General features: G+C 48.2%; 5 protein-coding genes across 6 annotated transcripts; 4 read left to right on the plus strand and 1 right to left on the minus strand.

Annotated features, from left to right (window-relative positions):
* The first annotated feature begins 11,675 nt into the window (after positions 1–11,675).
* hspb9 (heat shock protein, alpha-crystallin-related, 9) lies at positions 11,676–12,671 on the plus strand. The gene has a single exon (XM_062481621.1). The coding sequence runs from the start codon at positions 11,803–11,805 to the stop codon at positions 12,541–12,543; it is 741 nt and encodes a 246-aa protein (XP_062337605.1). The 5' UTR covers positions 11,676–11,802; the 3' UTR covers positions 12,544–12,671.
* A 4,504-nt stretch (positions 12,672–17,175) lies between these two features.
* grap2a (GRB2 related adaptor protein 2a) lies at positions 17,176–28,793 on the plus strand. Its single transcript, XM_062481463.1, has 9 exons — positions 17,176–17,491; positions 20,970–21,035; positions 21,674–21,810; positions 22,274–22,365; positions 22,922–23,041; positions 23,609–23,798; positions 25,965–26,060; positions 26,720–26,833; positions 27,451–28,793. Exons 3-9 carry the CDS (start codon positions 21,733–21,735, stop codon positions 27,610–27,612), a joined length of 852 nt encoding a protein of 283 aa, XP_062337447.1. The 5' UTR covers positions 17,176–17,491; positions 20,970–21,035; positions 21,674–21,732; the 3' UTR covers positions 27,613–28,793.
* Positions 28,794–28,921: 128 nt separating this feature from the next.
* fam83fa (family with sequence similarity 83 member Fa) lies at positions 28,922–38,421 on the plus strand. 2 transcript variants are annotated; one of them, XR_009932403.1, is made up of 5 exons: positions 28,922–29,479; positions 32,653–32,820; positions 36,279–36,400; positions 37,434–38,236; positions 38,329–38,421. XR_009932403.1 is itself a non-coding variant. In XM_062481225.1 (4 exons), exons 1-4 carry the CDS (start codon positions 29,012–29,014, stop codon positions 37,819–37,821), a joined length of 1,146 nt encoding a protein of 381 aa, XP_062337209.1. In that variant the 5' UTR covers positions 28,922–29,011; the 3' UTR covers positions 37,822–38,317. The 2 variants fall into 2 exon arrangements, 1 of the variants encoding a protein (XP_062337209.1); XM_062481225.1 differs by lacking the exon at positions 38,329–38,421 and having other exon boundaries at positions 37,434–38,317.
* A 2,736-nt stretch (positions 38,422–41,157) lies between these two features.
* On the minus strand, positions 41,158–49,295 carry cyth4a (cytohesin 4a). The gene is made up of 14 exons (XM_062481145.1): positions 49,279–49,295; positions 48,918–49,010; positions 48,123–48,187; positions 47,775–47,839; positions 47,114–47,180; positions 46,055–46,173; positions 45,803–45,883; positions 45,555–45,667; positions 45,069–45,217; positions 44,300–44,411; positions 43,972–44,048; positions 43,696–43,767; positions 43,071–43,219; positions 41,158–42,332 (listed from the first exon to the last, which is right to left on the minus strand). The coding sequence occupies exons 2-14, from the start codon at positions 48,955–48,957 to the stop codon at positions 42,248–42,250; spliced, it is 1,194 nt and encodes a 397-aa protein (XP_062337129.1). The 5' UTR covers positions 48,958–49,010; positions 49,279–49,295; the 3' UTR covers positions 41,158–42,247.
* Positions 49,296–49,562: 267 nt separating this feature from the next.
* On the plus strand, positions 49,563–57,771 carry rac2 (Rac family small GTPase 2). Its single transcript, XM_062481768.1, has 6 exons — positions 49,563–49,708; positions 53,448–53,519; positions 53,788–53,905; positions 54,164–54,226; positions 56,237–56,396; positions 57,008–57,771. The coding sequence occupies exons 1-6, from the start codon at positions 49,674–49,676 to the stop codon at positions 57,136–57,138; spliced, it is 579 nt and encodes a 192-aa protein (XP_062337752.1). The 5' UTR covers positions 49,563–49,673; the 3' UTR covers positions 57,139–57,771.
* Positions 57,772–69,685: the final 11,914 nt, after the last annotated feature.

Genomic DNA, 69,685 nt, shown 5'->3' on the forward strand with positions numbered 1-69,685 from the left:
AGAGAAGGAGGTGTGGAGGTAGAGAGGGAGGGGTGGAGGTAGAGAAGGAGGGGTGGAGGTAGAGAGGGAGGTAGTGGTGGAGGTAGAGAGGGAGGGGTGGAGGGAGGGAGGGGTGGAGGTAAAGAGGGAGGTAGTGGTGGAGGTAGAGAAGTAGTGGTGGAGGTAGAGAACGAGGTGTGGAGGTAGAGAGGGAGGGGTGAGGTAGAGAGGGAGGGGTGGAGGTAGAGAAGGAGGGGTGGAGGTAGAGAAGGAGGGGTGGAGGTAGAGAGGGAGGTAGTGGTGGAGGTAGAGAGGTAGTGGTGGAGGTAGAGAGGTAGTGGTGGAGGTAGAGAGGGAGGGGTGGAGGTAGAGAGGGAGGTAGTGGTGGAGGTAGAGAGGGAGGGGTGGAGGTAGAGAGGGAGGTAGTGGTGGAGGTAGAGAGGTAGTGGTGGAGGTAGAGAACGAGGTGTGGAGGTAGAGAGGTAGTGGTGGAGGTAGAGAACGAGGTGTGGAGGTAGAGAGGGAGGGGTGGAGGTAGAGAGGGAGGTAGTGGTGGAGGTAGAGAGGGAGGGGTGGAGGTAGAGAGGGAGGTAGTGGTGGAGGTAGAGAGGGAGGGGTGGAGGTAGAGAGGGAGGTAGTGGTGGAGGTAGAGAGGGAGGTAGTGGTGGAGGTAGAGAGGGAGGGGTGGAGGTAGAGAGGGGAAGGTGGAGGTAGAGAAGGAGGGGTGGAGGTAGAGAGGGAGGGGTGGAGGTAGAGAGGGAGGGGTGGAGGTAGAGAGGTAGTGGTGGAGGTAGAGAGGGAGGGGTGGAGGTAGAGAGGGAGGGGTGGAGGTAGAGAGGTAGTGGTGGAGGTAGAGAGGGAGGGGTGGAGGTAGAGAGAGTGGAACGCAAAGGAATGAGAGGAGTGATGAATGTATTAAAGACACCTGGCACTGCTCTCCATCTTTACTGACTCTTTCCTCTGTTTATTCTCTCTCTCTGTCTCTCTCTGTCTCTCTTTCTCTCTCTCTCCCCCCCCTCTCTCTCTCTCTCTCTCTCTCTCTCTCTCTCTCTCTCTCTACTGACCCACATTTTGAAGCGATAGACCACCTGATCCCTTCAATGCTGTGGAAACATGGCTTTGAATATCACTGACTGATTGATGTCTGTAACTGACTGACGACTATCATCTCTGTGCCTCTCTCTTTCCCCTCGCTTTCTGTAAGTTTGTGTGCGTGACTGTGAAGGGGGGGGGGGAAGGGGGGGGGGGAGGGGGGGGGGGAAGGGGGGGGGGGGTTAGCTAGAGTGCACAGCCCTAAATAGTCTGTATCTGTATGTTGTGAAAACCGCAGGTGTGATGTCCTGGTAGTAATGCAGCCTGTGAGAGCTACGAGACAGAGCTCTCATCTGTCTCATCTCATCGGAAACTGCAGCTTGTAAAAGGTGGAGAGAAATCAAAATCGTGTGTACAGCTGAAAGTAACACATTGTGTTCCTGTAGCGTTAACTGTGGTATTCAAAAACAAACTTCAAATCGCATTGTACTGAAAAAAAAAATCAAAAACAATATCACAAGCGTTTTGAAGAGCACGGCACATTCTGGAACATTCAAACAGACCCGGCGAACTTTCATAATCACGTCAGCGATTAGCTGCCTAAATGAGCGTGTTTCTGTTCGGGCGGTTGAATGTTTGGACATATTAGTGTCGCTCAGAGGCCCCAAGGTATGCTGGGATAGAATAGGATCAGAATGCAGGGTCAGAGGTCGCTGGCGTAATCCCGCTTCAACTGGCCCACATCCATGCAGTCAGCTGAGGGGAGAGGGGGAGGGGAGAGGGAGGAGGGGGGAAGGGGGAGGGGGGAGGGGGAAGGGGGAGGGGGGAGGGGGGAGGGAGAGGGAGGAGGGGGGAAGGGGGAGGGGGGAGGGGGGAGGGAGAGGGAGGAGGGGGAAAGGGAGGGGGGAGGGGGGAGGGGGGAGGGGGGAGGGGGGAGGGGGGAGGGATTGTCAATCAAATCTACGACAAAACAAACCACAGGTTGAGTCCTGGACTGGAGACTGGGGGCTGTCTCTGCTAGAGGCTGGAGGGTGGGGGCTGTCTCTGCTAGAGGCTGGAGACTGGGGGCTGTCTCTGCTAGAGGCTGGAGACTGGGGGCTGTCTCTGCTAGAGGCTGGAGACTGGGGGCTGTCTCTGATAGAGGCTGGAGGTGGGGGCTGTCTCTGCTAGAGGCTGGAGGGTGGGGGCTGTCTCTGCTAGAGGCTGGAGGGTGGGGGCTGTCTCTGCTAGAGGCTGGAGGGTTAGGATGGAGGTTCAGCTGTGCATGAAGGAGCACAGACACCTTGTTCTGCTCCAGATGTAGAACACACTGGTGGGTCCTGCTAGGTGACAGAGGAAATCTGCTCATCACTTCTCTCTCTCTCTCTCTCTCTCTCTCTCTCTCTCTCTCTCTCTCTCTCTCTTCTCTCTCTCTCTTCTCTCTCTCTCTCTCTCTCTCTCTCTCTCTCTCTCTCTCTCTCTCTCTCTCTCTCTCTCTCTCTCTCTCTCTCTCTCTCTCTCTCTCTCTCTCCCTCTCCCACCCACCCCAGGCCTCCTAACTGAGTTTCTGTTAACCATGATGAAAAAGAGGCAGCTAATGACGTGAGGTAATAATACTACTGATGATGGATGGTGTTATTAGGCTGACAGGTGACCATTACCAGAGGACAATACCATTACAACCACACTTCGCCATTAGGTAGAGTGTCTCTCTAGCGTTCATGTAATCACCATTACCTGGGGGCTGTCGTTATAATCACCATTACCTTGAGGTTGTACCTCTCATACAGGCTTCACTAGATCCTCCATCACTCTGAGTCAGGGTTACTGTACCACCAGTCGGACGTTTATATAATAGAAATATTGATTCAGTATTTTTAGTGTCTTTCACAGCTGTCAGCATATTTGTCGACGGATTGTCCATCCACACCGAGACCCTGTCCTTTGTCCAAATTCCTGCTTGTTATTACAGTTTTTATCGATTGCTAACACACATTTTTTTTAAAGCCTACCCCGATTTCTCAAAACTCTAAACACAAACCCCAAAACCACTCACACAAAATTCAAAACACTTCATAACTCCTGCAAAATGCTACTTTGGTTTCAAAACAATGTTATGTCACCTCAAAATGGTATTTTGATTTCAAACAACAAACACAGACTATTATTTGAGTAGACTTTTCAAGCATCGATTGAACACTGATGTACTCAAGTGAAAACACTACGATGAATGGGAAAACACCATGTATGAAGGCCTTATCAGGAGCATTTTGCCTTTTCATGTTCAGTGATACCATAGGCTTACTTAGGCTTAGTACATATTGTTATACTGTAAAATGTAACTGTAAAATGTTTTTACTCCAATATGAAACAACACACAAATATACAGTAACAAAAATATTTATTTGTTTCAAAAGTGAAATAAAGAATAGGCCAGTACAGTCAACAACAAAGAAGAAAAGTAAAATAAAAATATATATACTGTAAAACACTGTAAAAAAGGAGGACAAAATAATTAGGCTGCATCCTGTCTTCGGATCCTGTCTGGCCAGAGGACCTCATCAACATCACAGGCTATGTTCTCTCTGGCCAGACAGCGGGGAAAGTAACGCCTGGTGTGGCGAATCCAGCCCTGAAAGGCCTCAGGGGCTATATTGCCACATGCCTCCTCCATGGCCTGTATCAGGGGCATCTGCGCCTGCGGATTGCGTTCGTATACCTTCATCTCCAGGCAGAAAAAAACTCCTCTATTGCGTTTAGAAATGGAGAGTATGGTGGGAGGGGAAGCACCAAAAACCGTGGGTGGTTGGTGAACCAATTGTGGATCAGAGCAGCCCGGTGGAAACTTACATTGTCCCAGATAACAACATACCTGGGCTGCTCTGCATGGACTATTTGGTCGGGGTGGAATAAGTGTGTTGTGGAGTGTGTCCAGGAATATGAGGAGACGGGCAGTGTTGTAGGGGCCAATGATTGAGTGGTGATGGAGGATGCCGTTGTGGTTTATGGCAGCACACAGAGTGATATTCCCTCCCCGCTGGCCAGGGACATTGATAATGGCGCGTTGTCCAATGATGTTTCTGCCCCTGCGCCTTGTTTTGGAGAGGTTGAAACCAGCCTCATCAATATAAATAAATGTATTCGACTCCTCAGCTGCCTCTAGCTCAAGAACTCTCTGAAACAAACATGACAATATTACAGTAGTTATCAGAAATAGGCCTACACATTGTTGTAAAACACCTTGAAAATACTGTAACATTGAATTGGATTACAATATAGTCCACTAATGTGTCAGTGCTACAGTAATAGGACGCAATCAGCTGTAAGAATATATAGAGTAAGACTTACTTGCACATAGTCATGGCGCAAATCTTTGACTCTGTCAGAGTTTCTGTTGAACGGCACTCTGTATATCTGCTTCATTCTTAGTGCGTTCCGCCTCAGAACACGATCCACTGTAGCCTGGCCAACTGTGAGAATGTTGGGGAATGTGACTTGGTCATTGATTATTGTATTCCTTATTTGTCTTATGGTTAATGCGTTATTTGCCATAACCATGTTGACTATTGCTGTTTCCTGTGCATCTGAGAAGGTACGCTCCCTCCCACCACGCCGGGGTAATCTTTCAGTTCTGCAAAATGTACAAATACAGAACAATGGAAAATACTCTAAATACAAAAATACAAACCGTTTTTCTGTCATAGTAGGCCTAGTATTTCTTACCTATTTTCTCTCCTGAACGTCCGTATGATGGATGCAACGGAGTAGCGGCTAATATTTGGTTGCACCCTCTGGCCTGCCTCCTGCATGGTCAAACCATGGTTCACGACATGGTCGACCACTGTGGCCCGAATTTCATCAGTGATTACTGCTCTCCTTCCACCTCTTCCTCCTCCTCGTCCGCCTCCTCGTCCTCCTCTTACCCTTACTCCTCTGCCTCTCTGAAATGCTTGTGCTTCCATGTCGTTCATTGCTCTCCAAACCAGGAGCTCACCTATGTCCCTTATATTGCTAAAACCTTGATTATAAATTGCACAACAGCCTTGGAAATTGAAGTTTTATTAATTGAATAACAATGTGTTCTGTCTGAAAACAAGGAGCTTTTGGCATGGATGAAGTGTTAAAAATAAAGAGGATTGTGTGTAGTGTTTTGGAGACTGTGTTGTGTACCAATTGAAATCTGTGTTTAAAGCAGATAATTGTGTGTTGTGTTTTGAGGAAAGTGTGGCTCGCAATTGAAATTTGTGTCTAAAGCAGCAAAATGTGTTTATAGTTCAGCAGAATTGGTTAAAAGAGTTGGCACATGAGTTACAAGTTGTGGTGATTGTGTCATATGTTCCTATTTTTGTGTGTTAGCAATCGATAAAAACTGTAAAAAAAAATTATAATGTAGAAGAAAAAAAACGTTTGGAGGTGAAGTAGCCCTCTTGTGCCTGTTCTGGGAGGTGAGGTGCACTGGAGCGTGACGGCTAGCTGTCGTTCCAGATTACCCCGAGCAAACAGGATGTCCAGCTCTCCCAGGAACTCAGTACCTCACCACAAGCCCTCCTCTGGAAGGCACTCATGCCTCTCTCCTCACTGCCCTCAGAGGAGCAGGGACCAGGGGAACAGGGACCAGGGGAACAGGGACCAGGGGAGCAGGGACCAGGGGAACAGGGACCAGGGGAACAGGGACCAGGGGAGCAGGGACCAGGGGAACAGGGACCAGGGGAACAGGGACCAGGGGAGCAGGGACCAGGGGAGCAGGGACCAGGGGAACAGGGACCAGGGGAGCAGGGACCAGGGGAACAGGGACCAGGGGAGCAGGGACCAGGGGAACAGGGACCAGGGGAACAGGGACCAGGGGAGCAGGGACCAGGGGAGCAGGGACCAGGGGAACAGGGACCAGGGGAACAGGGACCAGGGGAACAGGGACCAGGGGAACAGGGACCAGGGGAACAGGGACCAGGGGAACAGGGACCAGGGGAACAGGGACCAGGGGAGCAGGGACCAGGGGAGCAGGGACCAGGGGAACAGGGACCAGGGGAACAGGGACCAGGGGAACAGGGACCAGGGGAACAGGGACCAGGGGAACAGGGACCAGGGGAGCAGGGACCAGGGGAACAGGGACCAGGGGAACAGGGACCAGGGGAGCAGGGACCAGGGGAACAGGGACCAGGGGAACAGGGGACCAGGGGAACAGGGACCAGGGGAACAGGGACCAGGGGAACAGGGACCAGGGGAACAGGGACCAGGGGAGCAGGGACCAGGGGAGCAAGGACCAGGGGAACAGGGACCAGGGGAGCAGGGACCAGGGGAACAGGGACCAGGGGAACAGGGACCAGGGGAACACGGACCAGGGGGGCAGGGACCAGGGGAACAGGGACCAGGGGAACAGGGACCAGGGGAACAGGGGAACAGGGACCAGGGGAACAGGGACCAGGGGACCAGGGACCAGGAGCTCCACCCTCCTCCCCAGGGCCGGTAGATGGTCCCTGTCCAGCCCTGTCTCCCCTCCACCCGCCTGTCTCCCCTCCACCCGCCTGTCTCCCCTCCACCCGCATGTCTCCCCTCCACCCGCCTGTCTCCCCTCCACCCGCCTGTCTCCCCTCCACCCGCCTGTCTCCCCTCCACCCGCCTGTCTCCTTGTATATCTTTGTACTTGTTGTGTTTATTGTTACGGTCCAACCTACCGAAGCTTATTCCCCTCATGTGTAAACCTACTTGGCAACAAACCTGATTCAGATTCAGTTTCTGCTGGCGTGAGGAGGAGAGAGGGAGAGAGGGAGAGAGGGAGAGAGGGAGAGAGGGAGAGAGGGAGAGAGGGAAACACAGATAGAGGGAGGGATGGAGAGAGTCAGATTCTGGAGAGCAAAATGAACCTGTTAGGGCCGTCTTAAAACGGCTTGCACACACAAGTCTTGCTTTGGTGAACGCTGTAATTCTGTCACGTTAACGCCAGCTGTTTCTACGGACTCAGGGAGGGGCAGGGCGCCTCAATAAAAACACGACGCCATCAGAAGGAGGATGTTTCATTTGTTACAGCGCGCGGCTTTGTAAAACATCTGGTTCGAATTGGCCGCAAACCGTTTTGAATCGGTTCTGATTCAAAATGTACGTTTTTGATTAGTAGTGCAGGATCAATAACGATCACTTTAAAGGTTCACTAGCACGTTACAATACAATATTCATCATTCATAGAAGCAAAACACAAGCAGATCTCAGCTTAACTGTCTCCACACACACACAAACACATCCTCTCACACGCACACACTAACGCTCACACACACACACACCCTCTCACATGCACACATACACGCTCACACACACACCATCTCACGAGCACACACACACACAGTCTGTCTTGAAGGTTTACTCAAGGTTGCGATGTTTGCCAGGCAGGGTGAAACAGGAAGTCATTGAGAGAGCACACAGTTGAAGGTGTGAATGTGACAGCTAGAGACACCACAGATGGCTGTGAACCAGTCAGAGAACACACAGCACACAGGCTGCTCTCTGCGGGCTACCTGGTGATCTGCTCTGAGACAGAGCACCATCGTGGCTGTTGGAGGGTGCCGGCCGGGCACCAGGCGAGTGTTACTGTAGGTCTGCAGGAGGAGGAAGTGTGGTGGGTAGCTGCAGTGTGGTTTCAAACACAGAACTGAGAAGTGACACTCGTTCACAGCAGAATGGATTCCTCTGCGACCCCTGTGTTCAGGCTGGCTTTCTGGGGTGTGTGTGTGTGTGTGTGTGTGTGAGGACGACACAGACACGGGTTGCAGAGGCGCAGGGCTGGGGAGGGGTGGGAGCGGGGTCGGAGGTGGCTGGGTCAGGTGTGAGGAGGAGGTTGAGAGGAAGGTTGAGCGTGGGTTCAGAGAGGAGGTTGAAACTAGGCTGCCACACGACTGCGGTGGCAGAGTTCTCACAGTGCTCACTTCCTCTCCCTGCCAGGCTTCTCACGCGATGGTGGTTAGAGACGACTGCCTGTCTGTCTGCCTGTCTGTCTGCCTGTCTGTCTGTCTGTCTGTCTGCCTGTCTGCTTAACTTTCTGTCTGCTTCTTTCCGACTGTCTGTTTGTCTCTCTTCCTGTCAGCCTGTCTGTCTGCCAATCTGACAGTCTATCTGCCTTTTTGTGACCTCATTCTTTATTCCATCTGTCTGTTCTTTCATTGTCTGTCTGTCTGCGCTCCACGATGAAAGCTGCCTCCATGCCCAGGTAAAGAGGCTGCCTCCATGCCCAGGTAGAGAGGCTGCCTCCATGCCCAGGTAGAGAGGCTGCCTCCATGCCCAGGTAAAGAGGCTGCCTCCATGCCCAGGTAAAGAGGCTGCCTCCATGCCCAGGTAGAGAGGCTGCCTCCATGCCCAGGTAAAGAGGCCGCCTCCATGCCCAGGTAAAGAGGCTGCCTCCATGCCCAGGTAAAGAGGCTGCCTCCATGCCCAGGTAGAGAGGCTGCCTCCATGCCCAGGTAAAGAGGCTGCCTCCATGCCCAGGTAGAGAGGCTGCCTCCATGCCCAGGTAAAGAGGCTGCCTCCATGCCCAGGTAGAGAGGCTGCCTCCATGCCCAGGTAAAGAGGCTGCCTCCATGCCCAGGTAGAGAGGCTGCCTCCATGCCCAGGTAAAGAGGCCGCCTCCATGCCCAGGTAAAGAGGCTGCCTCCATGCCCAGGTAAAGAGGCTGCCTCCATGCCCAGGTAGAGAGGCTGCCTCCATGCCCAGGTAAAGAGGCTGCCTCCATGCCCAGGTAGAGAGGCTGCCTCCATGCCCAGGTAAAGAGGCTGCCTCCATGCCCAGGTAGAGAGGCTGCCTCCATGCCCAGGTAGAGAGGCTGCCTCCATGCCCAGGTAGAGAGGCCGTTTTCAGATCGCTGGGCCTCCCGGGGTTCAGCTCCTGCAGGGGATTTCAGGAGAGCTGAGCTGACAGACTGCTAGATGTGCCTGTTCCCCTGTCAGCAACCTCACAGCCCCCTCCCCCCCTTCCCGGTAGGAACTGCTAAAAGCTCAGTTCTGTGGCACAGGGACAGGGCTGGATGTGTGTGTGCGAGTGTATCTCTCTTATGTGGGAGCGAGGGACTCGGCCTCAGGCCTCTCATAGAGAAAGAAAGAGAGACAGACAGAGTGAGTGAGAGAGAGCAAGAGAAAGAGAGAGACAGGTAGACAGAGAGGGAGAGAGAGAGAGAGAGAGAGAGAGAGAGAGAGAGAGAGAGAGAGAGAGAGAGAGAGAGAGAGAGAGAGAGAGAGAGAGAGAGAGAGACGAGAGAGAGAGAGAGAGAGAGAGAGAGAGAGAGAGAGAGAGAGAGAGAGAGAGAGAGAGAGAGAGAGAGAAAGAAGTCAGGTGGCTGATCGGTTAGGGAGTTGGGCTAGTAATCAGAAGGTTGCCAGTTCGATTCCCGGCTGTGCCAAATGACGTTGTGTCCTTGGGCAAGGCACTTCACCCTACTTGCCTCGGGGGGTATGTCCCTGTACTTACTGTAAGTCGCTCTGGATAAGAGCGTCTGCTAAATGACTAAATGTAAATGTAAGAAGAATAAAGAGGAGAAAGGTTGACCTGATGTTGTGAATTTAGCAAATTAGCCAACAGCGACCTCTACAGTTTTGAGATGTCAGTACATTCAAAACAGCAATATTGCTCAGGACTGACCTCTGTTGGCTTCTAGAGTGTACTGCAATAAATCCCCATAAACTGAGAGAATAGACCGGAACAGACTAGACTATACTTGACTAGACTGGACTAGAATAGGATGTAATAGACGAGACTGATTTAAAAAACACTATTTTACTGTTGTCCTTGAGTTCTACGGTAACTTCAAAGTCTCTGCCTCTAAAACATTCTGTTCTTTCATTCACATTTACATTTAGCATTACATTTACATTTATTCATTTAGCAGACGCTTTTATCCAAAGCGACTTCCAAGAGAGAGCTTTACAAAGTGCATAGGTCACTGATCATAACAACGAGATAGCCACAAAACATTGCGAGTAGCCAAAACATGAAGCACACATTGTGAACAACCAAAATAAGTGCCAAAGGGAAGAACCATAAGAGCATGTAGTTAAACAAGTTACAATTAAACAACATGAGCTGCTATAAGTGCAAGTGTACCTGTGGAAAAAAAAGCAAGCAACAATAATAAAACAATATATCACAGCGAGTACACAAATTTAAGTCAGTTACCACTAACCACAAGAGCAACAAGTCTCTAAGCAAGAGTCATTGTGATCCTTGAGGAAACTAACATCGGGTCAAGCGAACCATTCCTAAGTACCGTTGTACTCCCAGAACAAGTGCGTCTTGAGCCTTTTGTTGAAGGTGGAGAGACAGTCAGTGTCTCACTCTCTCTTAGCAGACGCTCTTGTCCAGAGCGTCAGCCATCTGACCCCCTATTTCAGGAATGAAACATTTATCAATCATTGTTCATTTAATATTATTTGGAAAGTATAACTAAATATAACGTGGCGGGGTGTATAAGCCCAAGGGATCACACAGTTCAACTTTATATTCATGGGTATTAAATAATCAGAATGTAATAATTTACAACATGAAGTATTTGTATCTCACTTTGAGTTTATGCTAAATGCAAAAATGTCAACAAAACGATTCCTGAGCCTTTCCCAAGTAAGGCTATCGAGCTGATTAACACAACAGAAACAGGTCACAGTTTTGCAGTTTTGATGAGTGTGCGTGACTGTGTGAGTCACTGTTTATAAGCAGCGTCGATCATGCCGTGTAGCAAGAGCAGGAGTCACCAGTGGTTTATTATAGAGTGTGAGGTCATGCCAGCAGTGACTAATCTTCCAGGACTGTTCTCAGTCTTCCCCTGGCTTCCCCTTATCCGGGGGAGGGTGGGAGGGTTGATGGGGGGGGGGGACTCTTGTTATTCTCAGCAGGAAGGCTTTAAGTCAGTGGTTCTCAACCCTGGTATTAATTAAGGGACCCTCTGCCCCGCTGGTTCTAGATGTTTCCCTGCTCCAACACACCTAGTTCTAATGAATAGGTTGTTAGAAGCCAAATAACAACCCATTCATGTGAATCAGGTGTGTTGGAGCAGGGCTCTGTTTGACGGCCTGTGATAGCACAGGTCTTTGGATTCAAATCAGTAAAGCTTTATTGGCATGAATGAGTTAAGAGTGTTGCTAATGCCCCGCAGCCAGGCAAGACTGAACAAAATACACGAATTACATTACGCACTTAAAACACTTACACTTAAACGATAACAACAATAATACAAGTAATGATGATAGTGACATCAACGACAATGAGAAGGAAAACTATTACATTTGACATGAGGTAATCCTGACTGTCAGGCGTCTGAAGGAGAAGCAGAGAGCGCAGGTGGAACTCTTTGGAATGGGCCTCGGTGACATCACACAGGGCGGGTGTGGGGGGTGGGCCCCCCTCCGGACAGTCACCGAGCTGATAATAGCTCCTGACACAGGGGTGGTAATAGCCTGAGCAGGGAGAGCGCGCCCTGGGGGCAACCCGAGACGGCCCAAGACCAGCAACGGCGGAGCAAGAAATAGAAACTCCAGCCCGTCAAGGAGTAAACAGGTCACGGCCCTGAGCCGTGTTTGGAAGCCTGCGTAGTGGTGTGGCATTCCTGCCCGGTGCCCCACTGACACCCAGCAAAGGTCTTCTGTGAGCTCATGAGGTGTAAATAGAGAGAGGGAGGGGGGGGCTGCATGGTATATAAGGCTGAGTTGCTGCTCAGTGTCCACAACACCTCGGGGTGAAGACACACAGATCCAGCAAGAGATTCCCGCTCCAAGAGACCCTCACACCAAGAGACCCTCACACCAAGGAATCTTCCGGAAGCGATCGGAACAAGACAGACAAAACATGAGCCTGCCCTCCACCTTCGACAACATGTTCAAGGACGACCCCTTCTTCAGCCAAGGCGGCCTGCTCGGGGCCTTACCCCAGAGACCTACGGCGGCCGCCTCGCTTCTCCAGAACGACTTCTTCAACAGGGGGGCTGAGATGACCCAGAGCCTCATGAAGGAGCTCCAGCAAGGCCTTCCAGGGGAGTTGTTCCAGCTGGGATCCCCTCTCCTCAGGCAGAGGGCCATGGAGGCCCTGGATCAGGGAGAAGGACCCTCCGCGGAGCTGGTGGAGGCAGATCCAAGCAGGGGGCGAAGCGATCTCTCTGTGACCCTGGACGCCCAGGGATTCCTCCCCGAGGAGATCAAGGTGAAGCTGGAGGGGCGGAGGCTGGCGGTGGTGGCCATGAAGAAGGCCCAGGCGGAGGAGGTCCAGTCTTCCTCCTCCGCGACGTCCTTCTCCTCCTTCTCCTCCTCTTCCTCTCAGCAGAAGGGATTCGCCCGAAAGTTCGACCTCCCCGCCCACCTGGACCTCAGCGCTCTGTCCTGCTCACTTGGGGAGGACGGAAAGCTCCGGATCCATGCCCCCGCAGCCCTGCAGCCAATCAGTGACAAACCCCAGGCCCAGCAACCTATCAGTGGTGAGCCCCAGGCCCAGCAACCAATCAGTGATGAGGATCAGGGCCCCGCCCGCTTCAGAACATGTCTGGACATCCCGATTACGAAGAGCCAGACAGAGGATGCAACCCTCACAGCTTAAGAACCTAGACTGACCAGGGAGACTGGACAGTGTAGTTTACTGCTGATGCTATGTCAATCCAATGGACTGTTTTACCTTGTAAATGTTATTTATATGAACTGTTTTGATTAAACGCTATTGATTTTCAATCGACGGACTCGCTCGAATGGTTTGGGAGGTTTTTCTCGCTGCTCAGCTCAGACCTACAGTGCGGATGCTCCTCAACAATTATTTCCGTTTCTGTTTCCATTGTCGTGTGCAAGCGCAACACACATCTTCATAAAGACCTGGTGGCTTTTGAGTCACCAGGTCTGCAGGGTGGTGAGGGGCTCCAGGTCTGCAGGGTGGTGAGGGGCTCCAGGTCTGCAGGGTGGTGAGGGGCCCCAGGTCTGCAGGGTGGTGAGGGGCCCCAGGTCTGCAGGGTGGTGAGGGGCTCCAGGTCTGCAGGGTGGTGAGGGGCCTCAGGTCTGCAGGGTGGTGAGGGGCTCCAGGTCTGCAGGGTGGTGAGGGGCCCCAGGTCTGCAGGGTGGTGAGGGGCCCCAGGTCTGCAGGGTGGTGAGGGGCTCCAGGTCTGCAGGGTGGTGAGGGGCCCCAGGTCTGCAGGGTGGTGAGGGGCCTCAGGTCTGCAGGGTGGTGAGGGGCCCTAGGTCTGCAGGGTGGTGAGGGGCTCCAGGTCTGCAGGGTGGTGAGGGGCCTCAGGTCTGCAGGGTGGTGAGGGGCCCCAGGTCTGCAGGGTGGTGAGGGGCTCCAGGTCTGCAGGGTGGTGAGGGGCCTCAGGTCTGCAGGGTGGTGAGGGGCTCCAGGTCTGCAGGGTGGTGAGGGGCCTCAGGTCTGCAGGGTGGTGAGGGGCTCCAGGTCTGCAGGGTGGTGAGGGGCCTCAGGTCTGCAGGGTGGTGAGGGGCTCCAGGTCTGCAGGGTGGTGAGGGGCCCCAGGTCTGCAGGGTGGTGAGGGGCCCCAGGTCTGCAGGGTGGTGAGGGGCCCTAGGTCTGCAGGGTGGTGAGGGGCCTCAGGTCTGCAGGGTGGTGAGGGGCTCCAGGTCTGCAGGGTGGTGAGGGGCTCCAGGTCTGCAGGGTGGTGAGGGGCTCCAGGTCTGCAGGGTGGTGAGGGGCTCCAGGTCTGCAGGGTGGTGAGGGGCCTCAGGTCTGCAGGGTGGTGAGGGGCTCCAGGTCTGCAGGGTGGTGAGGGGCTCCAGGTCTGCAGGGTGGTGAGGGGCTCCAGGTCTGCAGGGTGGTGAGGGGCCCCGGGTCACACAGGGGTTTCTGTGACACAGTCCTCCCTCTCGGTGGGACCAGCCCCGGCCACATCACCAGCTCCACCTGCTGCGACGAAACCAGGTTTCCAGGACAGATCTGATCTCTCAGGGAAGCGTTTCCGTGGCTACAGACAGACTGGTGGTGTCATTATCTTGGCTGACGGTAGACCTCATTCTGGTCGGCTCGTTCACACTTCACAACTCAGCCACTTCTGACACTGTTCTAGAATCTAGACCATACGTGTCTAACTCAAGGCTAACACCGGGCCACATCCGGCCCGGTGTACAATTACATCGGCCCTGTTGCAGCGCAACAGCTGCCTTTGCCTATTCGCTTGATGCGCGCTCGCATTAACTGTGGAAGTCACTATCTAGCATCCCATCAAACCCAGAATACTTCCTAAATTTGGGCAAATCCCCGAATGTTTACAACGTCTGGCTCCGCGCCTGATTAACACTCGGATCGATAAGCAATCTCGAAAATTGTATCAATATAAAAAATAATACGATCCCTTTCCGTAATCATCAAAAAATGTTGACTGCAACCCCATTCAAAGCAGGCTGCATCTGGCCCTGGATGGAAGGCAGTTTCAAGAAAGATGGGAAAGCGAATACAACTAGAGAGGGTACAATTTCTGGGGAAATTGTAGGGTGTGTTTGCTTGCGTCGGTTGGACAGGGGTCCGTTTTTTAATGACATTTTTACAACTGATATTTCTGTATTTTATATAAAAATGCATACTTATTATTTATAAAGATTACATAGATTTAAAAGCATTTTTTTTTGCTGCTCATTTACAACTGAAAATACGAGTGAAGTGTAGAATGAAATGGATGTCTTCTCATTTCCCCTGCAAGAGGCAGCCTCATCGTTGAATCAAAAAGAATACATTTGGCAGACCGGTGTACAAATGGACCTAATCTCTATGACTTAAACGTCCTTTTAAGTTTTTCCCTTCTCGTGATATTTTCATGCATTTAGCCTACTCATTGCACTCATTCATTCAATAAAGAACCCCCTTTGAAGATTATTCTACGACGTTACCCGGCAGTAGAAGATGGAATCGCGATTCAAACAGGGCCATCTGCTAACTGAAAATATGCCCCCCAAAACGTAAATAAGCTTGACATTTATTTAGTGGAAAATCGCTCATTCATAAAAAGCTCACTGGTAGCGATCATTGTAAGGTAACAACGCAAAATGCGATATAGCCCTGTGTGGAGAAGCTGCCCCGGTAAATTCTACTACTACGGTACAGTACTAGACTACTGCTGTGTTGGTCTCGGTAGCGATTGCGTTGGTTGAATTCGATTAAACGTTCCGTTGTACGGTTTAGGCTGAAATTATTTATTTTCATGAACAGATTGACAAAGTTTAGGCTGTGGCAATGAAGTTCAGGTTAGTAGTTAGATAGACTTTTGATTTAAGTAAGGGGAGTGCCGAACATGTTCTGTCGCCGTTTGACTTCCTAAACAGCTGTGTATGTTAGATGTTTTTGTCGTGTGTCTCGTGTAGGCTACAGCGTTGCAGTGATACACTGGATTGAAACCACAGGTAATGATAATTTCACCCACAAATCGTTTACTTGTAATCTAATGTCATAATAAATCCTACAACGAAAATGTATATGTGAGGAATGTTTATTTTAACGATTGAAAACAGATGCATCATAGACCACTGTAGTATGTGTTGCCCGGGCAACAGAGGCTAATGTCATGCTAATGCTTCAGTGAAATAGTAGACTACCGTTTCCGAAAGTAGATGTGGGCCTACTTCCTTAATAATATCAGCTAATATTGTACATTACATTTCATAAGTGTTTCACATCACAAAGTAAAATGAGTAAATAGTTATCACCCTGGCCGCTTTGCTTGTGGCGTTTCTGCAGCTGCCTTGCAGTAAAGATATAGTTAGCCTAGCTATCCCCCAAGTTAACAGATGCGAAACGAATGTTCTGCTACAGGTAGTCACGCGTGTTTTCGTGACGTTAGTGACGTAGTGACGTTAGTAACGTCAGTGACTGTGGCTAGCAAATTAGCCACCGTTAGCTTCACTTTTCGCCACAAAAACTTAACTTAAGCCCAAACCATGCAACGGAACGTAAATTCCAATAGAAGCAACGCAATCGCTACCAAGACGAACCTTTTGACACCGCCGTTGTGTATGTAGGCCAAATATTGACTGAGTTTTAGGGGGGCGAAAATAAACAATAATAAATATATATGTGAGAGAACAAAGGTTGTGCTCTCGCCGAAGGCTTGAGCACACCCAATAAAACTGCTATGTATTTTCTGTTATGAGGCAATGTCGGTCGTTAACGAGTACAATCTCCGTCGGCATTTTGACACCAAACACAGAGATAAATATGCCAAATTTAGCCTCCAAGAATAACTGCAGATTGTCCAAGAATAAAAGGCAATCGCAGCAGAATATGTTCACAAACGCTAAAAACAATGTTTTTACATCGTAAACATCGTTACATGTAGTTACAAATGGCCCTTTGAGGGCAACCAAAATGCTGATGTGGCCCTCGGTTAAAATGAGTTTGACACCCCTGTTCTAGACGTTTCCTTGCTCCAGCACACCTGGTTCTAATGAATGGCTCGTTATCTGGCTTCTGCTGAGCTTAATAACGATTATAACAATTCCCTGTGTTGGAGCAGGGAAACATCTAGATGCAGGGCAGTGGGCCCTGAGGACCGGCTAGGGTTGAAGACCACTGACATAGACCAAGGCTTTCCCTGTCTATCTAAAATCAGAAAATACAAATGTATAATCTTTAAAATGTTTGCTTGTTAGTTATTTCAGCAGGGAAGCTAAACAGCCCTACTTGTGTGTTAACGTATATTTCATGTGCCATAATGTGTAATGAATGCAAGTGGGCCTATGGGAAAGTTAACTATATTACATTATCTTATGACATGGAGACTGTTGTCCAGATACACCTCAGTATCTGTATACGGACATCCTGTGACATCTTGTGCAAATTGTGGCGATAAAGCTGTCTTTTTTGCATGTGTAACAGACGTGGTCTTGCAAGCTCCGTCAGAGGTATCGGGCAAATCGTCCCGCACTGGGTTCGAACTTACCACCTCTGGCTTCCCAAGCGCCACCACTACCAACTACGCCAACAAAAAGCTAGCTATTCGTTGATGCGGGTGGCCTGTTACATACCTGAGGAGTGAGTTTCACCGATACACACCGGCTACACATGCACATTGACAGATTACCATGAATAGTCACCCAAACAGATCATTTAAACGTATCACGTTTGACAATATCTCTCTCTCTCTCTCTCTCTCTCTCTCTCTCTCTCTCTCTCTCTCTCTCTCTCTCTCTCTCTCTCTCTCTCTCTCTCTCTCTCTCTCTCTCTGTATGTGAGAGTGGTGATAAAGAGGCGGTCTCATAGACAGCGCAACAGAGTTAATCTAAACTTTAGTTTCCATTTCTTTATCCCTATAGACGTGAGATTGCGCGCGTGTTTGGAGCAGGGCCGACCGCACGCAACTCTCACAGTCAATCTAAAACTTAAGTTGACATGACGCCGAACGTAGAGTTGTACCTTGATAACGTTTACAGCTCGTAATAACTGGTTTTCTAAATGCAATTCGTTCATCTGAAAGCCATCGATACAAATGTGTGAGTGACGGAGCGGTCCGTGCATCCTCCACCCTGTTTGTCAGTGTCAAGGCGCCCCACAGCAACCAACTCACAAGGTAAGAAAATGCAGTCGGCACTTATCTTGTCCTGCACTACAATATTAACAAACCGTTGCAAAGTAGTAACATAGTAAACAAAATATTGCAGACTACTTATGTGTGTGTCAAGTTAACGTAAAGCAACAATTACTGTGTGTTTAGTCGGCAGGTGTACAGGTTATATCGACTCTCGCGCAGGCTGGGACATGTTCCTCTGGCGGTATTCCCACGGTACTCCTGAACCACAATAATTAGTCACCTGGCTACTCGTCCATTGTAACTGTAGCGTGGTAGTCTAATTTGTGTGAATCATGTTGCCGTGCAGGGCCATGCGGTCAGTTCAGAGAGAAATCCAAACACATTTAATGCCTGATAATTAGACTGAACATCGTATTTAACTATTGCTTTCATGTGTATTTAAAATATCCACTCGCTTTTTTACCCGTACAAAGTCTGTAATATAACACACATACACCTAATAATCATTTGAAAAACTGTAAAGGGTGGTTTTATATAGCACTGACTTCCTCTCATCCTTTCCCCTTCAGACTCAAAAAATCATTTAATTTTAGTAATGCTCCTCATTGTCTGGTCGAAGGTTAAAACACCACACTCATGGTGTGGTGTTTGTGTGTGTGTGGGGACCTCAATCCGAGCCATTTAATCAATCACCCTTGGCACTGCCAACGATTCTATACCTGTCATGCTAGCCCTGTCAGAGGTCAACAGACATGCTAGCCCTGTCAGAGGCCAACAGACATGCTAGCCCTGTCAGAGGTCAACAGACATGCTAGCCCTGTCAGAGGTCAACAGACATGCTAGCCCTGTCAGAGGTCAACAGACATGCTAGCCCTGTCAGAGGTCAACAGACATGCTAGTGTAACGGAGTGAGAACCGTGAAACTCACTCCTCAGGTATGCAAGAGGCCACCCGCGTCAAAGAAGAGCTAGCTTTTCTTTAGTTTCTTTCTTTCTTTAGGCGTAGTTGGTAGTGGTCGCGCTTGGCAAGTCGGAGGTTGAGTGTTCGAATCCCGCGAGTGGCAAACGATACCTTGTCGTGACGGAGCGTAGTTACGTCTCTTACAGACCCGTCACATTATCCATGTCAGAGGTCAACAGACATGCTAGCCCTGTCAGAAGTCTAGCACAGAAACAGTTGACACATCAATACTGAAGCTACACCTTCTTCTTGCCTGTGATGTTTCATTTTGCGTCCACAATTTCTCTGTCTTATAGACTAGTCCACTAGTTGTCTCAGTCCTACCACAGAAGAGGGGATTGCCAGACACTTGTCAATGAAGTAATCAGAAATGGCCTTCATGGAACTTCCTCAGTTTGAATCCAACCTGGGCATTTTTGCTGCATCTCTGCATCTCTCTGCATCTCTCTGCATCTCTCTGCATCTCTCTCTCTCTCTCTCTCTCTCTCTCTCTCTCTCTCTCTCTCTCTCTCTCTCTCTCTCTCTCTCTCTCTCTCTCTCTCTCTCTCTCTCTCTCTCTCTCTCTCTCTCTCTCTCTCTCTCTCTCTGTGTGTCTCTCTGTCTGTGTGTGTCTCTCTGTCTGTGTCTGTCTCTCTCTCTGTGTGTCTCTCTGTCTGTGTCTGTCTCTCTCTCTCTCTGTGTGTCTCTCTGTCTGTGTCTGTCTCTCTCTCTGTGTCTCTCTGTCTGTGTCTGTCTCTCTGTCTCTCTCTCTGTCTGTCTCTCTGTCTGTGTCTGTCTCTCTGTCTGTCTCTCTGTCTGTGTCTCTCTCTCTGTCTCTCTCTATCTGTCTCTCTCTCTGTGTCTTCGTGGCATCCTTCGGGGTACCAGGGGAGTCCTGTCTCCCTGTACCAGGGGAGTCCTGTCTGGGCGCTGGCTCTGTCTGCCATGCTGTCCAGGGATCAACATCCAGCCTCTTGATACAGGCTAATTTATATCTCACCCATTTACCCAGATCATTGTGTGAGTGAGGTTTTGAAGACAATATGTGAGCTATTAAAGTGAATAAGTAAACATTCACCGTTGACTTTTGGGATGTTTTCTCCTCCGGTTTCTTGTATCGAAGGGAGTGGAGGCGAGGCATATCAAGTGAAACTGTGTCTGACATTGTTTGTGTAGTTGAATTACATTTCTCACGTTATTTGAGCCTCCCCATCCAGAGGGATGAGCCCAGAGGGATGAGCCCAGAGGGATGAGCCCAGAGGGATGAGCCCAGAGGGATGAGCCCAGAGAGATGAGCCCAGAGAGATGAGCCCAGAGAGATGAGCCCAGAGAGATGAGCCCAGAGGGCTGAGGCCAGAGGGCTGAGGCCAGAGGTAACTGAGGTTTCACTGGGCTCACGTCCGCCCCAGAGACAGAGAGAACAGAGAGGCCTCAGAGCAGCCGTGTTAGGAGTAGTAGGCCCTGCCTCATACCCTGCCTCTGCCCTTCCTTGGCCCTGTCTCTGCCCTGCCTCTACCCTGTCTTAGATCCTGCTTCTGCTTTGCCTCTAACATGCCTCATATCCTGTTTCTGCCCAGCCACATATCCTGCATTAGTAGTTATTGATTTACTGAAGCTGTTGTTTTGCGGAAATGTAACATTTTATTCTCAGAGGGGAATTTGTGTTTAACTTAGACGCAGTGTGAGGTAGAAGAACTTATAACTGGTGTAAGGTAGAAGATCTTAGAAGCAGTGTGAGGTAGAAGATCTTAGAAGCAGTGTGAGGTAAAAGATCTTAGAAGCAGTGTGAGGTAGAAGATCTTAGAAGCAGTGTGAGGTAGAAGATCTTAGAAGCAGTGTGAGGTAGAAGATCTTAGAAGCAGTGTGAGGTAGAAGATCTTAGAAGCAGGGTGAGGTACGTAGTAATAGCGGGTTTTCTTCTGGGTCTAGTGTGTCAATACAGTGTTGTCCTGTTGTCACGACAGAGGTGTATGCATCCTTTTACAGGACACCGCTCCTAGTAAAAGCAGGTGACCTAACAGGCACGATCAGGTGACCTGACTGACAGGCACGATCAGGTGACCTGATTGGGATGCGGTTTTGAGCTTTATTGCTTTATAGTGTAAAAAGTTGACTTGCTATCAGAAGTGATGCTCAGGGGTCGAACCTGCGAGGAGCTGGTTTGGGCTCCTGCTTTATACAGTATGTAATGCCTGCGCCTCGTGGATTAATAGCGGGACAAGTTATTCCTTCGTTCTCAGCATGAGAAATGTCTGAAATGCGTGAGCAATACAAGGTGTTGCGTGAGAGTGTGAGAAATGGCTGAAATGTGAGTCTCACATTGCATGCGTGAGACTTGAGAGAAGAGGCGTAGCAAGAATAATCGTTTTGGGTAGGCCTAGAAAAATATGGATATGCATCTTGTCAGTTTTTTTACTTATTTACTTTGCGATGCATAATTTTTCGGAGATATTTTCGTTTTTAGTTAGTGCCTTAGAACAAATTGGGTAGGCCTGTGCCTACGCCTCTGCTTGAGAGCCCTGCTTTTAATGACTTGATCTCAACCCTCCTAATGCTCATGTCTGTTTTTCCCCCGTAGGTACACAGGACACATGGTGCATTCTGGGAGGTGCTGACGTCTCATTCCTCATCCTAGAGTCTGGAGGTGAGGGGAAATGCAGAGGGACTTTTTTTTTGTTAAATTCCATAAATATTCTTTTTTTTATCCACTTTTCATTTCCGTATGTTATAATGAATGTGAGTCTCCAGACCTGTACTGCCTGCAGCTGTCCTCACAGTCCCAGGACCGGAACCTGTTTCTCAGCTAGTTTATCTTGACATCAGACCTACTCTCTGCTCTCTCTTCCAAAAATGTGAACTATTTCACAACCACATTGCTGCACCGACTCTGCAAAGAGCCGTGAAAGAGAGATGTAAACCAGCAGCTGTTGTGTGTTTCTCTCTGTTGTGTGTTTCGGTCTGCTGTGTGTTTCAGTTGCATTGTTAGGACCCGCAGTTACAGTAGAAAAAGAAAGAACAAGGTCTAACTGGGAGTCAGGTGGCTGAGTGGTTAGGGAATCGGGATAGTAATCAGAAGGTAGCCGGTTCGATTCCCGGCCATGCAAAATACGTTGTGTCCTTGGGCAAGGCACTTCACCCTACTTGCCTCGGGGGGAATGTCCCTGTACTTACTGTAAGTCACTCTGGATAAGAGCGTCTACTAAATGTAAATGTCTCCGTGCCGTGATGGCTGAATGAATCATTTTGTTCCTTTTTATTCTTCTCACTTGGTTGCACCTGCAGTTGTGCTGCTGTGCAGACTAGCTGTTCTCCCCCTGCCCAGTCTGTTCTGCTCTCCTAACATGGAGGCCAGGGGAAAGTATGATTTCGACGCCACAGAGGAAGATGAGCTGAGCTTCAGGAAGGGCGACGTTATCAAGGTGTGTGTGTGTGTGTGTCTGAGGTGAAACTACCAAACCAGGAACCACAGAAGAAGACAGATGTCACGGCCTGCAAGGAAGGCTTTTAGTCACTCGACAACTGTCGAATGTGATAGTGGGACGTTTATAAAAAAAATCATAGTTTTGATAATACTGAAACAGCAGGGTCATAAAGTGTGAGCCTGCTGGTCACAATGCTTCTGTTTCGCATTTGTTCAGATTGTAATGGCACCTTTTTTTATGCACATATAACAATTTGAGTGAAAAATGTAATCTTTTAAAAATGCAAATTAATTTCGGAATATCGTAATATTGGGTATATCTCCTTTTTTGGGCTTTCTCAGTCTTCAATTCCCTCGTTAATCGTTCACTGTGGTGTCAGACTTCTGGACTCTTGTGTTGACACATCACAGAAATGGGCCGGTCTTTCTCCGTGACAGTAGTCTTGGTTCTCTGTCATCAGATCCTAGGTGCTGAGGATGACTGGCTAAAAGCTGAAATGAACGGGCTCAAAGGCTTCGTGCCCAAGAACTATGTTGAGAGACCAATCCCAAGGTGAATTTTGAGCTATATGTTTGTTTGTGTATTTATTTATTCAATTTTTATTAAGACAAAATGTGCACATTTTCTTTACTTGAGTCGGTTGAAACACATTTGTATTTTACAAAACTTGAGTAAGAAGATGCAGGGATACTATCATTAAATTCTTGTTGTGGGAGTAGATGTCTGTGTGTATGTCCATTGATGTGTGTGGATCTCTCTCTCTCTCCCTCTCTCACCCTCCCTCCCCCCTCTCTCTCTCTCTCTCCCTCTCTCACCCTCCCTCCCCTCTCTCTCTCTCTCTCTCCCTCTCTCACCCTCCCTCCCCTCTCTCTCTCTCTCTCTCTCCCTCTCTCACCCTCCCTCCCCCCCTCTCTCTCTCTCCCTCTCACCCTCCCCCCCTCTCTCTCGCTCTCTCACCCTCCCTCCCTCTCTCTCTCCCTCTCTCACCCTCCCTCCCTCCCGCTCTCTCTCACCCTCTCTCTCTCACCCTCCCGCACTCACCCTCTCTCTCTCTCTCTCCCTCTCTCACCCTTCCCCCCCCTCTCTCTCCCCCTCTCTCTCTCTGCAGCTGGTTCCAGGAGGATGCGACTCGCAGCACTGCAGAGGAAGTGCTGATGTCCCACCAGGTGGGCAGCTTCCTGATACGGGGGAGCCAAAACTCCCCTGGAGACTTTTCCATCTCCGTCAGGTGTGTGTGTGTGTTCATGTTAAGTTTGGGATTTGGGTTTGTGGTAAGAGAACGCAATTTTGAATGGGAATGAATGTTTAGGCCCTGCTAGAATAGAAAAGACAAACTGTGTGTGTGTATATATGTGTGTGTGTGTGTGTGTGTGTGCGGTATGTGTGTGTGTGTGTGCGGTATGTGTGTGTGTGTGTGCGTGCGGTATGTGTGTGTGTGTGTGCAGGCAGGAGAGATGTTCAGGGGTCGGGGCAGTCCGCTTACTGAGTTCAGTTTAACAGCATCATCTGTTGTTTCAGTGTTTCTCACTTCCCCTTACAATTTGTCATTTCATCACTTCGATGTTAAAAAACATAATCTAGTGTCCACAGAGCCGCTGTTATTGACAACACTGACGGCTGATTTCTGCAATATCCCTACTGACCAGTAGGGGACAATCACATTGAGTTATCAGAATGGTTTCGAGTGTGACTCCTTAGCCACAAATAAGCAAACATGAGTAATGGCCGTAGTCTCTGTCAAACCTAATGAAACTCCAGGTGAGAAAGTGATCCGCTGCATTGCTCCTCTCCACAGACATGAGTTTGACGTGCAGCACTTCAAAGTGATGAAGGACGGCAGGGGAGCCTACTTCCTGTGGACGGAGAAGTTCACTTCCCTCAACAAGATGGTGAACTACTACAAGACCAACTCCATCTCCAAGCAGTCGGAGATCTTCCTGAACGACGGTAGTCAAGACGGCAGGAGCCTAGCGACCACCCAACAGGTGTTTCAGCCGTGGGAGTCTTTGAGGCCAGAACCCAGCACACCTTTAGCGTATATCTAAACAAACCCTAACCTCCAGCCTCTAGCCTCTAGACCCTAACCCTAGCCTCTAATATCTATTTTTTAAGTTTGTTTCATGTAAAGTGGGTGATTTAAAAAAAGTCAGCCCATGGAAAATCGTTAGATCAGAATCTGTTTTCATGAACACCCCTGCAGGCAGTTGGTACATCTGGCAGGTGGTCTGTCCCTTGGGGAGGAGCCTAACGGCTGTGTTGAAGTGGTGCCTGTGAGGGACCATGTAAACAAGCCTCTCCTGGTCTGTGAGGGACCATGTAAACAAGCCTCTCCTGGTCTGTGAGGGACCATGTAAACAAGCCTCTCCTGGTCTGTGAGGGACCATGTAAACAAGGTTCTCCTGGTCTGGGAGGGACCATGTAAACAAGGTTCTCCTGGGGCCCGTTCTCCGTACGTCGCATTCGGTTCTTCGAAACTCATCCTGGACTTGCTGTCATAGCAACAGGTCCGTAAGCTTAAACCTGCTTGGGAGCAGGTTTATTTTATGTAAACACGATTAGATTGAGGCTTTACAAGCAGAGGTGATACAGGAAGTCTGTCACAGACATGTCTTGTCCGTTTTTACTACAGGAACCTGTTGCAGAAGGTGCAAGAATAATTAGCAGAATTTAACATGAAACCGAATTAATTGCTCATTGCGTGAGGCTCCTTAAGCACAGCGCGATATGCTAGCCTATACTTTTTGAGAGGATAGCCTATCGTTTTTTTGTGAGGGTGTCATTTACATAATACATTTGTTGAAACCACATCATATGACATTAAAGATGATAAATGAAAATATGAAAGTATGAAAATTAAAAAAAACATAGGCCTAGCTTACTGTAATAAGCGATAAAACGCGTCACTCCTCTACATTTAATTTGGTCTGCTACTTTTTGCCAGCCCTCTTTCTTGGATTTTGCAGACTTTGAGGTGTTCCCTGGCGTTCTGATAAAATCTTCAAATTCGGAGTAACCTTCGAGCAAGCTGTTGCTCTGTTGGCTCTGTTGCGGAAAAAACAGGGCGCTCATTTTGACCACGGTGAGCAGCCATAGACTTATGTGAGCAGCCAATAGCAGCGTTGCTGATCAAGGTTTCTACTATCGATACATACCCCCTTTTAGACCAACGTATAACTCAATCCAGCTATACTAATCATAAACAACAAGGGTGTTCAAAGAACCGAACTAGCCAGATCATGATAAGCAAGATGATGTCATCTTGGATGTGTCATTTGATCTCGGATGTAATAAGCGACGTACGGAGAACGGGCCCCTGGTCTGGGAGGGACCATGTAAACAAGCCTCTCCTGGTCTGTGAGGGACCATGTAAACAAGGTTCTCCTGGTCTGTGAGGGACCATGTAAACAAGGTTCTCCTGGTCTGTGAGGGACCATGTAAACAAGGTTCTCCTGGTCTGTGAGGGACCATGTAAACAAGCCTGTCCTGGTCTGGGGGGGACCATGTAAACAAGGTTCTCCTGGTCTGGGAGGGACCACGTAAACAAGGTTCTCCTGGCCTGGGAGGGACCATGTAAACAAGGTTCTCCTGGCCTGGGAGGGACCATGTAAACAAGGTTCTCCTGGCCTGGGAGGGACCATGTAAACAAGGTTCTCCTGGTCTGTGAGGGACCATGTAAACAAGGTTCTCCTGGTCTGGGAGGGACCATGTAAACAAGGTTCTCCTGGCCTGGGAGGGACCATGTAAACAAGGTTCTCCTGGTCTGGGAGGGACCATGTAAACAAGGTTCTCCTGGCCTGGGAGGGACCATGTAAACAAGGTTCTCCTGGTCTGGGAGGGACCATGTAAACAAGGTTCTCCTGGTCTGTGAGGGACCATGTAAACAAGGTTCTCCTGGTCTGTGAGGGACCATGTAAACAAGGTTCTCCTGGTCTGGGAGGGACCATGTAAACAAGGTTCTCCTGGCCTGGGAGGGACCATGTAAACAAGGTTCTCCTGGTCTGGGAGGGACCATGTAAACAAGGTTCTCCTGGTCTGTGAGGGACCATGTAAACAAGGTTCTCCTGGTCTGTGAGGGACCATGTAAACAAGGTTCTCCTGGCCTGGGAGGGACCATGTAAACAAGCCTGTCCTGGTCTCTGTGTGTCTCCTAGATGAAGAGAGGCAGCCTTCCTGAGCAGAGGAGTCAGGGACACCAGGCCAGCGGTCCGGTGCCGCGCCGCGCGTCAGAGCAGTCCCACAGCCAGACGGTAACTCACCTGCCCTCACCTGCTCTGCCACCTGACGAGTGATAACTCACCTGCCCTCACCTGCTCTGCCACCTGACAAGTGATAACTCACCTGCTCTGCCACCTGACAAGTGATAACTCACCTGCCCTCACCTGCTCTGCCACCTGACAAGTGATAACTCACCTGCCCTCACCTGCTCTGCCACCTGACAAGTGATAACTCACCTGCCCTCACCTGCTCTGCCACCTGACAAGTGATAACTCACCTGCCCTCACCTGCTCTGCCACCTGACAAGTGATAACTCACCTGCTCTGCCACCTGACACATGATAACTCACCTGCTCTCCTTGTGACACATAACCTCAAGTTACATAATCTCCATTTACTGTTCAAAATCAAAATTCCAAACATAAGATTTCAAAACATTTTAAAAGTGGATACGACTAGGGGTCGTATCCACAGAAGACAAAATAGCAAAATTGTCTTCAGAACTTTTAAATTATTGACATGTCAGGGAAACCCTCCCCCCGAGGAGGTCAGAGGTCATTTCGAACCCTGACCTCCACCTTGTGAGACCATGCAGTAGCTGCTCTGTCCCATGGCTACAGTAAACATACACACTGAGGGTGTGGCCGGTGGGAAGTCTGTCTGCCCTGAGACCATGTGTGTTCTGTGTCCAGAGTAAGAGAGTGCTGGAGGAGAGAGCTCACACCATCGGTAGCGTTGGGAGAAGCAGCCCTGCCGCCTCGTTTCCGGTCCCCCGCAGGACCTCTGAGCCCACCCCCCTGCATCAGGTAAGCCCCTCCCTCAGGTAAGCCCCTCCCCCTCCCTCAGGTAAGACCCTCCCCGTGCCCCTCCCTCAGGTAAGACCCTCCCTGGGCCCCTCCCTCAGGTAAGACCCTCCCCCTCCCTCAGGTAAGACCCTCCCCCTCCCTCAGGTAAGCCCCTTCCCCTCCCTCAGGTAAGACCCTCCCCATGCCCCTCCCTCAGGTAAGCCCCTCCCCATGCCCCTCCCTCAGGTAAGCCCCTCCCCCTCCCTCAGGTAAGACCCTCCACATGCCCCTCCCTCAGGTAAGACCCTCCCTGGGCCCCTCCCTCAGGTAAGACCCTCCCCCTCCCTCAGGTAAGACCCTCTCCATGCCCCTCCCTCAGGTAAGACCCTCCCCCTCCCTCAGGTAAGACCCTCCCCATGCCCCTCCCTCAGGTAAGACCCTCCCCCTCCCCATGCCCCTCCCTCAGGTAAGCCCCTCCCCCTCCCTGGGCCCCTCCCTCAGGTAGACAGCTCTCCATAGGAAACTGGATCTGAATGCTTCAGAGCTGAAAGGAAATGTGTACTACAGTAAAACGGCTTTGACTGCAAGTAATATTGAGTGTGTGTGTGTGTGCATGTCTGTGTGTGTGTGCCATTCAGGTGAAAGCGCTGTATGACTTCATAGCGGAGGAAGAGGACGAGCTGGGGTTCTCCGTCGGTGATGTCATAGAGGTTATAGACCGTCCAGATCCCTCGTGGTGGAGAGGCCGGCTGCGGGGCAAAAGCGGGCTGTTCCCCTCCAACTACATCACCCCCATGTGAGGAAGGACCCGGGACCGTACCTCAGGAACACACCTCGGCCCTGTCCTCAGTGGCAGGTCTGATTAGCCACGTGGGCTGTGCTGGTGGGGCGACGGAGACAGCTGTTGCCACAGCAGGGGCATTCGTATCAATATTATTTGCTGGAGGGTCGCACTGCACTCCCATAATATCTTGTTTAGCGATGGTGTGATGATTTTGTTTTGTTTTTTTAAGTGTTCCGTGTTCAGTTGGCCTTGGCAAGTAAACATGTTTAAAGTAGACTGTAAGCCTCACTGAGATTTGTATTTAAAAAAACGGCACTCTTTTCCAGGTTTAACGCTCTGTGAAAATAAAATAATGAGACCCAACACAATCTTTCTTTTCTTGTGTATAAACTTTCTATTTTAGAATGGCAAATTACGAGACCCTCCCCATGCCCCTCCCTCAGGTAAGACCCTCCCCCTCCCCATGCCCCTCCCTCAGGTAAGCCCCTCCCCCTCCCTGGGCCCCTCCCTCAGGTAGACAGCTCTCCATAGAAAACTGGATCTGAATGCTTCAGAGCTGAAAGGAAATGTGTACTACAGTAAAACGGCTTTGACTGCAAGTAATATTGAGTGTGTGTGTGTGTGCATGTCTGTGTGTGTGTGCCATTCAGGTGAAAGCGCTGTATGACTTCATAGCGGAGGAAGAGGACGAGCTGGGGTTCTCCGTCGGTGATGTCATAGAGGTTATAGACCATCCAGATCCCTCGTGGTGGAGAGGCCGGCTGCGGGGCAAAAGCGGGCTGTTCCCCTCCAACTACATCACCCCCATGTGAGGAAGGACCCGGGACCGTACCTCAGGAACACACCTCGGCCCTGTCCTCAGTGGCAGGTCTGATTAGCCACGTGGGCTGTGCTGGTGGGGCGACGGAGACAGCTGTTGCCACAGCAGGGGCATTCGTATCAATATTATTTGCTGGAGGGTCGCACTGCACTCCCATAATATCTTGTTTAGCGATGGTGTGATGATTTTGTTTTGTTTTTTTAAGTGTTCCGTGTTCAGTTGGCCTTGGCAAGTAAACATGTTTAAAGTAGACTGTAAGCCTCACTGAGATTTGTATTTAAAAAAACGGCACTCTTTTCCAGGTTTAACGCTCTGTGAAAATAAAATAATGAGACCCAACACAATCTTTCTTTTCTTGTGTATAAACTTTCTATTTTAGAATGGCAAATTACGAGACAATTATACAAATTTCTCTTTATCCCGCAAGGAATATTTCCAACCGTTCTCCAATGTGTAACGTTCTTTGCTCCTCCCCTTCACGTCACCTGAGCGCATGGAACCTGCGCCTACCTGAGCAACAGGTAAAGGTGTCAAGTCACCGGAGCTGCGTGGACAAGCAGGTGCAACCGTTGGAGGAAAAAACTAAGCCAGTGTTATGGCTGAATCACAGCTCATGTGTATGGACGATGATCATGTCAACGAAAAAATACCAGAATCTAAACCCGAATTTTACTACAGCGAGGAGCATCGTGCGGCGCTCGAGCAGCTTTTAAAAAACGGCGACGGCGCTTTCAAGATGCGGTTGAAAGAGGACAACATCAGGGACTTTCTCTCTGCGCGAGAAGTGAAATGGATCCGAAAAAAATTCAAAGAATATGGGACAGACAGTGACTCTGACAGTGAGGAATACAAAACCGCCGAGTCTAACGCGGACTCGGGGGTCCAGTCCACGTACTGGCCCCAGATGTCGGACACGGAGGTTCCCCCGCTTGACATCGGCTGGCCGGGGAACGGTGGGTGCTACAAAGGGGTCACCCGCGTATCCGTATACAGTCACCCACCCAAAGAGAACGGCCCGTACATTAAGGAGGTGGTTCGAAGGCTCATTCAAGACGCTAATAAGGTAGAGTATATAATTGGTATTGATCATAACACAAATACAGTAGGCTTTCAAATTATCTATAAACACGCTAAAATACTTGGCCAACGGTCCAATACGGTCATGTAATTCATTCCGAGGCAACTTCATACAGCCAGAGTTGTATACTTGCGATTTATATGTCTGTGGAATTGAATTGTTCTACACAACGGCCTACTTGGCAAGGCTTCGTGTTTGGGTTCTCGAAAGGTAGTCATGTGATGCTGAACAGGACACAATTTTAAAACAGGCTCAATGTAATTACGGCGCTTCACGCTTTGGCCATATTGACCAGCCTAGTGTTGTAGCCTAAAACTTATAAACCCTAACCCTAATTAACCAGCTTTTAGTAAAACGGTTAGGCTTACAGTAAGTCGAATGGTTTAATTCACCAAGATGCTGTCCTCCCATAACATGGTCATACAACCCAGCGTGTTACTGAGATAAGCTTCACACTGTTCTTTAGTACAGTACTCACTTTGTGGTTGTCGCATTTTAAGGTGTGCAATTTCAAAGTGGTTTGTTTCTAATCTCTCCTAACCAAAGGTGTGCGATTGTCTGTTCAAATTATACATTTGACAAGAAAAATACAACTATGCATAGAAAACTACAATGGCAGCTACCTAACCACGTTATTATATTGTTCGTAGACTCAAACAATCCGATGGATTGTGCTCGCCGAATATGTAAAAAACCGAACAGGTTTGACTTACTATTTACAAATCCAGTGACTGGAATAAAGAGATGTGTTTGAACAAGCCAGAAGACATGCCTACGAAACGAGCTGTCACAGTTCTAAATGTCAACTTCAGATCAGAACCTGCAGCGGCACAAAGACTTGCTTGGCCTCGTTCCTCACCCTCCGCCTCTACTGCACCAGAGGCCATTAAAAAGCACCTCTCCTCCAACATGCCTGCTCTCTGGGCTAGTACCAGCCTCTGTACAGCACTCCCCCCCCCCCCCCCCCCCTGTCTGCAGCGCTGGGGTGATCTGGCAGATATGCAGCCTGTTACCTGCATCTGAAGCAGCTCTCTCTGTTAGCATCTGAAACAGCTCTCTCTGTTAGCATCTGAAGCAGCTCTCTCTGTTAGCATCTGAACCAGCTCTCTCTGTTATCATCTGAACCAGCTCTCTCTGTTAGCATCTGAACCAGCTCTCTCTGTTAGCATCTGAACCAGCTCTCTCTGTTAGCATCTGAACCAGCTCTCTCTATGTTAGCATCTGAACCAGCTCTCTCTGTTAGCATCTGAACCAGCTCTCTCTGTTAGCATCTGAACCAGCTCTCTCTGTTAGCATATGAACCAGCTCTCTCTGTTAGCATCTGAACCAGCTCTCTCTGTTAGCATCTGAACCAGCTCTCTCTCTGTTAGCATCTGAAACAGCTCTCTCTGTTAGCATCTGAACCAGCTCTCTCTGTTAGCATCTGAACCAGCTCTCTCTGTTAGCATCTGAACCAGCTCTCTCTGTTAGCATCTGAAACAGCTCTCTCTGTTAGCATCTGAAACAGCTCTCTCTGTTAGCATCTGAAGCAGCTCTCTCTGTTAGCATCTGAACCAGCTCTCTCTGTTATCATCTGAACCAGCTCTCTCTGTTAGCATCTGAACCAGCTCTCTCTGTTAGCATCTGAACCAGCTCTCTCTGTTAGCATCTGAACCAGCTCTCTCTATGTTAGCATCTGAACCATCTCTCTCTGTTAGCATCTGAACCAGCTCTCTCTGTTAGCATCTGAAACAGCTCTCTCTGTTAGCATATGAACCAGCTCTCTCTGTTAGCATCTGAACCAGCTCTCTCTGTTAGCATCTGAACCAGCTCTCTCTGTTAGCATCTGAAACAGCTCTCTCTGTTAGCATCTGAACCAGCTCTCTCTGTTAGCATCTGAACCAGCTCTCTCTGTTAGCATCTGAACCAGCTCTCTCTGTTAGCATCTGAAACAGCTCTCTCTGTTAGCATCTGAACCAGCTCTCTCTGTTAGCATCTGAACCAGCTCTCTCTGTTAGCATCTGAAACAGCTCTCTCTGTTAGCATCTGAACCAGCTCTCTCTGTTAGCATCTGAACCAGCTCTTTCTGTTAGCATGTGAACCATCTCTCTCTGTTAGCATCTGAACCAGCTCTCTCTGTTAGCATCTGAACCATCTCTCTCTGTTAGCATCTGAAGCAGCTCTCTCTGTTAGCATCTGAAACAGCTCTCTCTGTTAGCATCTGAAGCAGCTCTCTCTGTTAGCATCTGAACCAGCTCTCTGTTAGCATCTGAACCAGCTCTCTCTGTTAGCATCTGAACCAGCTCTCTCTGTTAGCATCTGAACCATCTCTCTCTGTTAGCATCTGAACCAGCTCTCTGTTAGCATATGAACCAGCTCTCTCTGTTAGCATCTGAACCAGCTCTCTCTGTTAGCATCTGAACCAGCTCTCTCTGTTAGCATCTGAAACAGCTCTCTCTGTTAGCATCTGAAACAGCTCTCTCTGTTAGCATCTGAACCAGCTCTCTCTGTTAGCATCTGAACCAGCTCTCTCTGTTAGCATCTGAAACAGCTCTCTCTGTTAGCATCTGAACCAGCTCTCTCTGTTAGCATCTGAACCAGCTCTCTCTGTTAGCATCTGAACCAGCTCTCTCTGTTAGCATCTGAAACAGCTCTCTCTGTTAGCATCTGAACCAGCTCTTTCTGTTAGCATGTGAACCATCTCTCTCTGTTAGCATCTGAACCAGCTCTCTCTGTTAGCATCTGAACCATCTCTCTCTGTTAGCATCTGAAGCAGCTCTCTCTGTTAGCATCTGAACCAGCTCTCTCTGTTAGCATCTGAACCCAACCGCAGCTCTGCCAGCAAGCGACACATGAATCCTGACACGTCTGAAAGCCTGTGACTGAATGAAGGCAGTATGTAGGCGATCCACACAGAAGCCACAGCTTGCAGAGGGATCAGCGCTGCGGTGATGCAAACCTGATGCCCTGAATTAGATGGTCTCCTTCTCTCGCTCTTTCTCTCGCTCTCTCTCTCTCTCTCTTTCCTTAAAACAGTTGAACTTCAAACACACAGCAAAGTACATCAAAGAGATGCACAACACAGAACCCATCACACAGCACCCACACATTACAAACACAGTAACACAACAAGAGCTGAGTCATCAAAATGCAGGTAAAAACCTTCAGGTGTTCCTCAGGTGGTTGCCGTGGTGATGGACCTCCTGACAGACCTGCAGATCCTGCAGGACCTCCTGGACGCGGCCTGCAGGAGGGGCGTGGCCGTCTACCTGGTGCTGGAGGACCAGGGATTACCTCACTTCCTGGACATGTGCAGTAGGCTGCAGATCAGTGCCCTTCATCTGAGGGTAAGACCAGGGCCCCGTTCGTCGTAAGGGTTGAAGCTAAGTTAATCAATTGTCCCTTTAGCCCGTTAACATTAGCGAGATGGGTGAGAACAGCAAATATCGGTTCGTCAACGGCTGATCCGCATCCAAATCATGTGGTTAATTTCAATCAGGCTAAACTTATCAGGGAAATTGCACGTGCACGTCCTACTTCAAAAGGCAGGAAAGGTCGATCACCAAAACCGTGATTTTCTAACGGAAAATACGAAAGAGAGAGCGGTGATAGGCTATTCTCGCCATCCGAGCAAACTATTATAATGAGTCTCTATAAGACAATAAGCATATATTATCATGGCTAAGTCAAACACCGCCACCGCTGCCAGAGCAAGACAAGCAGGTTGGCAAAAAATTGCCAATAAGCTAAATGCGAAAGTTTTGGGGAAATGTATAGGCTCATCTTAAGTGCCTCATTACCCCAATCAGATCACATTTCTTTAAATGTGCCTGCTGGTATAGGCTTAATGGAAATTAATAATCGAATGAGATCTTGCTAGCGAAAATAATGATCTCAACTCTTTCAGAATAAGTAGGCTAGATAAAAACAAGGCCAAAGAGTATCTAATTGATACGAATTCATAGACAATTATGAGGATATATGTAGGCTACTGCGCTTATATCATGTAGGCCTACTATATATGTGCATGTAGGCCTATGTGTAAATCCCTCTTTGATTTCATTGACTGGGACATGGCCAGGGAATATGATGAATTGATTTATCAGCTGGTTAAGCGCCAAGCACACTTTTCTTACAGCAACGCATGCTGCGGCTTTGCCAATGTTTTCTGCATCGCCTATACTGTATAAAAATGTAGCCTAGCCTACCTGACGCAAAAAACTCAAGGCTATGCAGTCTGAAGCACAGTTAAAGTTTCAAGTAGCTTTATTGTCAATTTCTTCACATGTCAAGACATAAAAAGGAATCGATATGACTCCCACAGTGAAACATATAAAAAGCACAGACACAACAGATAAGACAAGACACTTCGTAAAACATAGCGTTACATATTCACATACAGCAGTATAAGCTCATAATAAGCATAAAGCTTGCTGCGACGTGTGATATTTGCAATGTACGGCCCGAGAAGGTCTTGCAAATAAATGAGTCCTTGTCCGCTGAATCGATATCGCTCAAACAAGAACTCATCCGTGTGAAATAAAGGATCTTGGCAATCGCGAAGAACTCTATTGGTATGGAAAGCTAATCGAACTAAAATATAGCTCCTTGGTCAACTGGGTCTCTCAAAAAGGGAGCTGCCATGTTATTTTCCGGGGGTGTGGCAAGCTTCCAGCTACACTTACGTTAGCCTGCTCTGGAGCAGGTTAGTGCTAATTGATATGTTACTATGGTGATTTATCGAAAGTTGCTTCCACGAACCAAAAAGAGGGGCGTTTTTTTTATCTTAGCCTGAAAATTAGCGCGCTAAACCGCTTAGCGAGCTACGACGAATACCCCCCAGGGTAACACAAACACAACCTCAACACAACACTAAAACAACCTCAACACTACAATAACACTAACACAACCACAACACAAACACAACCTCAACACAACACTAACACTACCGCAACACTAAAACAACCTCAACACAACACTACAATAACACTAACACCACCACAACACAAACACAACACTAACACAACTTCAACACAACACTAACACCACCTCAACACAACACAAACACCACCTCAACACAACACTAACACAACCACAACACTAACACAACCTCAACACAAACACAACACTAACACAACCACAACACTAACACAATCTCAACACAGGGAGTCAGGTGGCTGAGCGGTTACAGAATCGGGCCACTAATCAGAAGGTCGCCGGTTCGATTTCCGTTGTGACCTGGGGCAAGGCACTTCACCCTACTTGCCTCGGGGGGAATTTCACTGTACTTACTGTAAGTCGCTCTGGATAAGAGCGTCTGCTAAATGACTAAATATAACACAACACTAGCACAGGTGTCAGCATCAACACCTCAGTCTGTCACTGGTTCAGACGAGAGGTTTTCCTTGAGTGCTGATGTTTGGCAATAACAACAGAACACCTTCTTCTGTGGTACTGTTTAGTATTCCATGCTGGCAGGAAGTTATCATTGGCCGAGGAATTCCCCTACTCTGGTGCCAAGCTCTGTTTGGAATACCTTGAAGAGGGGACTACCAATGTGTTGCTTATGTACTGATGCCTTCTATCGCTTGAGATACATTTACATTTTACATTTGAGTCATTTATCTAGAGCGACTTACAGTAAGTCGCTCTGGAGATACAACTACAATGTTGTCACATGATATCAGACCGCCGTCTTAGCAAACAAGCACAGAACCTCTCTCTCCTGCCTCTCCCAGCTCTCCTGCCTCTCCCTCCTCTCCTGCTCCCCTGCCTCTCCCCGCTCTCCTGCCTCTCCCTCCTCTCCTGCCTCTCCCTCCTCTCCTGCCTCTCCCTGCTCTCCTGCCTCTCCCTCCTCTCCTGCCTCTCCTGCCTCTCCCCACCTCTCCCTGCTCTCCTGCCTCTCCCTCCTCTCCTGCCTCTCCCCGCTCTCCTGCCTCTCCCTCCTCTCCTGCCACTCCCTGCTCTCCTGCCTCTCCCCGCTCTCCTGCCTCTCCCCGCTCTCCTGCCTCTCCCGCCTCTCCTGCCTCTCCTGCCTCTCCCCACCTCTCCCTGCTCTCCTGCCTCTCCCTCCTCTCCTGCCTCTCCCCGCTCTCCTGCCTCTCCCTCCTCTCCTGCCACTCCCTGCTCTCCTGCCTCTCCCCGCTCTCCTGCCTCTCTTATCTCTAAAGCGTGTGGATGTGGCCTTCTCTGAAGGGCCCAGGGGAACACCTAGCCATGACGTGGTGTCACCTGAGAAGCTTCTCAAGGGGGCTCGTCTGAGTCCCAGTCTTTTATTCTGGGTATGAGATGAATGTTGAGCTGTGAGAGCAGCAGAGTAACCTAACCCTGTTGGCTTCCTGTTCACCCATGTGTGTCTGTTTTCATAACTCCTGCCTCCTTCCTGTTCACAGTAGACAGACGTGCCTAGCCTGTGTGCTGAAGGGGGTTTCATGTTAACCTTTCCGTGACATGTTTGTTATAGACTCACCCACAAGTTTACTCAGGCTGTGGTTGGCAGAAACAGTTTGCCTTTGCATGTCCTTCATCAGTGTGGCAGCGGGATATCATGCAGTGTAATATGTCAGGGCTGTGACTCCTGTGGTTGCACTAAGTAAGATGGGTCGTGTCACCTGTGTGTGTATGTGTTAGGGGTGGGAATCTTTTGGTACCTCACGATTCGATTTGAATCGATTCTTGGGGTCACGATGCGATTAAAAATCGATTCACAAATTTTCAGAGATTTCTTTTCCCCCCGACCCCTAGTATGTATTGTATGTGGGCATGTTTATTGTGTGTGTGTATTTATTGTGTGTGTGTCTTCCAGAACATGCGTGTGCGGACGGTTGAGGGTACAGGTCTGCCTCTGTCCTTCGGCAAGCTGCCGGGCTCACTGTGCTCCAAGTACATGCTGGTGGACGGGGAGAAGGTTATGTTTGGCTCGTACAGGTGAGCGTTCCTGCGGGCCCCACACGCACCCCACACGCACCCCACACGCACCCCACACGCACCCCACACGCACCCCACACACGCGCCGCAAACACGCCGCATAACACGCCGCAAACTATCTACAGCATCTCTGTGAGGCACCTTCCGGTCCTCCTCACTCCACTCTCTCTCCTCCTCCCCTCTCCTCTCTCTCCTCCCTCCCTCCCTCTCTCCTCTCTCTCCTCTCTCCTCCCTCCCTCCCCCTCCTCTCTCTCCTCTCTCTCCTCCTCCCTCCCACTCCTCTCTCTCTCTCTCTCCGCCCTCCACCGCCCCCCCGCTCCTCTCCTCTTCCTCTCTCCTCCCCCTTCACTCTCTCCACTCTCACCTCACGACCCCTCCTCGACCCCTCCGGCTTCTCTCTCCTCCCTCACCCTCCTCTCTCTCTCTTTCCCCGCCCTCCCCTCAACCCCTCCAGCTCTCTCTCTCTCCCCCCTTCCTCCCCCTCCCTCTCTCTCTCTCAGCTCCCTCCCCCTCCCCCTCGCTCACGATCCCCCGTCCTCTCTCTCCTCCCTCCCCCTCCTCTCTCCTCCCTCCCTCCCGTCCCCTCATCCTCCCTCCCCCTCCTCTCTCCTCCCTCTCACTCTCATCCCTCCCTCCCCTCCTCTCTCTCCTCCCTCCCTCCTTCCCCCTCCTCCCTCCTCCCTCTATCTCTCCTCCTCTCCTCCCCTCCCCTCCCCCCCCCTCCTCACGCCCCCTCTCTCTCTCCCTACCCCTCTCTCTCCCTCCCACCTCCTCTCTCTCCCCCTCCCTCCCCTCCTCTCCTCTCTCTCTCCCCCCTTCCTCCCCCTCTCTCCTCTCCTCCCTCCCCTCCCCCCTGCGCTCACGCCCCCTCTCTCTCCCTCCCCCCCTCCTTCTCTCTCTCTATCTCTCTCTCTCTCCTCTCTCATCTCTCTATCTCATCTCTCTTCTCTCTCTCTCTCTCTCTCTCTCTCTCTCTCTCTCTCTCTCTCTCTCTCTCTCTCTCTCTCTCTCTCTCTCTCTCTCCCGACCCCAGCTTCACCTGGAGCTCCTCTCGGACGGACCGCAACAATCACGGTCACCGTCATGACGGCCAGGTGGTGGACACCTTCGACACCGACTTCCGGGAGCTGTACGCCGTCTCGGCACACGTGGACCTCTACAGAGAGTTCAACATCAGCCGGCCGCCACTGCCAGCCCCGGCCAGGAAGCTCCCCCAGCAGGCCGCCGCGCCCCTGCCCGTCTCCACCTCACGCTTCCAGGTGGCCCTGGGCGACTCCCGCCAGGCTGACCTCAAGGTCCCCGCTCACAAATACCACAACCCCAAGTACTCCCTGGTCGTGGGGAACAGCGGGGGGTACACGGGCTCCCTGCAGGACATGTCCTCCGTGGGGACGGCGGTGAGCGGCCAGACCCCTCGCTAACGGCCTGCCAAAGAAGCAGGGTCTCGCTAACGGGGGCGCTGGGGAGAAGCAGGCCCAGGTGTCTCCTCTGTCCCCCAGCCTAGCAGCACCAGCAGGGGAGGGGGGGGAGGGGAACGGAGGGGGGAGCAAGACCGCGGTGTTCGGCGGCAAGAAGCACGCAGCTCCTTCAGACTCTTCCTGAACGGCCGAGCGACCAATCAGGGCCCGGATACCATAGTGGAGGGAGTGGCCTCCCGTCCGAACCCCTCCCCCACCAGGAAGGGGGCGGAGACCAACGGCGCCGCTTCAGACGAGCTGGAGGACTCGTTCGAGATCATCGAGAGGCCGTCGCTACTGAAGCTGAAAGCCAAGAAGCTGTCCAAGCTCACCCAGAGGAGCATGTCTCTGCAGACCCTCAACGCCGGGGAGGAGGAGGGTAAGCTGCCGTCCGCCTCGCTCCGTCTCTGCTTGTGTCTGTGAGCGTTGCTGTCTCCTGGTCTCACGTGTCTCCTCCTGTCCCACCCACAGGGAGGAAGAAGAAGAAGAACTGCATCCAGTCCTGAGAGGCAGACAGGCTGGAGGGCGGACTCTGGGAGGGAGGAGGGGAGGGAGGGAGGGAGAGGAGGAGAGGAGGGAGAGGAGGGGAGGAGAGGAGGGAGAGGAGGGGAGGAGAGGAGGGAGAGGAGAGGAAGGAGAGAAGGGAGGGGAGGAGAGGAGAGGAGGGAGGGAGAGGAGGGAGGAGAGGAGAGGAGGGAGAGAAGGGAGGGAGAGGAGGACAGAAGGGAGGGAGAGGAGGAGAGGGGGGAGAGTAGGGAGAGAGGAGGGAGGTGGGCCTGCAGTTGCTGTGCCAGACCTGTATAACCTCGTGTCTGCTGAGGTCCCCTCAGCCACTACCAGAGATGAGCCTGACTTTGTTTACCTGGACTATATTGCTGGCCCTGTGTCCCCACTTTGTCCTTCTCATTACTGCTGCCATGGTTACTAGGTGACATTAGATCAGCTTCAGTTTTACTGTCACTCTGCACGGTACGAGTTACAGAGCCGATGAAATGCAGTTAGCGTCTAACCAGAAGTGAAAACAGTAATAGCGTAGTACGTCAAGCAAAAGCATTACAGCTTCAGTGTACTGTGATTTGGGGCGATAAACAGAAATACGAAGCACAGATTAAATTGTGCATCAACAGTGTGGTGACATCTATCCTCTTTGTACTGGAGGAAGAACACATGTTCAGTACAAATAAGATGTTTTTCACTGTGCAGCACCAATACAAATATGGTACACGTTACCTTGCCTTGGCTTGCATGGTGTGTGTGTGTGTGCATGTGTGTGTGCATGTGTGTGTGTGAATGCATGAATGAGAAACGGAAAAAAACGTAGTGCTTTGAGTACTTTTCAGGTCTGACAGCGCTAAATAAATCCAGTGTGTTTCCTACGACTGATGTGCTTGTGAACCCAGCATACCTGAATGTGGGGACCTGTTGCTCTGTCATCACGCAGTCACCTGTTGCTCTGTCATCACGCAGTCACCTGTTGCTCTGTCATCACGCAGTCACCTGTTGCTCTGTCATCACGCAGTCACCTGTTGCTCTGTCATCACGCAGTCACCTGTTGCTCTGTCATCACGCAGTCTGCCGCTGAGCCACGGTGTGTCTCGTTTCAACAAGTCCGAGTGGACCAGTCGCCATGCGTGGGAGTCCTTTAAGTTACTATGGTGAAAGGAGAAGTGATCTCACACAGTAATGAGGGTTTTCTTACCAAGGACACTGTAAAAGGGATTGTATGTCTGCTACAATGGAGTGTGTTATGTCGTGTGTAAATTATGAATGTTGTGTGGATAGGTCAGGCAGTTCTCACGGTAACATGTGAGGCTGTGACTGTTCACCAACTGTACAGTGTGACAGTTGACCTTTGCACTTTGACCTTTTTCTATTAAACTGTCACAGCCACCTTGAAAATGCTGTAAAAGGGATAACTGCCTAAGAGAAAGCCAATCGAGACAACCAAATACAAATAAAGAAAAATAGACTGTTTAATTTTGATTATATTCGTTTTCAAGACAGACACTCAGAAATCTGGTTTAGAAACGGTTTGAAGGTTGGTTTTAATTTATTGCGCAAATGTGTTCTTTTCTCACTGGTTTATCTTATCGCCAGGCTAGTCTGGCTGGCCTAGATTCAGTTCTGTCCTCTGAGAGGGTTCCGCTGATCTTAGATTAGGCTTTTAAGGTGGAATTGAAGCGTTTCTAGTTGCATACTTGCAGCAGAAAGTTCGCTTTTGATGGGTGGATCACTGTGCTTATAACCACCCTTGTTTGAGGAGAAAGTTCTGATGAAATCACTTTAGTATAAAGCACATAGCCTGGTCACCGTTCACGGACGTGCTCTTTCAAAGAGGCTGAGAATGTGGTTGTGACTTTAATGTGTTCACAACAGAGGAATACACACACACACACACTTAACCCTTGTGTTATCTTCGGGTCATTGTGACCCCCCCGTGTATTGCCACAACTTTACCTCATACATAAACAAAGTGAAGCATTTTCTTTTAACCGTCGGGCTGTCTCAGAACCCTCACAGCGCCAAGGTTAAAAGAAAATGCTTTTTATTTGTTTTTGTATTGGGTAAAGTTGTCGCAGCACAACGATGGGTCGTTGTGAACCTTTACACCCACCCAAACATTCGAAAAAACACCCACAAACATACACACACACACACACACAGACATACACACACACACACAAACATACACACACAAACACGCACTCACACCCACAAACAGACACCCACAAACACACATACACAGACATACACACACACACAGACATACACACACACACGCACTCACACCCACAAACACACACACACACAAACACGCACTCACTCACACCAACAAACAGACACACACAAACACACACAGGAAGTGAAACACACATGAAGAGAGCAGCCAGCATGCTACTTGACACATCACAGGTGCAGCGTTCAGCTGAACCGAAACCCAGATCCCATCTCATGTTCGAGTTTACAGGCCCAGTTTCCCAGACATGGATTAAGCCTCGTCCTAAAGAAAGAGAAGAATTTAATGAAGACCTCGCTCCACTGATAATGTTTTTAATCTAGGACTAAGCCTAATCCATCTCTTGGAAACTGGGTCATAGTGTTTATACAACAGCACAGTTCCTGTTCTGGTTTATAAAGAACCATCTACTGACTACTAAGTACCTGGAACACTCCTGTGAGAAAGGTTAAAGTCCTGATGGGTTGTGGGGGGTCTGTATCCTGGCAACCGGTGTCACGGCAATCTGACACCCTCTACTGGAGGAAGCACAGGCCTGTTTTGGGTTCTAATGATCAGACACCACTGGACTGAAGGAGAAGCCCACACATGTTGCACAGTGCGATACAACTTTATTAATAAATGTATAAAAAAAATCTTTTTACAAGGTTTTTTAGCTAAAGAAAAATGTTTTGTGTAACATCTGTAGACATTTAAAAACAAATATATTACAATTAGTAATTATAGTTATTAATGAAATAAAATATTAAAAAAACACTGAAAACGTTCATTTGTATAAATACATATTTATATTATTATGGTATTTAGTTATCGCACATCCCAAATATTGCATTGTCAACAGAAAGAGTGTGAAACCCATACCACTGTTGTATCGACCGTTTATAGATACTTGTGTCGGTTTGAAGAGCCATTTCTAAACATCATGGTAACAGGAAGACTGGCTTGAAACAGCTCAGGGGCAGGAACTGACCAGAGGAAGTGAAATCTCTGACATGGAAATGAAACAGGTTCCATTTCCAGTATGTTAACTATAACTAAACTAAACAAAGGCATTGGTAAAATGTGTTTTCTGTACCAGACCTTTACAAAGGAAATACTTCCACTCCATACATATGTAGCTTAATTGAAACTTCATCCTATGAGGGTAACCTTCTTTGAGAACTTTAAAGTAACTCAACAACTTTTTTTCAGTTGTTTACAGTAGCTATTGAGACTTCAGCGTGGTTCATTGTTTATGGTCAATTGCACTATACTTCACAGTACTGTAGTACATGTCTGAAGTTCTGTTTGACTGATAAGATGCCTTCCTCGACTGAAGAGCCTTCCACTTGGGCTCATCAAATCTACATGCATCTGTACAGCCCTTCATCCAAGCCATGTCAAGCAGGGCTTCACATACGCCCACAGAAGTGTACCTAAACCAACCTAAACCCTCGAGGAAGACAAGGAGACAGTCCCAGGAAAACAGACAGAACGGAAGAAGGCTTTTGAGGAGCAGTTCGGTGAAGGATCCCCTCTTCCAGAGACGGTCGGTGACACAGAGAGGTCCTTAACACAGTCATGCTTCAAGAGTAGAGATGAAAAGGTAAATGTGCAAACGGACGTTGAAACCCAACGTTGAGTTCTCTTTTCTTCCCCAGGCTTCCTCTGGCCTCAGGCCTGAGGACTGTGGTTGGTGATGACCTTCCTCTTCCTCAAGGTCACCAGGTCGTAGAACGGGTCCTTGGTGATGCTCGTCCTGCCAAGGTAACCATGACGATCAGCATCACAATCCACTTTCGTGACCAAGTGTGTGACACACCAGGAATCTTACATTCCTCTCAGTGTACTCACACAGAGGTTGACGTTAGTTTAAAAAAAAAAATATCAAGGGGAGGAAGTTCCATCAAATCATACTCACAATCCTGTAAATAGATTGCTACTTCCGAGGACTTAAATTGAGGAGTTGTGAATTGTACTTGGTGAAGGGTTGAATAAAAACCCATTTCAAGAAGTGAAACCCTACTGTGACCGGTCCTGACCTGATCCCTGCTGTGACCGGTCCTGACCTGATCCCTGCTGTGACCGGTCCTGACCTGACGGCTGCTGTGGATGGTGACCTGCCACCTCCACAAGTCATGCAGCATTAATGATTACTGGGCTGAACATCCAGCCATGATTATAATGCAGGGGTGACTCATTATTAAAAGGTAATTCTAGCCATTTGGCTATATCTTGGAACGAACCCTCGTAGAGCAATCACAATGCAGCTCCACAACCCCTGTCTGACTGGCTGTCATCCTGTCATGTTTATAATGACCTACCCAAGCACGAGCCAGCTGACTACGCTGACAGGATCTTCTCCTCAATGTTCCCGCACAACTGCATTTCATGAAACAGATCAATCTGAACCCAAAAGGGGGGGCTCCATAACTTCAATCCTGCTCAACATCTGAACATCTCTGGTCCCCTCCACAGGTGGCGAGCCTGGCCTGACCTGATAGCCTTGATCCAGTGGTCTCTCTCTCCAGCCGATGCGGCCCTCATCCTGTAGGACTGGTGCTTCCCCTCCACCACGCGGCCTCTGGTCTCAGTCTTACACGCCTTGATCTTCTGCCCCTCGGGGTTGTAGATCTCCAGACAATACTTCACACGCACAACAAACACACACACACACACACACAACAAACCAACAATAAATACGCAACCATCGCACAACAAATACACACAAACACACCCCAAGTGTGTGTGTGTTAATGTATACATCCCTGTAACTGTCTGGGTGTAATGGTCCAGTCACTCATCACCTCTCTCACAGAATACAGCAGCTGTGACTCATTGAGCTGTGAAAGCTGATACAGAAATAGAAGCTAGCTAGTAAATTTCCTCCCAGACCGTGAGAGGATCTGAGAGATGGCGACCAGTACCTGTCTGTCTGACAGGACCTGGGAGATGGTGACCAGTACCTGTCTGTCTGACAGGACCTGAGAGATGGCGACCAGTACCTGTCTGTCTGACAGGACCTGAGAGATGGCGACCAGTACCTGTCTCTCTGACAGGACCTGAGAGATGGCGACCAGTACCTGTCTGTCTGTCGGGACCTGAGAGATGGTGACCAGTACCTGTTTGCCTGAATCCTGGATCTCTCTGACACAAAGGTTCTCCAAAGGAATGATCCCTATAGGGTCTTTGTCCTAAGAGGGGGGAGAGAGAGAGAGAGAGAGAGAGAGAGATAGAGAGAGAGAGAGAGAGAGAGAGAGAGAGAGAGAGAGAGAGAGAGAGAGAGAGAGAGAGAGAGAGAGAGAGAGAGAGAGAAAGACAGAAAGCATATTAGATGATACATTTCTCCTTCCTTTGTTCCAACCATATTCCTGTGTGTCATCAGTTAGGATCCTCACAGTGGTATACTGGAAGTAGTACAGGCAGCTGTCAGTCAAGATAAACCAGCGCCTCTTCCATGTCTTCACCCTGCCTCCTGCAGGGAAGAACAGTTGGATGAAACAAAACCAGACTGCTCAGTGTTTAGTGCAGTTTCCTGCCTCTGTCATCCTCCCCAACACAACATAGGACCATCTGGTGTTTGGATGTACTGTAGTACTAGATAAACATGCAGTATTACAGTAATATTACCGATGTGAAATGAGGTTTATATAGTTTATGTCCTGATTCACTATACAGACTCTTTCAGACACCAGACATTTTCAGTGTCAGTCCAGATCTTCGCACCTATTTTGAGCAGCCATCCCTCTCTGTCGGGGTTGAAGAAGGTGTGTGTGACGTCGTTCCCGTCGTCCTCCGGGATCTTGAACGGCTCGTTGCGAATGCTCTCGTACAGTTTCTGGAGACGGCGGTCAGAGAGAGATGCAAACAAAACAACCTAGTGAAGCGATGGAATAATCAACAGAGATTGAAATATAACACCTTCCTTGTCTGGCTGCTTGTTATTGACTGTGTAGCTGCTTGTTATTGACTGTCTGGCTGCTTGTTATTGACTTCCTGGCTAATCAGGTGCTTAATTACAGTGTCTTTATGAGGTGGATAACTTCAGAAAACACACTTTGTGAAGCGGGGTTCAAAGGAAAGCTTTGATGTGAGCACATTTTCTACATACAATGTGTGTGTGCGTGTGTGTCTGTGCGCTGTAAACACCGATAAGGGATTTACGCGGAAACTGATTACATCAATCGAACCTAATCTCACATAATCTAACCTCTTGAAACTGAATAATAAAAAAAACCTATGAATTGAATCAATTCATAGATTTTATGTTTACTTATGTAGGTATTATTTACTTAGAGAAATTGCTTGGATTAGTTAAATAGTTTGACGTAATCAAGTCTTCACAAAATGTTATGAGTAGTCTGAACTTGTTGGGTTCACAGTGTGTGTGTTTGGAAGATGGCAGACCCTCACACACACACGCACACGCATGCACACACACCCTCACACACACACGCACACGCATGCACACACACACGCACACACACACACACACCATGAGCAGCTCTCGGGGCAGGTCTCCTCCGTGGTTGATGCCTCTGTTCATGGAGACGAAGCGCTCCAGGCTCGGCTTGTCCTTCACGTTGGGGTTATGGAGGCTGGTGTTGAGCATGATGATGGAGAAGGACAGGATGTAGCAGGTGTCTGGACACACAGACAGACAGACAGACAGACAGACACACACACACACACACACACACACACACACACAGACAGACAGACAGACACACACACACACAAACACACACACAGACACACACATACAGACACACACACAGACAGACACACACACAGACAGACACACACACACACAGACACACACAGACAGACACACACACAGACACACACACAGACACAGACAGTCACACACACACACACACATAGACACAGACACAGAATCTCTGTCAATGTTCCTGCCCACTTGGCCCCACACACAGCCCCCTATTTTAGAGTGTTGTCTGGCTAGCCTGTACTCTGGTACCTGTGGACTGGAACACTCCCGTGTTGCAGTCACAGTAACGAGAGGCGAAGGCCTCCATCATCCTATCGATCTTCTGGGCTTCCCCAGGCAGGCGGAAACTCCACAGGAACTGTCTGCAACGACACACACACACGCACACACACACAAGCTTGAACTGCAGGCAGGAAAGGTGTTTATCATCAGTAGGAATAGACAGGACAGCAGCAACAGGCGTTCAGAGAGAAGGTGCAGGGAGCCTGTGAACTGACCGCAGAGCCTGAACCAGGTTGAGGTCGGAGAACTCATGAAGGTCCACGTAGGCCTTGAGGACCTTCAGGTGCATCTCCTCCCTGCAGAAACAAAAAACAGGAACGTGGTCAACAGACTGAAGACTGCTGTTGTCACCAGCCTAATCCTCCCAGTGATGACCACCATGACGACAGTCATCACACTAACTGTGAACCATGTTCAGTCCTGGTCAGGGGAATGAGCCCACTGCTAGGGAGCCTATCGCTGGCTACCTCTCTCCCAGGAAGTTGCCGATGGCCGTTTTGTTGAGTCCTTCCTCCTTATAAAGGAAGTCGGCCATCTTGTGTGCCGTACACTCCAGTAGCCCATGCTCCACCAAGTAGCCAATACCCTGCAAACAGACAAACGCTTAGAGACAAACCATGTCCTTCAATAACATACTCAACAACTCATACTGTGTTTCGAATTTCTTTAGACGAATTATATGTTTTTGTTTTTAATCCACACATACTGTATTTCCACAGGTTTTTTTTTTATAACTATGACTGAATATGTAAGATAAAAACATAATGAAGCCTTGTCACAAATAAGACCTGGCTCATTCATTTATCATTTATTGTATGTCTAGCGATGTGTATATGTCTACATATGTATACACAACCTTTTGACATATACAATCGCAATTCTCTTCAGCTCTACGGAGACCCTGTGGGGTGTGGGGTGTTTTGGGGGGAGAGATGTGGTGAAAGTACAAGATTGAACATCCGTTCCAATTCCAGAAACAGGATGTGGTTCTCTCTCTCTCCGTGTGTGTCACTCCCCGCCTGCCTCGCACGCCCGCAGCACTGGCTTCTCTGCAGACGCTGCATCCGCTCAGACTCCAGAGCGTGTCAGTTCTTCTCTCTCGCTCCCGTCGGCCAAACGTTTCAACACTCGATGTTTTGGATGTGTTTGTGTTTGACAGTGTTTCAGTATGAAGTGGTGAAAGAGGGCCCACGGTCTACGTGACGTGCCGCGACACGCTAAGTTGGTAGCTAATCCTTGTCTCTGTCGAACGCTGTGTTTTCAAGTTAGTTCACATGATCCAGACCAATGGTTCCCAACCCTGGTCCTCAGGGCACCCCTGTCCTTCGTGTGTTAGATGTTTCCCTGCTCCAACACACCTGATTCAAATGAATGGTCATAAGCAGGCTTCTGCAGAGCTAGATAACGACCCATTCATTTGAATCAGGTGTGTTGGAGCAGGGAAACATCTTGAACATGCAGGACAGGGGGCCTGAGGACCAGGTTTGGGAACCACTGATCCAGACGAACACGTTAGTAAAACGTACCTTTTTCGGGTCTGTGTTGAATTTCTTTTTCCCACATAAGAACCTCTTGTTCCTCATTTGGATTTTGCTGTGGAGAGAAGGGAGATTGACCGACACACCAGTGATTCATGGTGACGGTGTTACCATGTCAGTTGTGAGTTAAGAGTCGATGCAGGGGCCTCAGATGTAACACTCAGGGCTGCTGTGGTCGTCCTGCCAGGAACACCACGTTTGGTTTCATGTCGCTGACATATTTACCCTATTTATTCACACCCACACATAACCCACACGCACACACATGCACACACATGGTATCTGTTTCTCTAGCAGACTATGGGACAGAGAGGAGGTGAGTGCTGGTGACTTCTCTCTCTCTCTCTCTCTCTCTCTCTCTCTCTCTCCTTCTGAGAGGAGAGAAAGGATCTCAGGAGTTATACTTCTGAACCAAAAGGGGCTACGTCATTTCAATACTGCTTAACATCTGAACATCTCTGGTTCAAATAAACACACTGTCAGCAGGGGTGGTTAAAGGGGGGGGTGGGGGGGGGGGACATGGGGGGTGTTGGAACCCCATGTGTCCCCCCCCACCCTGCAACAGTAAACTTGGCTCCAGCTTGGCCTCCCCAGGTAGAATGGTCTAGAAGCTCTCCTTGCTGTCAGGACAATTGGATGCCAGACTCACCTCTGCTCCTGCAGCTCAGCGCTCTGTTCAGCGGTCATCACGTCATCGCTCTCCAACCTCAGCTTCTGCAGAAGCAGGAAATGACACGGTGGTGACATGGCAAGTGCAGCTGCTTTGTCATTAGACATTTAGACTCGTATGACACTGACCGTGTCATACGAGGTCAGTTTAGAAACACAGGTATCATCAGTTTTACTGTACGACGTCTGCGGAGCAATCGATCAGTTCATGAATTGATCGTTAGAGGATTTGTGAACCTCTGTGAGGTCAGTTAGGCCTGACTGTGTTTGGGGTGTGTGTGGTGTGTGTGTGGTGTCAGTCTGGCCTGAAGGTGTGTGGGGTACAGACCTGTAGTTGGAGGGTGTTGCTCCAGTGGGGGCCTTCCTGCCTCCGGGCCACGACACTGGAGGGAACTGTGGGTCAGTAAAACAGTTTTACAAACTGGACTTTACTGCATGAGCCAACCAAAAAACGAAGGAAAGTCCTGTGTGCAAACCCTCCCTTTAAGCACTTCAATCTGGTGATTTGTCAGTGAAGTGCATTGACAGCCTTACAGCTACACCCATTGCATGCAGCGGGTTTCAGAGGTGGGTTAAAGATTCCAGCTGCAGTAACCACGGTGATGCATGCAGTGTGTACTTCTGAAGCTCACACAGGACATGTGGTTCCCTACAGTTGGCTTTCAACCGTTTTGGAGTTTGACGGGCACTCCCACATAGCTGCCTGTCTGTGGCCTGTTTTCCTTAAGACAAGATGGTCTTACTCGTCACTTTTGAACATGATCAGTGAGCAGATAACTGGGGTTACAGATACTCAGCAGTATAGTATAAATGTACAGTCCATAATGCATTCTGTCTGGTAAGAGGATGTCCCATACGCTTACATGTAGACATATAACTCACAGTGTATGTAGCACTTAACAGTCTAACTTTGTCAAAGTTACATACCTTATAATTGACCATCGTGTAGCATATTATTTTACTCTCTTTGCCATCATCACTAGGCTAAAAGTTAACTCTGGTCAGTGAAACACCTTTTCCTGCTACAGAGCAAGTCTAAGTAAATTAAAAACGTTTTTGGTATTGCTGTCCCTGTAAATCATGTGGGTAAAAAAGTGACATGACAATCAGATTCCGAACGTACCTTTTCCCCAAAGGAAACTGTCCTTTCTCCGGCACCCCATGTTGTAGTGGCTGGCAGACTGAAGCTAAACAGGAAGCATGTGTCGGAGCGACCCTGCTGATGACGGGGCGGCAATGATCAGCCCAGGGGAACAGCGAAACACAATCACTTCACCAGTCAAGTGTTCATCAGTGGTGATGATGGCGGCGCATTGATGAGATGTGTCTTCTGCTACTGGATGTAGATAGATCAAATGTCATAGACAGTTGGTTGGTAGAACTAACTTTTTTTGCATCAAGAGCCCTTTACTACAGCAGTACTCTACTGTCAGGGGGTGGGTGAAACAGATAATGCAGTAGGGTATCTTAATATTTGGCCCCACCTAGCGGGCATGAAGACAGCCTTAATTTCCGATCATATCTTGGCTGCTGTTTTCTGTTCGAGCAGATAAAAAAGAGAATTGGATTAATCAATAAAATGGGGCCTATATATATTTTAAGTCGATTGAATTCTCCTCGTGGAATAGATTCTAAGTATTGCAAAGATACAGTTTAGAAAGAGTTTAAACTGTCTCAACCTCCTGCTATCTGTCGATCAGATCGTGGTGATGCGCTGCGCTCGAGCGCCCCACTCGTCTGCACCGTAAATCAAGAGCGCGCTTGAGACGGGCGTTGGAACTCAGAAGATAGCTAGACACGAACTTGTTTCCTGTACTTCGCTCTATCACTTCGCCCTGACATTTAGTAAACAGCAGGGGTTTCTTTCAGCACTTGGACAATGCAAGCCATCAAATGTGTGGTGGTTGGGGATGGGTAAGTGTGTGAAAAAAGTTTTTTACTTACTTTACTAAACACCTCATCCACCGTTCATCCGGATCGATTCAGGTACCGGCAGGGTGTGGACATGTACAGTTGCATCAGGAATTCAAGGTGTCACATGTTACATAGTTTTGTGAGGGTTATCATGAAAAATAAATACATATTATATTTGAGTTTTAAGGAAAGTTTCGTTCTAGTTAATGTAGGGCTTGATGTTCAGAACAGAGGTTCATGTGTATATCTGCCTTACAGACATAGGGACGTTAACAGCGAGAGCATCGCAGCAAAGTTGGTTTCTGGCAAACAGTACTGGACTATTAACTCAGAATTATTCAAACATCACCTGGTGCCGCGAAAATTGTCAAATCGTTTTGGTTTTTGTAATTCTCACAACATAGAACATTTTAGGTCGTTTTGACCTAAAAAAGGAACTAGCAATATGTAAATGCACCAGGAAGAAGGAAGTTCTTTTGCAAGATTTCTTACAAAATGGATTCTGAGATGCAATCTTCTAACAAGAAATGGAGAGAGATAAAGATGGTAGAGTAGCTACAGTTAAGCAAAATACAATTCTCAAAGGCTGTGGATAGAATATAATCTGGAATATAATCTGGAATGTAATATGTCCCTATTTGAAATCCAGTTTCTTTACTGTGTGTTTCAGTGCAGACAGCTATAGTTCCTCTGGTGTGCTTTTTACAATGCAACCCACGTAGTTCCTCTTTTCACAGTTTGCCCTTCAAAAACAGGTGACACAAGTATTTAACCCTTGTGTTATCTTCGGGTCATTCTGACCCATCAGCCGTGTGACCCACCGTCGTATTGCGACAAATTTACGCCATACAAAAACAAAGTGAAGCATTTTCTTTTAACCGTTGGGCTGTCGCAGACCCCCCACATTGCAAAGGTTAAAAGAAAATTATTTTTATTTGTTTTTGTATTGGGTAAAACTGGGTAAACACAACGATGGTTCGTTATGAACCTTTGGGTCATGTGACCCGAAGGCAGCACAAGGGTTAATGGAAGTACATGCTCAGTCTCGGGGGTTTCAAACACTGAACTAAATTAAACATTTAAAAGCCTCTGAATTGGTGTTTCCGGTTCACATTCAAGAGGGCCTGTAGATCATGAGACCAGTCACTGACCTATAGGAAGACAAGTTGTGTCATATAACACAACTTGTCAACCATCCTAGTTGTGAATAGTAATATTATTACATTATTTTATTACTTATTATTATTATTATAAGAATGTTACCTTTGATTTAAAGGTGCCTTTCAAGGCACCCAAGGACACCTTACAGCATAAACACACATGAACAAAATGAAGAATACAAAAACACAAACATACAGTACAGATCAGACATGCAGATGAAGGATCAGTGAAGCTATGATCTTAAAGAACGTTTGGGAATGTAAACGTGAAGGCGCTCTGATAAAGAAAGAGCAGCCAAATGACGAGGAGTTCTGTAGTGGTGAAGGAACATGGGACTGAATGAGCTAGCGTTGTTTCTGCGTCAGCCTGAACGTGAAGCCCGGACTGAGAGGTCCACGCACGCATGCACGACTTCCGCTGCCATGGCGCCAGCTACACTTGCAAAAGCTTCACCTGTGGTTGCCGTGGGTTAGGGGGAAGGTGTAACAGGAGCTCCATGTGACAGCCAGGGCCTTAGTTAAAAGAATCTTAGGGGGGGTAAAAAAAAGATAAATAAATCAGTTTCAAATGGAGATATTTCAAAAAGGGTCCATATGTCCTTGTCATCAACCGCCAGCCCCCCCTGCAACGACCCCATGCGGAGCAGTAGCCCGTGAGAGGAAGACAGGTGCTTAAACATTCATAAGAGTTCACAGAGAGGAAGATGGAAGGACATGAAAGATGAAACAGGCCAGAACTGATCATGCTGTGTTGGAGGTTAAAAAAGACTGATTTTAATTTCCACCACTGTGGAACATTTCTATTCGAACTTGAGCTCAAATAGGCCAAAGGAAAACATCACGGGTGAATTTAGACAGGATGCAAATATTCTCGTCCTCACTGTATCTTCCCCAGACAGATGACCAGTTTTAGTCGAGGTTTGCCAGATTACTATTCTCAGTTGTACGTTGGTCTGTTTTTTTTTAGGTCAGTTCAGACTAGAAAGTAGCACATCATACTCACTCAATTTGAACCAAATGTATGACTTTAACTACCAGGTTGGCTTTTGAAGTCAGATTGTGTGACTCTATGTCTTCACTGTACTACAGATTCATTGTGTAACTTTCATGATTCCTTCACAACTAAGGAGTTCATTTTTAAACTTCAGGCAGGCTTTTAATATCGGCAGTGTGTAAAAGGTGTAGGACCACAGAAGATGGCCTATGGTTCGAGCTGTCGTCAAGCAGCTTGTTCACACTTCATCTATGACACACCGCCCACGGACAAGGCCATCTGTGTCGCCTCTGCTAAGACTGAGAGGGAGAGGAGGACAAGAGGAGTGGAGAAAAGAAGGAGAAGAAGAGAGAGAGAGCGAGAGAGGGAGAGAGAGAGATAGGGGGAGAGAGTGGGAGAGAGAGAGAGAGAGAGAGAGAGAGGTCTGGAAGCCAGTTGGAGAGTAGGAGTACTGGAACCATGAGGTCCCTCTGCTCTGACTCAAAGCACAACCAACTTTATGTGTGTGTGTATGTGTGTGTGTGTATGTGTGTGTGTATGTGTGTGCTTGTGTGAGTGTATGTGCTTGTGTGTGTATGTGTGTGTGTGTATGTGTGTGCTTGTGTGTGTGTGTGTGTGTGTGTGTATGTGCTTGTGTGTGTGTGTGTGTGTATGTGTGTGTGTTTGTATGTGTCTGTGTGTGTGTGTGTGTGTGTATGGGTGTGTGTGTGTCTGACTCAGAAGGGCACGGTTAGAGACACACACATACACACACACATCTGCCCTCCTGATTTGCATGGATGCTACTGTTAACCCAAGGATCAGCATTCTGAACAGATCTCCAGATCTCAGTGTTTCTAGCCTCAGGTGTTGTTTTCCAGCTCTCTGCTGCCTCCCCTCCTGAGCATTCCTCTATCCTGCCTGTACTCGCAGGTAGGGACTGTTCTCAGGAATTCCCTCCCCGATGCGCCCTCGTTCAGCCCTTTCTGTCAGGGCTCTGGCTCAGTGTTGGGTAATGAAGTCAGAGAAATCTGATCTCTAATTCATTAACAGAACGCAGGCCAGTTTGAAAGAGTCCTTCAACCTGGTAATCCATCACGTCACACTGTGTGTGTGTGTGTGAGATGGATTTCAAAGCTGCATCGGTCCTCTTCACTTCCCTTCTCCTCTCTTTCCAGTCGTGATTTTGATGGAAATTATAAAGATACAGGAAGATTAGTAATGGACATTTTGTATTGTGCTAACGCATTTCCAAAATATCGCCAAGGGGCTGTTTAAACTCCGTTTTGACTATCAGATATAAGACGTTTGAGATAATAACCAATCATAGATTCCAATGTTCCAATTCCAATCAATGATTCCAATCATAGATTCCAATGTGATTCCAAAGGCAACAAAAGATCCAATGTTGCGATCTACCCCTCTCTAAAGTCCACTTATACAATGTGTGCCACAGTAAAGATGTTTTTGTGTCCTTGTCTGTTGACAGAGTGTGTCTGGGTGTGACCACGTTCGCTTCTCAATGCTGTCTTGCAGCAGAGCACGTGTGTGTGTGTGTGTGTGCGCGTGTGTTGGCACACGGCTGATTTCCCCATCTGTGTTTCAGCGCTGTGGGGAAGACATGCCTGCTCATCAGCTACACCACCAACGCCTTCCCTGGAGAGTACATCCCCACCGTGTGAGTACACACACACACACACACACACTAGCCAGCGTCCAACAGAACACTCACTGACACTCAGGGGAGAAGTTGCATCATCTTGCTCCTCACATTATGCCAAACTAGATAAGAGATGTTTATGTATCAGCTTCACTTGTAATTGAGGGAGTTCATTTCAGAGTGTGTGTGATGTCACTGTCACTGACCCTGTGATGTCACTGTCACTGACCCTGTGCATCTGACAATAAAAGATTTGAACTTGAACTGATGTTTCGCTGTCCTGCAGGTTTGATAACTACTCTGCCAACGTGATGGTGGACAGTAAGCCGGTTAACCTGGGGCTGTGGGACACGGCAGGCCAGGAAGACTACGACAGACTCAGACCGCTGTCTTACCCGCAGACGGTACACACACACACACACACACACACACACACACACTAACACACTCAAACACACAGTACTCACTATTGCACACAATGGTTTACATTTCTCACATGACATCTCAGTATCGTAAACAGCAGTATCAACAGTGTGCCAGTGTGTTGTGTTGTGTTATCGTTGACCAGCTGTTGTGTTGTATTGTGTTGTATCACGGCTGACCAGCTGTTGTGTTGTATTGTGTTGTATCACGGCTGACCAGCTGTTGTGTTGCTCCTCCAGGATGTGTTCCTCATCTGCTTCTCTCTGGTGAGCCCTGCCTCTTTTGAGAACGTCAGAGCCAAGGTGAGTCCAAGGACCACACACACACTGACACACACACTGACACACGCACACACACACACTAACACACACACTCACTCACACACTTACACACTCTACACACACACAGGTTTACATTCAGTACACACAGGTGCAGAGCATATCTATATTTAATCACCATTATTACTCACATACATACTCACTGAAGATTCACCTTTAGCCGGTACAGGAACAACTTAGATGACATAGTGCTTCCTACAGCAGAGGATTGACTCTGTAGATCATGAATCCTGCAGCATCTCCACATATGCTACACACACATTCTGAATCCCAGGGGTCTGGGGTCTGGGTATCAAACTCTGTGTAAATGAATCCGTAAAAGTACGCTTCCGGAGAAAACTGAAAAACAGGCCAAGTGTTTTTTCATGGACCTGAAACCTGAAGGCGTTATTACGCGTATGCGCCTTCCTACATTTGACACCATGATGTCTTAAACACCTCCTTGCCTCCGCACATTTGCAAAAGTACGCAGTTAGTCTTCTGTTTGGCATTCGCGGCTGTAGCCAGTCAGATATGAATTAAGCGTTGAAAAGCCAAGCTTCCAGATCTCAAGGACAAGTATTGGAGAAGCGAGGTGAGTCTGTAGGCAAACACTGGAGCGTTATTGTTCTGAGACCTTACTGAGTAAGAGAAGATCGCCTTTGGTGTCCTCCTCCCACAGGCTGTGGCGTTCTGTGGTGTTTACAGAACAAGGTGATCACACACACAAAGGCAAGCACGCACGCACACTCTCGCACATTCACACACACACATGCTCACGCACACATGCACACACACTCCCAAACATGTCACTCTGTTGAAGCGAGCTGTCCTTGGGCTTGTGTTACCAGCAGGGTAAGGAAGGGAAGGTCTGGAGGAGACTGGATCGTTCCTCGGGCCTCTGGATCGTTTAGCTGTGAACATCTGAGCCCTGGTATCCATGACTGCCAAGGCTGTCACAAGCAGCCTGTTGTTTTGTCCAAAATATTCTGTTTTTCATTTGGTTGTTTAGCAGACACTTAATTATTACTAGTATTATTTAGTGACACACAAGTTCCTCAAGCTACAGTTTTACTGTGTTTTCAACCCCACTCCCCCACCATGTTACCATGTCATCAAGTCTCCATGGTAACATTACTTTATTTAAATAGAAATACAGAGCGATTAGAAAGCCTGTAGGTGACAAATCGGAGTGTATTTAGAGAGGGAAGCTAGGCGGACTTTGTGGGGGTGGCCTTACCTGGCAGAGACGTGATATGCCTTCACAACGCTGTGATAATTGACTCTCAAAAGGAGCAGTAATTTGATCGTGTTGTCTGTGGTTATTACGTCCGTGGACCCCTCAGTGTAGAGCCTGTGTGAATCCGCAAAGAATCAAATATCTATTAAATGCAGCTTAATTGTTTTTGGGGAGGCATTAGCTCTGGTGATTTCTGCGAGTGTTTTGTCTGCAAACGTTTCAGAACATCTCTCGCGGCGTCTCTCACCTCGCTCCTCTGAAAGCCTCAGCCTGCAGTTGACAGTGATGAAAGCTTTCTCCAAGGTGAACGTTGTAACTGATAGAAAGAGTGTGCCTGGCCCCTCACTAGTTCACTCTGGGGAGTTGACTGTTTGACAGACATCGTTCAGTTTTGTTGTGAATAAATTGTGATGCTTACAGGCTTGGGAGGTTTATCTACCATGCTTCAATTATTATTATTATGATATTATTATTTGTGTGTGTGTGTGTTTGTATGGTCTTGTTTAACTACCCTTAATAAACCAAGCAAACCAGGCCCCGTGGGGACATAGTCTTGGGCCCCACAACATCAAGTGCTATTTCTAGGGGGGTTTAGATGGTTTAGGGTTAGTCACAGGGTCAGATTTAAAATTAAGGGATTAAGTTGGGAGTTAGGGATAACACGATTTTGAATGGTTGTGAATTGGCGGTCCTCACTAGGATCGTCAAACCAACCTGTGTGTGTGTGGTGATGTGCGTTTGTGTGCTCCCTCTAGTGGTACCCCGAGGTGCGGCACCACTGCCCCTCCACCCCCATCATCCTGGTGGGCACCAAGCTGGATCTGAGGGACGAGAAGGACACCATCGAGAAGCTGAAGGAGAAGAAGCTGGCTCCCATTACCTACCCACAAGGCCTTGCACTGGCCAAGGAGATAGGTAGGATACTCCCACCGTCCACAAGTCATCTGTGCGTTACTCACCAACTCTTCACCATCTCACCACACATGAAAGGAGATCTAGAGGAATTTTTCCTTGTTTTATTTGATAATAGTTAGGTTTTTTCCATGTGCAATTAATTAATGCAAAACAGTTGAAGGGTGAGTGAAACAGTTGAAATCTGTTTCACAGGGTGAAACAGATTTTTTTCCTGTTATTCATTAATGTCACACTTTTCAAGTGGAACCTTTTGGAATGTGATAAAAGGCTATTTTTAATTTTCAACACCTACACAGGCTACCAGGCAAAACAGTAATTAAATTCACTGTAAATGAAATGTAAAAGCAAGGCCACTATGCCTACGATTTCAAGTCAATAAGACTATGGGCCAGATAGCAGGAGCACATGGCAGGTGTCGACCATGCCAAGTCTCCCCTAAGTCCAAAGACCAGCAGGCAGAAGGAGGGAGGGATGGACAGCAGGCAGCTACAGTACTAAAGTCCTCAGTTATAAAAAAAAAAAGCGGTTCCCCTTACAACAAGCGTACGCCCTGGAACGATGTGTTGTCCTCGGCAACGTGAGCGGTAACCACACGTGTGTGTCATTCCCAGACTCGGTGAAGTACCTGGAATGTTCCGCCCTGACCCAGCGAGGGCTGAAGACCGTGTTCGACGAGGCCATCCGGGCGGTTCTCTGTCCCCAGCCCACCAAGGTGAAGAAGAGAGGCTGCCAGCTGCTCTGAGCTCGCTCGCCCACTCTCACCACCTCAGGGATCCAACACAAAGGAAATGTTACATTTACATATTAGACTATAGTATTTTGTTCGTCTCCTTTCTTTGAACTTTGTTTAAAATCTGTGTGAAAGTATACCTGGGATACACTTCTGTAACCTCCCGCTGTTCTGGAAAGCTGTACAGTGCTGGGTACTTGATGTGAAGCACGGATGTGCAGGTTTGGGTGCTTTAGAATGGTTCAGATGTTATCCAATATCCTAAACCTGTTGATTTGTAACAACAACATCCAAATCAATAGTTGATCGTTCATATGATTCTGTCAGATGGTATTACTGAGATATTGCTTTCTCCTATTTTTCTATGATGTTTTGCACAAAAATTGTGATTAATTTGACGATCAAATTCTGTCCTTGGCAGTTATCTTGACAGAGGAGCTTGAGTCTTACAGAAACAGGATGAGGTTTAGTGGGTTCCTCAATATTGGATTAAAAACTGAGTTGACAAAAACTTCATATACATTTTGTTAGCTTCAGGGCTGCGGAATTAGGTTGTCATGTGTCTAAATATGTAATACCACAGAATTTTGTTCAGTCTTTAAAAATAAACTTGGCTTTTCAGAAGCAGAGGTGTATTGATTTTCACCGCAGGCGTCCCGTTTTCATTTTGTCTGATGAGTCGCGGGAATTGCGTTGAGTGTGAGTGAGTTTTTCAGACAGGAGAAAATGAAGGGCTTTATTCTCCTGAATCACGGGGCTCTCGTCTCTGAAACCCTCTGATCCCTCCTGCTGGCGAGCATTCTCCTAGCAAACAAGGATCTTTCAATCAAAAGTTTGTGACAAAGTGGCAAATCACTTTTCCATTTGTTTTATTTAACTCCCACTCAGAAACACATTATACGGCTCCTTTTGTTTGGTGTTCAGGGATTCTTTCTAGTTTTGGCTTGTTCTGTGAGTAAAGACTGCTTAGAGCGCCACAACACATTTAGAAAGCAGAATCATCTTAACGATCAGATTTTAAACGTTGCTTCATGAATATCTGACCCTAGATCTGACACACACACATGGTGAACCAGACAGACAGACAGACAGACAGACAGACAGGTAAAGACTTCAATCAGACTCTCCATCACAGAGATGAAAGGGCTGAAGCCAAACTTTGAAGGTACCCCTGTAGCTCACGAGGTAAATGCACGTACCGCATAGGCTTAGCCCTCACCACAGCAACCTGGGTTCGAATCCGGCCTGGGCTCTTTGCTGCATGTCTTCCCCTCTCTCTCTCTATGCCTTTCCTGTCACACTTCACTAAGAAACTGTCCAATAATGGCAGAAAATATATCTGAAAAGGGAAACACTTGCACAGCTTGAGCCTGTACCTTCCATGAGAAGAGGAGAATGGGTTTGGTACAAGCAGGGCACATGCAGGTCATGCTGCACTAACAGTACCGTGCAGAGCAGATTCATAAAGTACATTGCAGGGTCCCACTTGCGGAACACATCAATTACTGTCGTGCCGCCTCAGGACTCCAGCAGGAAGCTAAGTACTGTAGGAGAGATGGGACTCCTCCAGCAGGAAGCTAGGTACTGTGGGAGAGATGGGACTAGCAGGAAGCTAGGTACTGTAGGAGAGATGGGACTCCAGCAGGAAGCTAGGTACTGTAGGAGAGATGGGACTAGCAGGAAGCTAGGTACTGTAGGAGAGATGGGACTCCAGCAGGAAGCTAGGTACTGTAGGAGAGATGGGACTCCTCCAGCAGGAAGCTAGGTACTGTAGGAGAGATGGGAATCCAGCAGGAACTCAGGTGTGATCCAGGTTCAGTCTTCCCTGCCTTCTCGTCCATTCAGAATCTTGGCATTTTGCGATGAGTTCAAGGTAGTTTGAACACCCAGCACCTGATCCTGCTGTGCTGCAAAGGCATGGAGGACTCCACGCTCCTCACAAACACAATATCTGTGAAGGGCTCTCTCCTTTACTCTGGATCTCATCAGGATTCACGCCCAGCCCCAGAAACCAATTACACGGCCTGGGTGGTGGACCTGCAGAGAACAGTGACTCTCCGTGTGCAATTACCTCCCAGCACATCCACAGGAGGCTCCCGCGGTCTAGCTTCTCAGCATCTCCCCTGGAGTCACGGCATCTGTAAGCATTTCAAAACAAGGAACCGTTTGCGATATGCCTTTAAAACTAACAGAGATTAATGCGCTGAGAGTTGGTCTCCCCCCAGAGATGAGTCAGACTTCAGCCTAATTAGGATGAAGAGATCCGCAGAGTTGTTCCTGTGGAGCACCAGCTGACCCCCGATAGCGAGGCGTCTGCTCTCGACCCCGCTCTGCTGGGCCCTGAGGCTGAGTCACCGGGCCCTCCTCTCAGGGCGCTCCTCCATCGCTGGACATCGCAAATGATTGCGGGAAGAGAGGTGGTTTGGGCGTGTGTGGAAGCCGGTTCTCGAATCCGATAGTACTGGATCGGGAGTGGGTGGAGGGCTCCGTCACTCTGTGGTGTCGAGTAGGAGATACTTAGGATAAGCTGCTGTTTTGTCTGGATACACGACCACGCACAAACACTTTACCATCCTCCTTCTGAGGATGTGTGGAATCGAATCGAATCGAGATGCATCTGTAAAGCCCTTTTTACAAGCAATGACACACAGGGCTTCACATCGGCCCATTGAAGTGCACCACAGCCGACCTAAACCTTCAAGGAGGAAAATTCATTTAGAAACCTTTTTAGAAAGCTTGTGAGGAGCAGTTGAGTGAGGGCTTCCCTCCTCCAGAGATGGTCGGTGACAGAGAGGTGCAGACCAGAGGCTGAACACAGTCATACATCAAGAGCAGAGAATAGAAATGTGCAAATGGATGTTGAAACACAGATATACAGTTGAAACAGTCTCCAACCACCTCGCTCCTGAAACGGACTATTGCTGAATGTATGGACCACTTTACGGTAACGCTAACATCCCCTCATCCCTAATCTCAGCGAATGAGCCATAATATGAAAAGTATCCCGTTCTGTATTCAACCTTGACTGTGAGAAAATATACTTACAGGGCCAGTTTCCCAGACATGGATTAAGCCTAGTTTTAGACTTAAATCTTTTTACATTTACATTTAGTCATTTAGCAGACGCTCTTATCCAGAGCGACTTACAGTAAGTACAGGGACATTCTCCCCGAGGCAAGTAGGGTGAAGTGCCTTGCCCAAGGACACAACGTCATTTGGCACGGCCGGGAATCGAACTGGCAACCTTCAGATTACTAGCCCGCTTCCCTAACCACTCAGCCACCTGACTCTGATTTTTACGTTTTTAATTTAATTGTTCTTTTACTTTAGGAATAGGCTTAATCCATGACTGGGACACTGGGCCTCGATGTGCTTCAGCTAACCGCTGTTTACATGACCTAAGATGGTTCGTCCGCAATGTGAGGGAATCTATTTAGTTTATTTTAGACACTTTTCTTGTTGACTGATCGGCCCTTGAGTATGGTGCATTCAGCCTCCGACCAAAGACAAAAACTATAGAAGCAGTTGCCAGTATAGATTGGAGGGATTTGCTGTGTTTCCCTCTATGCTTGTCATACTGTTGGGTGAATAACTAACCTTGAGGAAATAAGAGAGGAGAGAAAAAGAGTGTGTTTGTGTGTTTTGTGTAGATGTCTGTGTGTGTGTATGTGGTATGTGTGTGTGTGTGTAGTACACACATGTGAGTGTTTGTATGCGTAATGTGTTTAGTATACGTGTGTGTATGTGATATGTTGTGTGTGTGTGTACGTATGTGTGTTGTGTGTGTAGGAATGTGCAGGGATGTGTAGGTGTGTGTGTGTGTGCGTGCCCGTGTGTCAGCATTCAAAATTAATGTCTTTCAAAACAATTATTCAAGCATCTACAATAAACCAGCTATCATAATAGCTGGTTTATATCATAATAATTCTAAAATGAACAGACCTACAGCACTAGAGACTCATGACTAATACCACAAGGTAAAACCAGAGTGTTGTTGAACTACAGCTCTTTGTCATGAGAGCTGACACTTACAGATCACCCCTCACATTTCCACATCAGTGGGACGTTTCTGTATTACAGTTTTTCTCGATTGCTAACACAAAAATGGTATGTGTAAGCCATCCTCACAAAACCATTTTGCCAATTCCCAGAAGAAAGACCATGTACCCCAGTCTTTAAACACAATTTACCCTTTTTGACACATTACTCAGGTTCATTCACACTTCTTTGCAAAAGTCTAAACACACCTCTTACTATAAGACACAATTATCACCATGATGTCATTCAGAAAACTGTCACGACGTGAGGTGGGGTTGGACCCAAACGCAGGGGAGTTGGCAGGCATGGCAGAAATAAGGGTTTTATGCTCAAAACTGGGAACAGATAGGGTACTCACACAGACAGGTATGGTAAGGACAAGACAAAGACTGGACACAAAACAGGAACCTAAATACACACCCAAACGACACACAGGTGGACACAATGACGCTAACGAGACAGGTGAAGACAATGACAGGGAAACACTAGGGCAGGACAAAAAACTGAAACCGGGGGGGGGCACGGCTGTGGCCGTGACAGAAAACACTGCCGTTTGATAAGTTAACTCAAACCAGCGCAATTCAAACACCCTTAACAACCAAATATCCATGTGTAAGCATTAACAAGCAAATATACTCAACAAGCAATCAGGGGTTTGGAATGAATACAAAGGTAAGCTCATCTGTACTTTGAAATCATGGATGCAAATATCAGAGGAAGAGACAGAATTGTCAGAATGAGAGGAAAGGAAGAGGCAGAGGAAGAGGAAGAAGAACAACAATCTCAAATGAGATCCATGCCACACTATGACAGAACAACCTTCTCCAAGCCATGGAAAAAGCTTGTGGGGACATTGCTCTTGAGTCTTGTCAGCGATGGCTCAGGCCTTCAAGGGCATTTTCCCTGCTGTTTGGCTAGAGAAAACATTGCCTGTGATGTTGAGAAAAATCTCTGGCCTGACCCTGATCAGAGAAAGGATGCTGGGAGTCAGATGGCTGAGTGGTTAGGGAATCGGGCTGGTAATCAGAAGGTTGCTAGTTTGATTCCCGGCTATGCCAACCAAATGACGTTGTGTCCTTGGGCAAGGCATTTCACCCTACTTGCCTCTGGGGAATGTCCCTGTACTTACTGTAAGTCTCTCTGGATAAGAGCGTCTGCTAAAATGACTAAATGTAAATGACCCAGAATGAACAGTACTGTAGCGTACTCAAGCCCTGTTACCCAGTTCAAAATGATTTGTTTATTTCCTTGTTTTCTTAGCCTTTGTTCCCCAAATTACAATTTACAGCAATGAATTGGTGTTGTTGACTAAAAGTACTACTATTTGTATAGTGTGACCACTACAGTAACAAGAGCTCAAAATGCAATTGCTGTATAATGTAAATAGAAAATAAACAGCCTGTAAAAATGATAATTGCAGTATTTGTGAGTTTTATGATTTACATCATGTCAAACTGGGTGGAACATCTCAAATTCAGGGACACGTTATATTCAATGGTTCTTGAAAACGTTTTCAAATATTGTTTTGAATTCCTCCCAGCAGTGTGTAAAGGGTATTCAGAAGGTTGAATTTATTTGAGGGCTTTGTGTGCATTTTGAATGCAAAGTTAGGTTTATACGACAAATACAGTTAGGTCCATAAATATTTGGACATTGACACAATTTTCATCATTTTGGCTCTATACCACCACAATGGATTTGAAATGAAACAATCAAGATGTGCTTTAAGTGCAGACTTTCAGCTTTAATTTCAGGGTATTTACATCCAAATCAGGTGAACGGTGTAGGAATTACAACACATTTTATATGTGGCCCCCCCCTTTTTAAGGGACCAAAAATAATTGGACAAACTAACATAATCATAAATCTAATTGTCACTTTTAATACTTGGTTGCAAATCCTTTGCAGTCAATGACAGCCTGAAGTCTGGAACCCATAGACATCACCAGACGCTGGGTTTCGTCTATGGTGATGCTCTGCCAGGCCTCTACTGCAACTGTCTTCAGTTCCTGCTTGTTCTTGGGGCATTTTCCCTTCAGTTTTGTCTTTAGCAAGTGAAATGCATGCTCAATTGAATTTAGGTCAGGTGATTGACTTGGCCATTGCAGAACATTCCACTTCTTTGCCTTAAAAAACTCTTTGGTTGCTTTCGCAGTATGCTTCGGGTCATTGTCCATCTGCACTGTGAAGCGCCGTCCTATGAGTTCTGAAGCATTTGGCTGAATCTGAGCAGATAATATTGCCAGAAACACTTCAGAATTCATCCTACTGCTTTTGTCAGCAGTCACATCATCGATAAATACAAGGGAACCAGTTCCATTGGCAGCCACACATGCCCACGCCATAACACTACCTCCACCATGCTTCACTGATAAGGTGGTATGCTTTGGATCATGAGCAGTTCCTTCCCTTCTCCATACTCTTCTCTTCCCATCATTCTGGTACAAGTTGATCTTGGTCTCATCTGTCCATAGGATGTTGTTCCAGAACTGTACAGGGTCTTTTAGATGTTTTTTGGCAAACTCTAATCTGGTCTTCCTGTTTTTGAGACTCACCAATGGTTTACATCTTGTGGTGAACCCTCTGTATTTACTCTGGTGAAGTCTTCTCTTAATTGTTGACTTTGACACAGATACGCCTACCTCCTGGAGAGTGTTCTTGATCTGGCCAACTGTTGTGAAGGGGTTTTTCTTCACCAGGGAAAGAATTCTTCTGTCATCCACCACAGTTGTTTTCCTTGGTCTTCCGGGTCTTTTGGTGTTGCTGAGCTCACCAGTGTGTTCTTTCTTTTTAAGAATGTACCAAACAGTTGATTTGGCCACACCTAATGTTTTTGCTATCTCTCTGATAGGTTTGTTTTGATTTTTTAGCCTAACGATGGCTTGCTTCACTGATGGTGACAGCTCTTTGGACTTCATATTGAGAGTTGACAGCAACAGATTCCAAACACAAATACCATACTTGAAATGAACTCTAGACCTTTTATCTGCTCCTTGTCAATGAAATAACGAACTCCCATGAGGGAATAACATACACCTGGCCATGGAACAGCTGAGCAGCCAATTGTCCAATTACTTTTGGTCCCTTAAAAAGGGGGGGGCCACATATCAAATGTGTTGTAATTCCTACACCGTTCACCTGATTTGGATGTAAATACCCTGAAATTAAAGCTGAAAGTCTGCACTTAAAGCACATCTTGATTGTTTCATTTCAAATCCATTGTGGCGGTATACAGAGCCAAAATGATGAAAATTGTGTCAATATCCAAATATTTATGGACCTAACTGTACGTAATATGGTTTTGACTATAGTGTTTGATTTTGGGTCAAAAGTCAAGGGTTTGGCCAAAACAATGTAAGTATGAAGATGTATGTTTAGAGTTTGGAGAAATCCCAGTACACATTCAAGAAATGTGTCTAATGCAAATGAGAAAAACTGTAAACTGTATCTGACTGTGTCACAGTAACACTACCGTGTCAAGCCCTCCCAGACTGACACACCAGGCATGGAGGAACCATCACAATAGGAGTCCTTGGGCTGCCCGTCTTGGAGCACACAGTGGCGTTCCAGCCCTGCCAGTCACCCTGAGAGCCAGCGCTTCATCAGCTTGTGTTGTAGCTGATGAAGACGCCAGCCAGGGAGGGAAGAGGGTGACATCCTCGTAGCAACAGGAGGCTGAGAGAGAGAGAGAGAGAGAGAGAGAGAGAGGGGGGACCGAGTGTGGAAGGGACTGGGGGAGCAGGTGACGGGAGAGAAGAGAGAGATAGAGAGAGAGAGAGGGAGAGAGAGACAAAAGAGAGAAAGAGAGAGACAGAGACAGAGACAGAGACAGAGAGAGAGAGAGAGAGAGAGAGAGAGAGAGAGAGAGAGAGAGAGAGAGAGAGAGAGAGAGAGAGAGAGAGAGAGAGAGAGAGAGAGAGAGAGAGAGAGAGACGAGAAGAGAGAGAGACAGAGACAGAGACGAGAGACAGAGACAGAGAGAGAGAGAGAGAGAGAGAGAGAGAGAGAGAGAGAGAGAGAGAGAGAGAGAGAGAGAGAGAGAGAGAGAGAGAGAGAGAGAGAGAGAGAGAGACAAAAGAGAGAAAGAGAGAGACAGAGACAGAGACAGAGACAGAGACAGAGAGAGAGAGAGAGAGAGAGAGAGAGAGAGAGAGAGAGAGAGAGAGAGAGAGAGAGAGAGAGAGAGCAGAGACAGAGACAGAGACAGAGACAGAGACAGAGACAGAGACAGAGACAGAGACACAGAGACACAGAGACAGACAGAGACAGAGACAGAGACAGAGACAGAGACAGAGACAGAGACAGAGACAGAGACAGAGACAGAGAGAGACAAAAGAGAGAGACAGAGACAGAGACAGAGATAGAGAGAGAGAGAGAGAGAGAGAGAGAGAGAGAGAGAGAGAGAGAGAGAGAGAGAGAGAGAGAGAGAGAGAGAGAGAGAGAGAGAGAGGGAGAGAAATAGAAAGGGAGGGAAAGGGAGAGGGAGAGAGTATGAAAGAGAAAAAGACAAAGACAGACAACATACAGATAGAAATATCGAAAGAGAATAATAATAGCCATCAGGAGAGGAACTGCAGGGCAGGTCTGATGTTCTGTAGATGTGCTGCAGCTGCTGATCCGCCTGTCATTGTTGTAAGCAGGCACCTGATGTCATCCTCGTGGCTGGTGTCACAGCCAGGTGTCTGTGGAGGCAGAAGTACTGTGTTCATGTGTGTGACCTTTGGTGCACCATGGGAGCTCGTGTCCCTGGCTGCAGGCCTTTCCCACGGTTCAGAGAGGGCGTTGGAGGAAAACCTATCAATCTGATGACCAGTCACACACAGTCCACACATGACACCTCTGCAGTCAAGGGCCATGTCACATGGGTGGGTTGTCTGGGCATTGTGGGTCCTCACTCCAGATATGTTGTGATAGCTATTGAACTGTCAGTAGTCGGTAAGGACAGAGACTTTTGTGTCTGAGAAAAGGTGATTCGGTGGTTAGTTTGACCATGATCAACGGCAGAGAGGGGTGTGACTCACTGAAAGTATTGAGTGATTGATTTTCCTTCACAGGCTGCCTAGATGACACCCTTAAAATCTGGCTCGCTAGATCTTAAGGCAGAACCAAGAAAAAACATTACATTTACATTTAGTCATTAAGCAGACGCTTTTATCCAAAGCGACTTACAAGAAAGAGCAATGGGTGCATAGGTCAATGATCATAATCAAAATACAATTGTTTTGCTGCAGTCATTGGTAAAGAAACACTGGGCACTATCAGTTAAGCAACTGGCAACGGTGGGCATTTTATATTTGCATTTCATTTATTTAGCACCGTGCACAGTAATATAGCGCTACCCTTGCGTTTAGCGTTCAGGATTTACATATATTAATTACGCAGCATTAAGTAGAACGGTTGATGAATCCATGGGTCTGTTTAATAGCCTTCAATAGATGTATCACTCTATGCGATGAAGATCTTCCAAAGTAACAGTGCAAAGCATATTCATGTTAATATTATGAAGAGAGGGATTTTCAGGGCGCAGAGGGGAATGTAATCGAGGGGAGATCTCCCCATAGCCTCACTCCCGCGCACATATACGCACACGGTTTCATTTCAACGCCTCCTACTTCGCTCCGTGGGGCGGCTGAGAGCAGGAGAGCAGCGTTACCTAGTTACAAGCGAGAGATGGTGAGACGAGTAATGTTATGCCGGTGTCTTTTCCAAACATTAGGACTGGGAATTGGATCAGGTGGAAACTAAAGTGAGTAAGCCTAACGTTTATTAAACGGAAGAAACCTACCGAGTTCTGACCGTCAAAACAGTTCCTTTTGGCAAATTCCACCCTGAGCTATTACGCTGTAGTCTACTACCTGGAAGTTTAGCCCAGTTAATTTATTTTAAAAAGCGTACCTTTATCAACACGTTTGCGGACCAAAATCCGACATTCAAAAGTCGCCTCTAGTCTGTGAGGTAAGTTTTTTTTTTTTTTTTTGTAAAACTAGCCTATTTATTATGAAAAGTAGGCTATAACAACTGCCAGAGGTATTTCTGCGGTCTTTCTACTAAACACGCTGCCTGCTCTCATTTCTTTGCGGGGTTCATTTTCTATGAAACATTGGGATAGTTCTAAAAAAAAACATATTCAAGGCCATTATTGTAGCATCAAATTAAACTTTTTTTATGGGATAAACTGTAACATCCAACCCGTCGCATGGTTATTTTTACTGTTACGATCTCGCCTTCTCATACAATTGATGTCCTGCATCATTATAGTCACCTACTGCTTTATCAATGCATTACAATTCAGATATATGTAGACAAGTTTAGGCTATTTAACGTGTAGACTGTGTGTGGCCGCTCTAGCGAGTAAAATAACAAAGGTGTAGGCCTAGCCTATAGGCAAAAGATACGATTTTCAGCAGTCTAGTTCTTCAGCGGTTTGTAATTGGTCACACTTAGCACTAACACTTATCTCTGGGGAAGAGAAACTGTGAAATAATTGCGCGGGCCTGCGAACTGAGATCGAAGCCAGTTTCAGCGCTGAACCTCTTCTGTCAATCAAAGCGACCAGTCGGTGCTAGAGGAGTCTCATGATGGCTGATGGACCGCAGATGACCACCACGCTGTCTGCCTGCTTTTGCATAATTGACTTCTTCTCTTCTGTCATTCCGCGCGAGTCTTGTGTTCTGCACGGTATTAATTTGTATTGATCCCAGCCTTGAGATGGGAACAGACCGGCCTGGGAACAGTATTTAATTGTATTGAACAGATCACACTGTTCTGTCAGAGCCACACTTACAGCCAGATTGCACTTGTCAGAGTGGCCTTGCTCAGCCAAGAGCTTCTAGTTAGGACACAGTCTTGCAGGAGCATGCCAGTGATAAATATGTGTGGCTCTCTCTTGAGTGATTAATTATCATTGTGTCAGTCATCTCCACCTGCCTACCTGCAGAGTGAATGGGGCTAACGATTCCTCACCTGACAGTGGCGCTCTTCAACGGAGCCTGCTCGATAATTCAAGACAGTCATGAATGTCCAATTACGCACGGCATAAAACTACGTTTTTATGCTTATTCGTGTGTGCCTGGACGCAGGGGCGTAGCGCGTAAGTTGTTTTCAAATGCGGACGGGACTGATTTTTAGAAATAATTGAGGATGCGTGTTGAAACAATGAACAACTCAAAGAAAGGTGAAGAACTGTTGAATATTCAGACATGAACAGTAATTAGCACCTCTTCTTGCTCAGAGAGACACAGACAATGAAACAGCCGCTTGTACACAAACACGCACGAACCGCAAGGGGCAAGTTCCTCCGCCGTCCCAGAGAAGGCATGGCCTCATTAAACGCAAGGCTGCTTTTCAAAGAGAGCGCTAATTCAGTAAGTGAGGAAAGACAATCGGTCGCAAGCCCTGGGACCAGAGAACAGAAAACCACCCCCAGGTCCTCACCTAGCGCGGCCCTCGTCACACTCACCTGGTTCCCCCTCCCTCCACCCCCTCCTCGTGGCTCCTGTCAGACAGACTCAGCCCTGGACTCGTCTCTGCCCCGGGAATGAAACGGGTGTGGCATCGCCACGATTGTTTGGACTGCGCTTGGTGCGTGGGGATGGGTCGGAGCAGGACGTGGGGACTGTGCTTGGTGCGTGGGGATGGGTCGGAGCAGGACGTGGGGACTGCGCTTGGTGCGTGGGGATGGGTCGGAGCAGGACGTGGGGACTGCGCTTGGTGCGTGGGGATGGGTCGGAGCAGGACGTGGGGACTGCGCTTGGTGCGTGGGGATGGGTCGGAGCAGGACGTGGGGACTGCGCTTGGTGCGTGGGGATGGGTCGGAGCAGGACGTGGGGACTGCGCTTGGTGCGTGGGGATGGGTCGGAGCAGGACGTGGGGACTGCGCTTGGTGCGTGGGGATGGGTCGGAGCAGGACGTGGGGACTGCGCTTGGTGCGTGGGGATGGGTCGGAGCAGGACGTGGGGACTGTGCTTGGTGCGTGGGGATGGGTCGGAGCAGGACGTGGGGACTGCGCTTGGTGCGTGGGGATGGGTCGGAGCAGGACGTGGGGACTGTGCTTGGTGCGTGGGGAGGGATCGGAGCAGGACGTGGGGACAGGACGAGGGCAGGGGGTCTGAAGCTGGTGGAGATGAACAGCTCAGTCGTCCAGGGCGACAGGCCCATCTGCGGAGGCTCTGCTGGTGTTTGGTGTGAGTGGACCTTGAGCAGCAGGCCTGCTAACACTGCTGCAGACCAGCACTGACACATACTCCACAGGACGTGGAGGGAAGGGTATAAATAATAACATGAATAAATCATCAAACATTCATTTATAGACATGCTTCATCATCACTCCTTAATTTATTCAAGGCCTCCTGTATGATTTGAATTATGTGGGCGGATGGGTCTTTCTGAGATGGGGAATGTGCGCTCCGGAGCAGTTTGCCCACACACCAACAAACACACACACATAAACACGCGAAGAACACTGTGCATAGACAACATCCATGCTAGATGACTCTTGCACAACCCACACACACATGCTCTC

Source organism: Osmerus eperlanus, chromosome 2 (assembly GCF_963692335.1).
Source record: "Osmerus eperlanus chromosome 2, fOsmEpe2.1, whole genome shotgun sequence".
Lineage (NCBI taxonomy): Eukaryota > Metazoa > Chordata > Actinopteri > Osmeriformes > Osmeridae > Osmerus > Osmerus eperlanus.

Coding starts and splice junctions, on each gene's coding strand:
- grap2a (XM_062481463.1), top strand. CDS start 21,733: ATGGAGGCCAGGGGAAAGTATGATTTCGACGCCACAGAGGAAGATGAG. Junction 23,042..23,608: donor GACTTTTCCATCTCCGTCAG/GTGTGTGTGTGT, acceptor TCCTCTCCACAG/ACATGAGTTTGACGTGCAGC. Junction 23,799..25,964: donor GCCTAGCGACCACCCAACAG/GTGTTTCAGCCG, acceptor TGTGTCTCCTAG/ATGAAGAGAGGCAGCCTTCC.
- rac2 (XM_062481768.1), top strand. CDS start 49,674: ATGCAAGCCATCAAATGTGTGGTGGTTGGGGATGG. Junction 53,906..54,163: donor CGCTGTCTTACCCGCAGACG/GTACACACACAC, acceptor TTGCTCCTCCAG/GATGTGTTCCTCATCTGCTT. Junction 56,397..57,007: donor TGCACTGGCCAAGGAGATAG/GTAGGATACTCC, acceptor TGTCATTCCCAG/ACTCGGTGAAGTACCTGGAA.
- cyth4a (XM_062481145.1), bottom strand. CDS start 48,957: ATGGGGTGCCGGAGAAAGGACAGTTTCCTTTGGGGAAAAG. Junction 45,218..45,554: donor GGGAGTGTTCCAGTCCACAG/GTACCAGAGTAC, acceptor CTGTGTGTCCAG/ACACCTGCTACATCCTGTCC. Junction 44,412..45,068: donor TGCCCCGAGAGCTGCTCATG/GTGTGTGTGTGT, acceptor CGCCGTCTCCAG/AAACTGTACGAGAGCATTCG.
- fam83fa (XM_062481225.1), top strand. CDS start 29,012: ATGGCTGAATCACAGCTCATGTGTATGGACGATGATCATGTCAACGAA. Junction 29,480..32,652: donor TCATTCAAGACGCTAATAAG/GTAGAGTATATA, acceptor GGTGTTCCTCAG/GTGGTTGCCGTGGTGATGGA. Junction 32,821..36,278: donor TCAGTGCCCTTCATCTGAGG/GTAAGACCAGGG, acceptor TGTGTCTTCCAG/AACATGCGTGTGCGGACGGT.
- hspb9 (XM_062481621.1), top strand. CDS start 11,803: ATGAGCCTGCCCTCCACCTTCGACAACATGTTCAAGGACGACCCCTTC.